The sequence below is a fragment of the Pecten maximus genome, chromosome 15 (genome assembly GCF_902652985.1).
Source record: "Pecten maximus chromosome 15, xPecMax1.1, whole genome shotgun sequence".
NCBI lineage: Eukaryota > Metazoa > Mollusca > Bivalvia > Pectinida > Pectinidae > Pecten > Pecten maximus.
This window is the reverse complement of record NC_047029.1, coordinates 29,647,029-29,707,976: the sequence shown is the minus strand read 5'-3', so window position 1 is coordinate 29,707,976 and position 60,948 is coordinate 29,647,029. Positions and strand designations below refer to the sequence as shown.

At 33.5% G+C, this 60,948-nt stretch overlaps 1 protein-coding gene across 1 annotated transcript; it reads right to left on the bottom strand.

The window, feature by feature from the left end:
- Positions 1-554: 554 nt before the first annotated feature.
- Positions 555-49,979, bottom strand: LOC117343375 (probable serine/threonine-protein kinase clkA). Its single transcript, XM_033905717.1, has 6 exons — positions 49,954-49,979; positions 4,099-4,730; positions 3,110-3,218; positions 1,897-2,402; positions 1,289-1,532; positions 555-1,083 (listed from the first exon to the last, which is right to left on the bottom strand). The coding sequence occupies exons 1-6, from the start codon at positions 49,977-49,979 to the stop codon at positions 555-557; spliced, it is 2,046 nt and encodes a 681-aa protein (XP_033761608.1).
- Between the last annotated feature and the right edge of the window lie 10,969 nt (positions 49,980-60,948).

The window sequence follows — 60,948 nt, the reverse complement described above, 5'->3', positions numbered from 1 at the left end:
TTTTTGTTTGTTTTTTGTTTGTATTTTCTGCTCTTTTCGTTGATGTGTTATCGCCATTATGTTTGATGTATTCGTTACCCCTGATGTAGTTGATGTCGTTGTGTTTGATGTATTCGTTACCCCTGATGTAGTTGATGTCGTTGTGTTTGATGTATTCGTTACCCCTGTCGTAGTTGATGTCGTTGTATTTGATGTATTCGTTACCCCTGATGTAGTTGATGTCGTTGTGTTTGATGTATTCGTTACCCCTGTCGTAGTTGATGTCGTTGTGTTTGATGTATTCGTTACCCCTGTTGTAGTTGATGTCGTTGTATTTGATGTATTCGTTACCCCTGTCGTAGTTGATGTCGCTGTTTTTGATGTATTCGTTACCCCTGTTGTAGTTGACGTCGTTGTGTTCGATGTAGTTGATTTCGTTGTGTTTGATGTAGTTGATGTCGTTGTATTTGATTTAGTTGACGTCATTGTGTTTGATGTAGTTGATGTCGTTGTGTTTGATGTATTCGTTACCCCTGTCGTAGTTGATGTCGTTGTATTTGATGTATGTGTTTGATTTAGTTGCCGTCATTGTGTTTGATGTAGTTGATGTCGTTGTGTTTGATGTATTCGTTACCCCTGTCGTAGTTGATGTCGTTGTATTTGATGTATTCGTTACCCCTGTTGTAGTTGATGTCGTTGTATTTGATGTAGTTGATGTCGTTGTATTTGATGTATTCGTTACCCCTGTCGTAGTTGATGTCGTTGTGTTTGATGTATTCGTTACCCCTGTCGTAGTTGATGTCGTTGTATTTGATGTATTCGTTACCCCTGTCGGAGTTGATGTCGTTGTGTTTGATGTATTCGTTACCCCTGTCGTAGTTGATGTCGTTGTATTTGATGTATTCGTTACCCCTGTCGGAGTTGATGTCGTTGTGTTTGATGTATTCGTTCTCCCTGTTGCAGTTGATGTCGTTGTGTTTGATGTATTCGTTATCCCTGTTGTAGTTGATGTGGTTGTGTTTGATGTAGTTGATGTCGTTGTGTTTGATGTATTCGTTACCCCTATTGTAGTTGATGTCGTTATATTTGATGTATTCGTTACCCCTGTCGTAGTTGATGCGTTGTGTTTGATGTATTCGTTACCCCTGTCGTAGTTGATGTCGTTGTGTTTGATGTATTCGTTACCCCTGTTGTAGTTGATGTTGTTGTGTTTGATGTATTCGTTACCCCTGTCGTAGTTGATGTCGTTGTGTTTGATGTAGTTGATGTCGTTGTGTTTGATGTATTCGTTACCCCTGATGTAGTTGACGTCGTTGTGTTTGATGTATTCGTTACCCCTGTCGTAGTTGATGTCGTTGTGTTTGATGTAGTTGATGTCGTTGTGTTTGATGTATTCGTTACCCCTGTCGTAGTTGATGTCGTTGTGTTTGATGCAGTTGATGTCGTTGTATTTGATGTATTCGTTACCCCTGATGTAGTTGATGTCGTTGTGTTTGATGTATTCGTTACCCCTGTTGTAGTTGACGTCGTTGTGTTTGATGTATTCGTTACCCCTGTCGTAGTTGATGTCGTTGTGTTTGATGTAGTTGATGTCGTTGTGTTTGATGTATTCGTTACCCCTGTCGTAGTTGATGTCGTTGTGTTTGATGTATTCGTTACCCCTATTGTAGTTGATGTCGTTGTGTTTGATGTATTCGTTACCCCTGTTGTAGTTGATGTCGTTGTGTTTGATGTATTCGTTACCCCTGTCGTAGTTGACGTCGTTGTGTTTGATGTATTCGTTACCCCTGTTGTAGTTGATGTCGTTGTGTTTGATGTATTCGTTACCCCTGTTGTAGTTGATGTCGTTGTGTTTGATGTAGTTGATGTCGTTGTGTTTGATGCAGTTGATGTCGTTGTATTTGATGTATTCGTTACCCCTATTGTAGTTGATGTCGTTGTATTTGATGTATTCGTTACCCCTGTCGTAGTTGATGTCGTTGTGTTTGATGCAGTTGATGTCGTTGTATTTGATGTATTCGTTACCCCTATTGTAGTTGATGTCGTTGTGTTTGATGTAGTTGACGTCGTTGTGTTTGATGTATTCGTTACCCCTGTCGTAGTTGATGTCGTTGTGTTTGATGCAGTTGATGTCGTTGTATTTGATGTATTCGTTACCCCTGTCGTAGTTGATGTCGTTGTGTTTGATGTATTCGTTACCCCTGTCGTAGTTGATGTCGTTGTGTTTGATGCAGTTGATGTCGTTGTATTTGATGTATTCGTTACCCCTGTTGTAGTTGATGTCGTTGTGTTTGATGTATTCGTTACTCCTGATGTAGTTGATGTCGTTGTATTTGATGTCGTTGTATTTGATGTATTCGTTACCCCTGTTGTAGTTGATGTCGTTGTATTTGATGTCGTTGTATTTGATGTATTCGTTACCCCTGTTGTAGTTGATGTCGTTGTATTTGATGTCGTTGTGTTTGATGTAGTTGATGTCGTTGTATTTGATGTCGTTGTGTTTGATGTAGTTGACGTCGTTGTGTTTGATGTATTCTTTACCCCTGTTGTAGTTGACGTCGTTGTGTTTGATGTATTCGTTACCCCTATTGTAGTTGATGTCGTTGTATTTGATGTATTCGCTACCCCTGTCGTAGTTGATGTCGTTGTGTTTGATGTATTCGTTACCCCTGATGTAGTTGATGTCGTTGTGTTTGATGTATTCTTTACCCCTGTTGTAGTTGATGTCGTTGTGTTTGATGTATTCGTTACCCCTATTGTAGTTGATGTCGTTGTATTTGATGTATTCGTTACCCCTGTCGTAGTTGATGTCGTTGTGTTTGATGTATTCGTTAGCCCTGTTGTAGTTGATGTCGTTGTGTTTGATGTATTCGTTACCCCTGTTGTAGTTGATGTCGTTGTATTTGATGTATTCGTTACCCCTGTTGTAGTTGATGTCGTTGTATTTGATGTATTCGTTACCCCTGATGTAGTTGATGTCGTTGTATTTGATGTATTCGTTACCCCTGTTGTAGTTGATGTCGTTGTATTTGATGTATTCGTTACCCCTGATGTAGTTGATGTCGTTGTGTTTGATGTATTCGTTACCCCTATTGTAGTTGATGTCGTTGTGTTTGATGTATTCGTTAACCCTGTCGTAGTTGATGTCGTTGTGTTTGATGTAGTTGATGTCGTTGTGTTTGATGTATTCGTTACCCCTGTCGTAGTTGATGTCGTTGTGTTTGATGTATTCGTTACCCCTGTCGTAGTTGATGTCGTTGTGTTTGATGTATTCGTTACCCCTGTTGTAGTTGATGTCGTTGTGTTTGATGTAGTTGATGTCGTTGTGTTTGATGTATTCGTTACCCCTGTCGTAGTTGATGTCGTTGTGTTTGATGTATTCGTTACCCCTGTCGTAGTTGATGTCGTTGTGTTTGATGTATTCGTTACCCCTGTTGTAGTTGATGTTGTTGTGTTTGATGTATTCGTTACCCCTGTCGTAGTTGATGTCGTTGTGTTTGATGTAGTTGATGTCGTTGTGTTTGATGTATTCGTTACCCCTGATGTAGTTGACGTCGTTGTGTTTGATGTATTCGTTACCCCTGTCGTAGTTGATGTCGTTGTGTTTGATGTAGTTGATGTCGTTGTGTTTGATGTATTCGTTACCCCTGTCGTAGTTGATGTCGTTGTGTTTGATGCAGTTGATGTCGTTGTATTTGATGTATTCGTTACCCCTGATGTAGTTGACGTCGTTGTGTTTGATGTATTCGTTACCCCTGTCGTAGTTGATGTCGTTGTGTTTGATGTAGTTGATGTCGTTGTGTTTGATGTATTCGTTACCCCTGTCGTAGTTGATGTCGTTGTGTTTGATGTATTCGTTACCCCTATTGTAGTTGATGTCGTTGTGTTTGATGTATTCGTTACCCCTGTTGTAGTTGATGTCGTTGTGTTTGATGTATTCGTTACCCCTGTCGTAGTTGACGTCGTTGTGTTTGATGTATTCGTTACCCCTGTTGTAGTTGATGTCGTTGTGTTTGATGTATTCGTTACCCCTGTTGTAGTTGATGTCGTTGTGTTTGATGTAGTTGATGTCGTTGTGTTTGATGCAGTTGATGTCGTTGTATTTGATGTATTCGTTACCCCTATTGTAGTTGATGTCGTTGTATTTGATGTATTCGTTACCCCTGTCGTAGTTGATGTCGTTGTGTTTGATGCAGTTGATGTCGTTGTATTTGATGTATTCGTTACCCCTATTGTAGTTGATGTCGTTGTGTTTGATGTAGTTGACGTCGTTGTGTTTGATGTATTCGTTACCCCTGTCGTAGTTGATGTCGTTGTGTTTGATGTAGTTGACGTCGTTGTGTTTGATGTATTCGTTACCCCTGTCGTAGTTGATGTCGTTGTGTTTGATGTATTCGTTACCCCTGTCGTAGTTGATATCGTTGTATTTGATGTATTCGTTACCCCTGTCGTAGTTGATGTCGTTGTATTTGATGTATTCGTTACCCCTGTCGTAGTTGATGTCGTTGTGTTTGATGTATTCGTTACCCCTGTCGTAGTTGATGTCGTTGTGTTTGATGCAGTTGATGTCGTTGTATTTGATGTATTCGTTACCCCTGTTGTAGTTGATGTCGTTGTGTTTGATGTATTCGTTACTCCTGATGTAGTTGATGTCGTTGTATTTGATGTCGTTGTATTTGATGTATTCGTTACCCCTGTTGTAGTTGATGTCGTTGTATTTGATGTCGTTGTATTTGATGTATTCGTTACCCCTGTTGTAGTTGATGTCGTTGTATTTGATGTCGTTGTGTTTGATGTAGTTGATGTCGTTGTATTTGATGTCGTTGTGTTTGATGTAGTTGACGTCGTTGTGTTTGATGTATTCTTTACCCCTGTTGTAGTTGATGTCGTTGTGTTTGATGTATTCGTTACCCCTGTTGTAGTTGATGTCGTTGTATTTGATGTATTCGTTACCCCTGTCGTAGTTGATGTCGTTGTGTTTGATGTATTCGTTAGCCCTGTTGTAGTTGATGTCGTTGTGTTTGATGTATTCGTTACCCCTGTTGTAGTTGATGTCGTTGTATTTGATGTATTCGTTACCCCTGTTGTAGTTGATGTCGTTGTATTTGATGTATTCGTTACCCCTGATGTAGTTGATGTCGTTGTGTTTGATGTATTCGTTACCCCTATTGTAGTTGATGTCGTTGTGTTTGATGTATTCGTTAACCCTGTCGTAGTTGATGTCGTTGTGTTTGATGTAGTTGATGTCGTTGTGTTTGATGTATTCGTTACCCCTGTCGTAGTTGATGTCGTTGTGTTTGATGTATTCGTTACCCCTGATGTAGTTGATGTCGTTGTGTTTGATTAGTTGATGTTGATGTCGTTGTGTTTGATTAGTTGATGTCGTTGTGTTTGATTAGTTTATGTCGTTGTGTTTGATTAGTTTATGTCGTTGTGTTTGATTAGTTTATGTCGTTGTGTTTGATTAGTTTATGTCGTTGTGTTTGATTAGTTTATGTCGTTGTGTTTGATTAGTTTATGTCGTTGTGTTTGATTAGTTTATGTCGCTGTGTTTGATTAGTTTATGTCGTTGTGTTTGATTAGTTTATGTCGCTGTGTTTGATTAGTTTATGTCGTTGTGTTTGATTAGTTTATGTCGTTGTGTTTGATTAGTTTATGTCGTTGTGTTTGATTAGTTTATGTCGTTGTGTTTGATTAGTTTATGTCGTTGTGTTTGATTAGTTTATGTCGCTGTGTTTGATTAGTTTATGTCGTTGTGTTTGATTAGTTTATGTCGTTGTGTTTGATTAGTTTATGTCGTTGTGTTTGATTAGTTTATGTCGTTGTGTTTGATTAGTTTATGTCGTTGTGTTTGATGCTGCTCGTGTTGTTGTTCCCTGTATTGAAACAACATTTTCCTATTTTGTATTCCTTTTCTATCATCTTCCTTCTCTAAATTGACAACCGACGATTAAAATAGTTCATTTACACCTTATGAACTTGAACGACATGATCAGGAGGAAAAAAGAAGGCAATGCAATTCAATAGAAATTCATTAAAATGGTGGAGTATTGGTTACGAAATTAATTGTAAATTTACTACGCATTAATATAAAAACTGCTTAGCATTCTTTCCTATCTTATTTTCACATAAAAAACTGTAATGTTGTTTGTACAGGGAAATACGATACATGTATTAACATTCAAACCGGAATATTTACTTGTATAGCATGAAACATTCGTTCTGTATAAACTTCCGTTGTTTCCGTAGTTGATGTGGAACCACGGATATTAATCAATACAGTGAATGTTGTTACATGTATTACTGTCATATTACTGTTGTATGGCCTAGCCACGAAATATTTTACCACGAAATAATGAGAAAGCTCGAAACCGCGAAAATACATTTCATGTTTACACTATCAATATAAACACAAATGAAAAAATAATAGTAACTTGTGTAAGCAGTAACTTAGTAACTTATAAATTGTGGTTACATAACGAGTGGTTGTTGATACCAATTTCAATGATATATTTTCAAATCTCACAAAATAGAGCAATAATGAAACATTACAACCATCTTGAATAACTACATCTTTATTTCTTGTTTCAAACAAACATAGCATTACATTGTTCTTATGAATCAAGAAGTATTTAAGTAGTTTTGTTCCTCAGATTGTTCTTATTAACTTTGCAATCTTCAAAAAAATTCTTTATCCATCTAGATTTGATATCAATATCATAGGTATTCTTCGTTCCTTATAGAAACATTGAAAATCATGTAAAATCTGAATTGTCTACCATAAAGATAAAGTGATCTACCGGCAGGTCGAAGGCAACTTATGTTGATGTGATTACTCTTTTGTTACATACAAGGGAGATATATTCACCCAACGGTTTGCAGTTTCTACGTATCTATAGTAGAAGGTCAACCGAACTAACACTGAACAGCGGGTTCCTGGTAACGCTTTTTTCAAAACGTTATTAGTCCAAAACGGCTCAGATGATTCTGACTAAACATTATTTCCTCTGAATTAAACTTTAGTGAGAGTCTTGCTGTAGTTTTACTGGTTCGTATAGCAAAATGAAAGTCAATGCATTATTTGCAAAATTAATGTAAATCAGGATATTTTGCAATACTATCTTAAATAGCCAGGTTTGCGGTGAATGACCTGTGGGCCTCTTGTTAAAACAGAAATCAATACAATTTATCGATTTTGTTATAGTATAGTCCACTGAATATACATCGGGAACGAAAGGCGTGCAGTTTGGATATATCTCGGTGTGTCCCCAGTGAGTCTTTACTATGGTACCACATGATTTATAACTTTAATCTCCATCACTGAACGTAAGGCAAGGTTTCCTACGGTTAGATTTAATTCATACATATTCTAGGCATCGGTTTTCATGATAGTTTAAGCAGTTTTGTTTATGATGAAGAGCTGATAATCGACATGAAAATGACAGACATAGAAAAGAACACAGACCAACCATATCCCGCTCATTATGTAATGAGTTCAGCTGGGGAAATTTAGACCATATGTTTTCGAATCCCCGGGGCAATATTAAATTAATGACGCATCCCAAAATATGAATTTGGAGTTGTGAAGAAGGATAATGTGATTCGATTGCAAAACTATTTTACATTTTTTGGTGTGTGTGTGTTTTTTGTTGTTTTTTTTCTTGTCTAGATGCACTCATTATTATTCATTCATTATTTAGCATTAAGGATGTTTCATCGTTTCGGTTGTTTTGCTATTTTTTCTTTTGACCATTCGGGTAAAAAACATGTGTTTAAGAAACCGGATATATAATTGTGATTCCGACCATAAACATGCCTTATTAGATAGATGAAGATAGACGATTTTAAATCTGACATTTTAACAACAAAAAAACATCAAAAATACAAATTATCACCATAAAACTTCACAAATACAAAATACCCCCATAAAACACCACAAATACAAAATACCCCACCACAAAACACCACAAGGAGGGGGTGGTAGTTGTTATATTTCAGGTTGTGGGTGGTAGTTGTTATATTTAAGGTTGGGGGTGGTAGTTGTTATATTTAAGGTTGGGGGGGGGGGGGGGGGGGGGGGGGGGGTGTAGTCGTTACATTTTAAGGTTAGGGGGTGGTAGTTGTTATATTTTAAGGTTGGGGGTTGGTAGTTGTTATATATTAAGGTTGGGCGTGGTAGTTGTTATATTTTAAGGTTGGAGTGGTAGTTGTTATATTTTAAGGTAGTGGGTGGTAGTTGTTATATTTAAGGTTGGGGGTGGTAGTCGTTATATTTTAAGGTTGGGGTGGTAGTTGTTATATTTTAAGGTTGGGGGTGGTAGTTGTTATATTTTAAGGTTGTGGGAGGTAGTCGTTATATTTAAGGTTGGGGGTGGTAGTTGTTATATTTTAAGGTTGTGGGGTGGTAGTTGTTACATTTTAAGGTTGTGGGTGGTAGTTGTTACATTTTAAGGTTGTGGGTGGTAGTCGTTATATTTTAAGGTTGGGGGTGGTAGTTGTGTTATATTTTAAGGTTGTGGGAGGTAGTTGTTATATTTTAAGGTTGGGGGTGGTAGTTGTTATATTTAAGGTTGGGCGTGGTAGTTGTTATATTTTAAGGTTGGGGTGGTAGTCGTTATATTTTAAGGTTGGGAGTGGTAGTCGTTATATTTTAAGGTTGTGGGTGGTAGTTGTTATATTTTAAGGTTGTGGGTGGTAGTTGTTATATTTTAAGGTTGGGGGTGGTAGTTGTTATATTTAAGGTTGTAGGTGGTAGTTGTTATATATTAAGGTTGGGGTGGTAGTTGTTATATTTAAGGTTGGGGTGGTAGTTGTTATATTTTAAGGTTGTGGTGGTAGTTGTTATATTTGTATTTGTTGTATTTCATCGATTATCACGACAAAGTTAAGTCAAACACTTTGTGTCAATTAGTTTTGGATGTGATTGATTATGTTATCGTAAAACACCAGTAAAGAACGGTTCAAATTAACACTTTGCTGGAGTCATATTTTACCATGTAGGTACATGTAAACTTAAGTTTTAATACGTTGTTACATGAAACATGATTTTACATCAGTTAATAGACAGTTATGAACCAGTATATTTCATAAATATTCGTGCCAAATCACATATACAAATCCTAGTGATATTCTCCAATGCCCAGCCTTTTTCAAACCCCATGGCTCGGTATATGTAATTCACAACATCATTTAAAAGAAATTAGTAACCTTTCTAAAAGATTGTTTACGATTGTATAAACACGTTTGTAGGACGTATTGAATACAGACCTATTCAGGATATAATAATCAACAGGTCACGCCCCAGTGAGCAGCACCTATATACTGTAGAATGACAGGTGTGTGTGTACATAGGCGTGTGTTTGTGTCTTTAACTTTGACCCAGAATGATTTATTTATTTTTGTTAGGCATGTGTTTTCATAATTGATATAACTAACGCACATAAAGATAATTTAGATTGATAAAACAATCGTATAAAGATCCTACAATCGTTTCGTCATGTGATAAAAACAATATTGAAATCTATCCATAACTATGGTCTAGGAATTCATTAATCATTTTCGCAATTGAATATGTATTAAAAAAATGGGCTAGATAATTTAGAATTCAAAACGTGATCAGATTAATAGCACGCTCTGCAATACAATATGTCTACGTCATGAAAAAATACTATTGTGACGTCAGAAATAGATAAATAGTTATAAAATGCACCTTACGAATGGAAATTCCCAAGATGCCCAATGGATGTTTTCCGTTGATATGATGGAATAAATCTAATTCGTTAAACAATCGAATATTCCACGTGACTCGTGGCTCGAAACATATTCCAATATTGAACTCGTTTGACAAATTCTAAATTACACAGACACTTGCATAAGATTCTTTGTACCTATCACACGATCTAGAAAGCATTAAACTTTATTAATCAATATTATATATATTTGCACCATAGCTACTAAAAAGCATTCGAAGACATCATGAAATATTGAAAACTTAAGAGCGACAGAGCTGGATGTGTTGTCTTAGTGATGAAGACTGTTGAAAGACCAAACGTCGTGGGTTCCAAGTATTTGTATAAAGTGTTCTTTCACCCACTTCATGAATATCATCGCTACATTAGATTTCAATATCTATGTTATTTATTTAGTTTTGACAACTGTTATAATGACTGTACAAAAGTCACACTAGACATTTCATCTAAATACGTCTATGTATAACATTCAGATACTTAACCCATTTAGATTTAATCAAATAAGTGTAAACAAATAAATAAATCACTCCGGAACGTTATCAGTCCCTGTAATCTCGGGGATATATGATTCTATTCACCGATACTGTCTAATCATTAAAAACTCTGTGGCGTGTATTTATCCTTGATTCGCAATGAAAAATCGAATCTATTGGGTGAATTCATATTCTCAACTACTAATTGCTTATTTAAAATCATGTAAATGTTCACACTTTCTTTCTGAAATTAAACATGTTATCCTATGGCGTTACTACCGAATCCTTGAAGGATGACGTATACAATGGTTGTATGACGTATCTTAACCTACCTACCTATTAATTAAGTGATAGTTAAAATGTTATTTAAACGTGTTTGTAAATGTATTGCTGTTGTTGTTGCTGTTTTTATGTCTTATTTTCGTGAATTCCTGCACTTTAAAATAAATATGCAAAAGGATATGTAAATTGATCACCTGAAATAATAGAACAGGATATACACACCTTTTGGTGGATGTCGATTGTGTTTCCTATGTATACATTATTTTATTTCTCTACAGCTATCATTTAATTTTATCAGCATTCATTATCTTTACCACATCTCTTCATTTACATAAAATTAAAAGTGTTTTAAACAACATTTATTTGTATCCAAACTATGCCCTATTTTCAATTACGCTTTATACAATTAGTGCCTGGCTGTGTGTACAGTTTTTTAATTCATATCATACATGTATAATTCATTTTAGATTAAAGGAACTATCTTTATGTAATTTCCGAACCTTATCCATTTACAATCTTTGTGATAGTGTGTGTTCTGATGTTTATTTAATGTCAAACTATGTCCCAAATTTTACATTTTTAGTTCTCTGCAAGTATTATATAATAAATCTCCCCAATGTTTAACATTTGAGCAAACAACATTTACTGGTTGTTAGTCAGACCGAGGTCACGTTTAGCATATTGACACAAACCTAAGCACCGGTACGTCTATTTATCATATTATGACTGATGCACAACAAATGGGTTATCGCGGGACAAACGGAGTGCAAGGTCAAAATGGCGCAGATATTTAGCAATCACGTGACTCTCAAAGTACAACATTGTGACTTCAATGACGTCTTATCAGTCATGTGGCAAACGTGTTGCAAAGGTCTTAGTGATAAGTCACGTGACAGGATGTAAGTTTTTTGCCAATCATGTGACATGTTACATGATATAGCACGCAGAACGATGTGGTATTTTATTAATGAGTTATTGTAATGTTAAAAAGTCTTCTCTATTACGATTATCGTAAGATATATAAAGGATGGGATTTCATTTCTACATTGAGTGATAATCCGAAATATTCCAGTCCTTTGAAGATTGATAATCTTTAACATACCAAATCAATTTTTAGAATGTAAGAATGAAAACAATTGTTTGTAGAATTCGAACGTGGCGTAGATAAATATGTACATGTAATTTACAACGCCATAATACCTAATAAGCATGCCTTCAGCCGTCAGTGGATAAGTGCGGTGTCGTGGTATACATTTAGTTATATTTGATTATTTTGTTGTAAGGATGTTTGATTCAAATGGAAATAGTAAGTTGCTCAAACCTAAAACCAAATTGTGACGTCCCATGTTGGAGTGCATGTTATGCTTTTCCCCCCGTCGTGTTGTCGACTTTTCTTATGTCAGTTTTGTCCGTTTATATTGAGTCTTCCGCAGATTTTCTTCACATGTTCTTTCTGTCTATCTCGGTTATTTATTATCAACACGCTAATTTATCAAACACAAATATTGTTTACTCGTAAAAAAAAAAAATTGTATGTTCGAATACTCATCCCTCGGCTATCATCGGTAATCTCCGTTACTAAGGGGGATGGGAGCATCAACATCGATCTGAAGGCGCAACGACCCCATAATTTATTAAAGCGATGCATACACACTATAGAAATAGGATGAGAACAGTTGTAGGTACAGGTTACAGTTGTAGGTACAGGCTACAGTTGTAGGTACAGGTCTACAGTTGTAGGTACAGGTTACAGTTGTAGGTACAGGTCTACAGGTCAACCACATGTCCCCTCCGTATGTCTTTGTTACATTGAGAAGTTTGATACTGTTATCACATTATTTGTATCACAACAATATAACATATAATGTGTCTATTACAGCCATGTAATATATAACATGTCTATTACAACCATATTACATATACCAAAAATAACATGTCTATTACAACCATATAATATTTAAAATGTCTATAACAACCATATAATATTTAAAATGTCTATTACAACCATATTACATATAGCATATATATCATGTCTATTTACAGTAATATAAAATATAACATTTCTATTTCAGCCATATCACATATACTATGTCTATTAGTATTACAGCCATATAACATATAACATGTCTATTACAGCCATATAACATATAACATGTCTATTATAGCCATATAACATGTTTATTACAGTAATAAAACATATAACATGTCTATTACAGCCATATAACATGTCTATTACAGCCATATAACATGTCTATTACAGCCATATAACATGTCTATTACAGCCATATAACATGTCTATTACAGCCATATAACATGTCTATTAAAGCCATATAACTTTTAACATGTCTATTGCAGCCATATAACATATAACATATCTATTACAGCCATACAACATATAACATGTCTATTACAGCCAAATCACGTATAACATGTCTATTACAGTTATATAAAATATAACATTTCTATTTCAGCCATATAACATATACTATGTCTATTAGTATTACAGCCATATAACATATAACATGTTTATTACAGCCATATAACATATAACATGTCTATTACAGCCATATAACATGTTTATTACAGTTATATAAAATATAACATTTCTATTTCAGCCATATAACATATACTATGTCTATTAGTATTACAGCCATATAACATATAACATGTTTATTACAGCCATATAACATTTAACATGTCTATTACAGCCATATACCATTTAACATGTTTATTACAGCCATATAACATTTAACATGTTTATTACAGCCATATAACATATACTATGTCTATTAGTATTACAGCCATATAACATATAACATGTTTATTACAGCCATATAACATTTAACATATCTATTACAGCCATATAACATTTAACATGTTTATTACAGCCATATAACATATACTATGTCTATTAGTATTACAGCCATATAACATATAACATGTTTATTACAGCCATATAACATATAACATGTTTATAACAGCCATATAACATATACTATGTCTATTAGTATTACAGCCATATAACATATAACATGTTTATTACAGCCATATAACATATAACATGTTTATAACAGCCATATAACATATACTATGTCTATTAGTATTACAGCCATATAACATATAACATGTTTATTACAGCCATATAACATATAACATGTTTATTACAGCCATATAACATATAACATGTTTATAACAGCCATATAACATATACTATGTCTATTAGTATTACAGCCATATAACATATAACATGTTTATTACAGCCATATAACATTTAACATATCTATTACAGCCATATACCATTTAACATGTTTATTACAGCCATATAACATTTAACATATCTATTACAGCCATATACCATTTAACATGTTTATTACAGCCATATAACATTTAACATGTTTATAACAGCCATATAACATATACTATGTCTATTAGTATTACAGCCATATAACATATAACATGTCTATTACAGGCATTTAACATATAACATGTCTATTACAGGCATATAACATATAACATATCTATTACAGCCATATAACATATAACATGTCTATTACAGCCATATAACATATAACATATATATCACAGCCATATAACATATAACATATCTATTAAAGCCATATAACATATATTACAGCCATATAACATATAAGATATATATTATAGCTATATAACATATCTATTACAGCCATATAACATATATTACAGCCATATAACATATAACATATATATTACAGGCATATGATATATAACATATATATTACAGCCATATAACATATCTATTACAGCCATATAACATATATATTACAGCCATATAACATTTAACATGTCTATTACAGGCATATAACATATAACATGTCTATTACAGCCATATAACATATAACATATAACATATAACATATCTATTACAGCCATATAACATTTAACATGTCTATTACAGCCATATAACATTTAACATGTATATTACAGCCATATAACATATAACATGTCTATTACAGCCATATAACATATAACATGTCTATTACAGCCATATAACATATAACATGTCTATTACAGCCATATAACATATAACATATCTATTACAGCCATATAACATATAACATATCTATTACAGGCATATAACATATAACATATATTACAGCCATATAACATATAACATGTCTATTACAGCCATATAACATATAACATATCTATTACAGCCATATAACATATAACATGTTTATTACAGCCATATAACATATAACATGTTTATTACAGGCATTTAACATATAACATGTCTATTACAGCCATATAACATTTAACATGTCTATTACAGCCATATAACATTTAACATGTCTATTACAGCCATATAACATTTAACATGTATATTACAGCCATATAACATATAACATGTCTATTACAGCCATATAACATATAACATGGCTATTACAGCCATATAACATATAACATGTCTATTACAGCCATGTAACATATAACATATATATTACAGGCATATAACATATAACATATATTACAGCCATATAACATATAACATGTTTATTACAGTAATATAACATATACCATTTCTATTTCAGCCATATAACATGTCTATTACAGCCATATAACATGTCTATTACAGCCATATAACATTTAACATGTCTATTACAGGCATATAACATATAACATATCTATTACAGCCATATAACATGTCTATTACAGCCATATAACATGTATATTACAGCCATATAACATATAGCATGTCTATTACAGTAATATAACATATAACATGTCTATTACAGCCATATAACATTTAACATGTCTATTACAGGCATATAACATATAACATATCTATTACAGCCATATAACATGTCTATTACAGCCATATAACATGTCTATTACAGCCATATAACATATATATTACAGCCATATAACATGTCTATTACAGCCATATAACATATAACATGTCTATTACAGTAATATAACATATAACATGTCTATTACAGCCATATAACATTTAACATGTCTATTACAGGCATATAACATATAACATGTCTATTACAGCCATATAACATATAACATGTCTATTACAGCCATATAACATATAACATATCTATTACAGCCATATAACATTTAACATGTCTATTACAGGCATATAACATATAACATGTCTATTACAGCCATATAACATATATATTACAGCCATATAACATATAACATGTCTATTACAGCCATATAACATATAACATGTCTATTACAGGCATATAACATATAACATATCTATTACAGCCATATAACATTTAACATGTCTATTACAGCCATATAACATATAACATGTATATCACAGCCATTCCCTAATGTTAGTATTACAAGCGTTCGTTGGTGCAAAAGGTGATTCCCACTCTATACTGATAAATACGAGTATCGCAGACAGTTCGTAAACAGTGCTCAATACTGCCAAATACACGAGCCGCACATCCTATAAACTACGGAAGACAATAGTTATTTTCGGACGCACATTATGGAAGGAGAAAATAACAAGTCTTATCTAGGTTTTTGTTGACGGGTTTTCAATATAATGTTTTGTATGTGAATTTGATTTATTGAATATCTAACCAAAGTAAGGTGTCAATATTACTGTCAAATTTTGTTTTTGGTGATTTCTTGAATAATCTTGATTACAGAAATGGCAAACAATAGTTTCTAGTATTTACGTAATATCGCAATAATTTAGGAAACGATAAAACAACATCAACGACAGAACGTTTTGCTGTTTTAAATGTAAAAAACGAAATTAATCACCTTGCTCATACTAACTGTGCGTTTTACGAAAACAACGAAAATGCTGAATGCTGGTATGTCGAGCACGACACCTCCCTCTTTATATGTTTACTTTTTTTTCTTCGTTATCTCTTTTGTTCTTTCCATTAGCTTCTCTAGTCAACCTGGGGGCCGCGGTGGCCGAGTGGTTAAGGTGTACCGACACTTTATCACTAGCCCTCCACCACTGGGTTGCGAGTTCGAAACCTACGTGGGGCAGTTGCCAGGTACTGACCGTAGGCCGGTGGTTTTTCTCCGGATACTCCGGCTTTCCTTTACCTCCAAAACCTGGCACGTCCTTAAATGACCCTGGCTGTTAATAGGACGTTAAACAAAAGCAAACCAAATAAACCAATCTCTAGTCAACCTGAAATGTCATTTGTCATTGTTGTCCAGATATTTACTTTATTAACTGTGTTGTCTGATTTGTCATTGTTGTCACAATATCGACTTTATAAACTGTGTTGTTCCAATTTGTACAATTCTTCTATATTGGTATGATGTGTTGCTGTTATATATATATATTGTTAACTGGTACACACGCTGTACTACATTGTTATTTCCTCTGATATGTTGATGTAATATACCATTGTAACAGTTGATCCCGACCTTACGCTGTGGCGGAGTTGATCAGGAATTATTGTCGTTGTGGTATTTTTTTCCAAGACCTTGACACTTTTGGCATATTTGTCCTGAACTGTTAACGTATATTTAGTTTAATATATTCAAATCTACCAGTTTCATGTGTGACATAAGTTGTCCTTTTCATTTGGTTGATACTAATATTGATGTTTTGTTTTCATTGTTTTTGTTTCTTTGTTTGTTGTTGTTTTTTCTTAATTAAAAAACCCAAAACAAACAAAGAAACTGCATTCTAATATTAAACCAAAGTCGACAACCTATATTGTCTTGATAGGTTTCTCATTATAAAGTGTAATGTGAGCATATTTATGACCGATAACTGTGACCACGATATTCATATAATAAAACACTTGATGTGAGGTAAGTAGGGTTTTATGTTAAAGTGATATTTACATTGAACGGGGCACAGGTAATCGAATCGTAACAAATGTCATTTCCTCTGTAAATATATATGATTATACTATTTCATGTTTCCCGTTAAACCGACTATAACTTAAAATTTACTATTGGAAAATTTCATCAGGACATTTAAAAATATATATATCCTAGAACTTTGTCTTTTCCTTAATTACGATAATTAAACTGTTGTTGAAAGCTGAAAAACATAATTTATTGACATTATCTGTTATAAAATTAGTAAAGAAAAACGTTAATAATCTGAAATAAAATTTATATGCGATGCGATGTTATTCTGCATCTTACAGCGAATAAATGATGTTTAAAAAAAACACACCAAAAAACCAACAACAACAACAGGCGAGGTCGCTGCAAAAATTCTCCAATGAGAGAGATGTAGAAGATTTCCCATATTGAAATCATACTACATAGACTATGACACCCTTAGTTAGAGAAAGACAGAACTTTAACATACTACCAAATTCAGAACTTGGTGTGACGTGTGACGATGAGTGATGTGCACGAAGCACATTACTTGAGTGGAATGTGTATAAACTACAGTTTATGGGTATTTTTCATTCATAATAAATACGTTAATTATATTAAGGTTTTCATGTACACTAAATTTGGTGAACTGACTTTAATTAAAGGTTGTTAATTATAATGACTTTAATACGTGTCTCACATAACAGTGCATCTCTTACACTATACATTTATTATTGCGCACGTGATATATTACTTACCAGGTAAGTCTTTACAGGACGTTAACTTAAACTAAAGTTCGCATGAACGATACGTTATTCGGAGTATACCAATTACTTTTAATACCCCCACCCCGCCCTTTCTTTGTTACACTAAATGGTCCATTAATACACATCTCGTATCTTTTTATCCTGTGTTGTGGTAGTAATTATACCCACCCTAGTAAGCATTCAGATATTAGGACTCAAATTGTATAATCCATATTTTATGCTAACTTAAAACCAGCGTCATACGGCTGGATAAACAAATCCTTCATGCGTAAAATTGTAACAAATTGCTTAAACACGAATGTAATGTATAATAGGAATGAAAAATGTAGCTTTGCTCTCTTGGTGTCTCAAATGATAGTATTACCGATTTGTAAGACAAGGCAGATTGAAATATTGTCTGAAAATTAACATAAAAGTAGCTAATGTTTTCTTAAACTGCAATCAAGAGGACAAACATAGAAATAAGAATCAGTAATGGCAATTTAGACCAGAAATACATACGCTCCAACTAGAAACAAGTCACGTTTCCAGGGAAAAGCCAGCCTCACACGGTATATGCGTATCTGGCCACAAATGCTACCTTTTTCTCCAGTAAAACAAAGAAAGGAATGTCAATCAAAATAGCTAACGTCGTATCTGTCTATCGACTTAAGTATTAATGAGTTTGCTCATTACACATAATTAGAACGCGGATCCATGCGTGGTATTTCCGACAACATGAAACACTCGCTGTTCAGCTGTTTTTATCTAATTTTACGGGGTTAATATTTCGCGGTTGTCTTCGTCAGAAAAAAAAATGAAAGGGGATGAAGTCCTTTGTTTGAAAAAAATTCTTGCTAAATAATATTCTTCAGTCTGAAGTTAAACTGAATGAAGCTCGTTATGACTCTGTACTTTGAATTCGAATAACCAATGCATTAAACGGTGTTGCCTGGTTACGATTTTGTTTTCGTTTTTGAACTTTACTACAAGTAGTCCGATCATGTCCATATTACAGTATTACCCGGACTCAGAAATGCCTTCGGTTTTAATACCTTTCTAGTCCGGAAAACAGTTTGGGATTATTTCAGCCATAAAAAAAAAAAAAAAAAATCCCAAACGTAGTAATGGACAATTTCGTAAATGTTTTACTTACACAAAAACAGTTCACAATCATTATAGTAACCCCCTCCCCCTCCAGGCTCATTGGATTAGATTACATAACTCAGATATTACGTCATGGATTTAATATTCATCACGCCTACAACAATTGGCTCATCAAGGTACATACCTATGTAGGTGGGACGATCAGGAACATTCTTGCAGAATCACTCACCAATGTGGTGAGTAACTTAACACCAACCAGAATTATCCATGTTGACAGTAAGGGATACAAAAAATCAGAGATAAAAAAGTAATCATTGAATTATATAACATGACCAAGATTTTAATATTGCAATGATATGACACACACCTGGGACATACAATATGTTAAATAGAGGTTACACAACGAGTGGTTGTTGGATATGGAATTTATTTCACACGAGTAAGTTATTTTTTAAAAGTTACAAAAGACACGAGCTTTAGCGAGTGTTTTTTGCAACTTTTACAAAATAACTTACGAGTGTGAAATAAATTCCATATCCAACAATTTCGAGTCGTGTGACCTGTTTCTACCACAATAATATCGGCTTGAATCCAAGGGAAACGTGGCCAAGTATAATTTCGCGTGTACCAGTGACGTCCGGGACCCGATGATGAGACGTCATTAGATTATTGATGACGTCAATAACAATTTCAGCGTGGGTCAAACTTCACCGTGTTAGCCAATCAAAATGCGTACAGAGTTTATACCACGTGTGGTAAAAACAGATTGTTAATCAACAGCTGTAATGATTAACGGATTGTCTGAGAGTTGAATAACACAGGGTATTGGTATAAACTCTGTACGCATTTTGATTGGCTAACACGGTGAACTTTGACCCAAGCTGCAGTTGTTATTGACGTCATCAATAATCTAATGACGTCACATCACCGGGTCCCGGACGTCACCGGTACACTTTATTTGCATACGCGAAATTATACTTGGCCACGTTTCCCTTTGATTCAAGCCGATATTATTTTGGTAGAAACAGGTCACACGACTCGAAATCGTTGGATATGGAATTTATTACACACTCGTAAGTTATTTTTTAAAAGTTGCAAAAAACACTCGCTAAAGCTCGAGTCTTTTGTAACTTTTAAAAAATAACTTACTCGTGTAAAATAAATTCCATATCCAACAATCACTCGTTGTGTAACCTCTATTTCATCACCTAAACGTAACCAATTTATGCACTCTTAGAGAATGCAAGAACAGGCAGTATATTGATCATGCGAAGCGCTGTTATTTTCGTTCCCATGCTTCAAATGTTTGGGAATTACCAAAAGTTTGGAGCAAGAAGGTTGCATTTTATTCACGGAAATAAGGAAACCGAGCATGATTTGCTGTAGAAAATAATTTCCAATGTCATTTTTTCTCTTGAAAATAGCGGTCTTTGTGTGTTTTTACACAAATAACACCGTGTGCCACAACATATCTTACGTAGAAATACATAGGGATAAACATACATACATTTGTTAACATGTGTAAACATCGCACTGGCTACTAATGTTCGCGTTTTTATAATAACCGCGAAATCAAATAAAATCCACCGCGAATATGACCAACTAAGCAGTATTAAATGCGGTTACTGAAGTTATTATTACCGTCGAACCTCGTCATCTCGGTGTCAGGTGGGTTATAAGGAAAATTCGAGTTATTCCAAGGGGATAAACAAATATATATTCTATTAATATTTTCATATTGGAACTGAATTTTTACTACGAGTTAAGCAGGGTTTTCAGAGTTCGAAATAACGATGGTCGACTTATATAACTTGTATGTAAGATATGGTTTCTGTACTTAAGATTGTACATTCAAGGACACTAAACGCTGAAAAAGCTAAAAGATGAAAAAAAATCTATGACATTCTGTGAAAATAAAGATAATCAAAGCATACTTCTCAAGGGACATATTGTAAAGGCTGCTAATCAGGAACACACCAGACAAGAATTTCTTTAGAGCAGTTATTGTGAATCGCATCTGATGTGAATCAATAAAAAGTAATTTGCTATTGTTATATTGCTTATGGATGCGAGTACAAAATGAAAGGTAAGCCATATCGCTAACAGATCAGGTCAGAATCGGAGTTCAATGACGAACAGTTACACGGAGAAAGGAAATAACAAACCTAAAGGAAAGGCAACACACTTAAACTGAAATATTCAGACAAGGAAATCATATAGATTTATGATTTATTTGGTATAAAATCTAGGTTCCTTTAATAAACACAGTGGTGTCAATATGAATTGTAAAGTAAATACACACGGATATAATTTTGGGCAGAGTGATTTGTAGGGCGAGAGACGAGAACTATTATAGGTTATGCAATAAGAGCGATAACATTATCAGCAGTAAAACGTAGTTAAGCCGAGTACACTCTCTACATTACACACATATACATCAAGCCTCTGCACTTGCATACCGAGTGTGAAACATGATGCGGCTCAGAATTTCGAATGTCAGTTGTAATAGCTCTGCCGACATAATTAAGTCATTTAAATACGTGACGTCATTGCATATAGCTGCAGGCGAATGCATATTGAGGTAGAGATGTGTAAAAGATAAACACGCTTGCAAATGGAAAATCCGTGTCAAGCAGATAGAGAGAGGTGAAGGGCGTTTATAGATATCCTGTTAACAACGTGTCTGTAACTACGACAAAGGACGCCCGTATGTTCTCAGTAGTGTAAATAACGTCGTAATCTCGTATACGATACTTCCCGATGAAGGTTTTTAAGAGGATCGTGGAAGGCTCCACCTGAGATACCCAAGGGTAATAAAGATATTGAAATGAAAAACAAGATTTATAAGATCACAGTCAACGCTTTGACGTCGCCATTGGTGATATTAAAAAAATATTTTTAAAAAACCCAAATTGATACAGGTTCAAATTTGAAAAAAAAAACTCAAATAAGTGAGCATAAGGCATGGTTACCTTTCCAGTATTAAATACATGTACAGTGTATGTATATTTTAGATGGTTCAATTCTCCTCGAAGGACCTTTTAATTCGGCTAATATAGTTTTATTAACCTCGGGCGGCGACCTCGGTTAATATATGATACTACCAGGTTGTTATTAAACCGTATGGACTTCACGAAATGTCCATAATTGAAAAAAATATCTTAGAAATCATAATTGTGAGGTTAATGATTTATCAACGTATGACAATTTTGACGATATTGATTTTTTATTTTTCAGTCCTCATCGGTATCTAAAGAAATTCACGAAATCATGTGAAGGTACAAAGACAAAATGTCTAAATTCCTCTAGACAAACTATGTCCGACTTCTAAATATCTAGGTTTAGCAGGAACCTTGATGGTTCCCATAGTTGTTTTACCATTTAAGACAATTACATTAATCCTACAGAAACCTAACATTCGGTATATTCATTTGTCGAAATTTGCAAACCAGTAATTATCCATATAAAAAGACAACGGAAAGGAATAGATATTAGCATCGATTGCTACTTGAATTACAAGTAATTGTACAAACATTGCTCACAAGGTGATAAGTCTAATCACTTTATTAGTGAAAATCTCGTAATTCTTTACTACAAAACCTCTGTATGTGTGTATTCCTTAAAATAGGCAGATAAGAAGATACTTACGATTGCTAAAGTATCATAAATGTTTGTCAAATTAATTTTACCGCAAATGCTTTTTTTAAATGTGTTTAGGGCTACATTGAATCACGTTTTGAACAACCGGGTCCAGCTACAATGTATTACGGCTGGTACCCGTCAGGGATAACAGGGGCCAAAGGCGTGGACATCAAGAGAGATAGACAGGCAGACAGATAGACAGGCAGACAGATAGACATCCGTTAATTCCTCTTTGAAAGTGATTATGTCAATCAAACATTATAAATATTACATTTAAATATCAATTACTAGACGCTAATTGTTCATCAAACATCAAAATAAAAAGCAGTGTTCTCAACTCTTTCGCCATTTCCGGCAGATTCACCAACATATTTACCATTAAGTTTTCCCACCATACTCCTCCACTTGCATATTAGATCGATCTCCTACACGAAAATTACGTTGAATATTATAAAAAAAGTGTGTGAACAAAACAGGGAAAAGAACCTCTATTGCATTCTCAACACTATCGATCATTAAATCACGAGTTAGAAACAATTTTAATACAGTGTCAGCACTAGACTCTCCTCATAATGTACAATGTACAAAGTCACGCTCAAAGACGAATTAACGTTTCAACACTTATACTTAATTCATATGCATTCATGAGATTTTTTCAAAAGCGTAGAATCAATAGAAGAAGGAGGAAACATAAAATTACGTAGGCATGGCCGATTTTTAATTATACAACACCCAGGCATAAGCCTTTAATGAAACCATTGTTTTATTTTTGGATACGAGAACCCTTAAAAGAATATGAAATACGTATGAAGTTATTATGAATCGGTGCCACTATTATATATATTATATATATGTATCAGAATTTTAACCTGACATACACCGTAATAGTACAACTCTGGGACTTATATGCATAATGACTATGTTTTGGGTTTGACATGTTTTGTTCTTTTGTTCTACACCATACGCTCATCAATCGTACGTACCAGGTAGTGTTACAGTTATATTTGTGTAGAAACCAAATAACAAAAAAAAAAAAAAAATTTACTCATTAATCCATCAATTGTATAAAGCGTCTTCAGATTAATCATAAATAAACTACAATATTTAAATTGATGATATATTGATAAACTATCAGGAAGCCTGAAAATATGTTTGTATTAATGTTTGAATAAAACTAGTGGTTAGCTGCGGTAAGACAAAGGTACATGTAAAGTCTACCCATATAAAATTAAAGATCTTTAGAAGTTAATGAAACATTTGCTATAGTTTAACGTTTATTAGGTCCGTAATGTCTGTAAGCTTCACTTAATCTGTGTATCACTATTTAATTCAATATGTTTTAAGGGTATTCTAGACGTTTGGCTGTTGTCATATTATGTGAGAAGTCAATACGATAATTATATACTGTAGCTGTCACAAACAAAACGGAAGACGTATAGATGGAAAACAGCTGGCTTTAACCAATTAATTACTGTCGAAGTCAATCTGTATAGTGAAAATATATCAATTGCATCGAGAATACGTTTAGGTATTTCGATAAAAATACTGACGCGAAATAGTATTTTCGCAAACAAGATACTGTTAGCGTATATGTGTTAGTGGTAGGTATATTTTAGCGATTTTCCACGCTGAAAGAAATCCATTATTATGTTTACACTGATTGCCATTTCTATAATAAATACTTCCTTCTGTATCACACATTTCGGGTGCACCAGTTCAAAATACTTATCAGATCTGGTATTGCACCAAGCTATGAGTACACAAAAGGTGTTTTTGCTTTTGGGAGAGTAACGTTCTCTCAACAGTCACGTTCATATGAGGACGGAACGCCATGCGAGCATTTTACAGTAGATATCGATGTTAGTTTAATAATTCCTGTATGTTTAACTGATTGTCTGCAATATAAGAATATGAGTTTCTTGCAAAATTATTTATCTGAACTTAAATTGAAGGCATTGTTCTATAAAGTGAATGTTTGAGTGTTATCAATTAAGTAGAAGACTAATACTAATAATGCGATTTTTATGGGGACGTTTTGAGACAAAAGCTGTAAAACATTATTAAAATCTAATGAACGGGTCACCAAATAACCTAAGGCTTGAAATCAGTAACTAATACTTCATCGGGAAGTGAGTTTTTCCCCACTAAATTCATTACGTTGTTGACGTAATTTGTAATGTGATTACAGGTGAGGAACTCCTAGTCCTCTTTTCCTTGTAATTTTTCAAAAGTTCCCATATATATCCATAGTTTGATTATATTTTGTCCGGTATTTTTGATTGTATATTTGAATTACGTTTTCGTTTGTATACATATATTCTCTGCTTAACATACTATGCCATCGAAATAGTAAGCAGCACACACCTTCTACTTTCTACATTCGTTTTAGAACGTGGCTACGTTGCTTAAAAACTGCTTTGTTAGAGTGATGTTTTGTCTAGTAACACCAAGAACATGAATTAAAGTAGATATTACAACATGGCTGAAGAAGAATTTTGGTATGAATAAGGATTTGATCTCACCAGAAAAGTATGACATCTAATTTGGTAAAAGAGATACATTGCTTCTAAGAGGACAGAACCGTTACATCGGTGAATCATTACAATTTGAGTGTAAAATTATCATGACAATCAATAAAGTAAATTTGTGTCAGTATAGGTTTACCTATTATATACCGCCAAACTTCATAACCTCGAAGTCAGATAACTCGAAGACCCTGTTAACACGAAGTAAAAATTCTGTATTGACGGTAATAAATCTAGTATTAAATAATCTTGGTTATCTCGAATACTCTGGACAGTTTTTCCATGATCCCATCGACAGTGGGATCGCGAGGTTCGACTGAAATGAAAAAAAATAATGCAGATAATACATAGACACTCAGTAAAGTCTGATGAGGAAAATAAAACAAAACCCGACAGAGCCGATACAATCACGATACAGTCGTAATGTTTCTAACGAGTACTTTTTTATAAACATTTCTTGTTCATCTCTTGATACGTCCGATAACATAAAGATAGTCGCATTGTCGCAATGGAACAAAACGACGATATTCCTACAGAAAACAATACCAGATTGCCACCACAGCGGTGCATGCTATTATCTACTGAGTTCAGGTGTACTCATGCGTTTGTGATGAATGACGCTCTGTAGAATTTAATGCTAAGGTGCATAATTCGCTCACGGAAAATAGTTACACACGATATTACCCGTATGTTTCCAAAGTAGGTTACCATGTCAAATTCATGATTTACAATATGTTGTCATATCCACCTGACAGAATTTCACATAAATAGAAATTGAAAATATGAAAAGAAGGCGAATCTATTATTTTTCTCAAATTGGAAGAGGTCACATTGTTAAACTATTTATTGCACTTTAGTTAGATAAGAAGTTTAAGTTACAATTGGTACATGTATCACCCGATATTAAAATTGTGAAACGCATTTCTAAAGAAAGAAAAAAAGATAGCTTTTCAATAATACCATGCAGGGCAATACATGACCTTTATATGAAATAATCTTCAATCTTCAGAAAATGAATAAATCCCTCTTTGTCGTGGGTTAAAGGGAAAATATGAAAATACGTCTCCATTATATAGCTTTTATCGTTATTTATATTGACAGCATTTATAATTCTCTTTACACATTTAAACTCAAAATCCGTCAAGGCGTTTAAACATATAAAACAGAATGATGAAAATGCTGTCATCTAATGAATAAAAGCATTCGAATTAATTCTTTGAATGCAATGTGTTAAAATCAAATCAATATGCATGTATTTTCTCCCTTTGATTTCAAAAATTAATTTAGCTGACTTGTTTCAGAAACTAAAAAAGAAAGAATTTATAACTAACGTCAATAGACGGGAAGATTGGTCACGTTTCAGTGAACAAATATCCATTGTTAAAAATTCCAACATCGGAGCACAGATGCAATTGCTTGATGAATATTCATGAACACACTTTCATTTTGTTTGAAAATAGAAAACCTCATCCGTATTATAATACAGATAATTCATTAATAGAATAAGCCTATAAGGTAGGTAAAAACCATTGATATATTTATATACAATTTGTATATACAGATGTGTATTTTTGTATCGAGTTTAAATGTGAGTACACGTGAGTAATTTCGTCTTAAGTACTTGAGTAATGTATGACTTGTAGGTATAGTATATTGATACACCGAATACTAAAGTGACACATGTTGATCTAACTAGACGTTAATACAATATATATGCTGTTTGAGCCGATACCAAACTACGGGGCAATTGAGGACATTCGTTCCTGAATTAATAAAAATTACTCAAGCATAACAAATGTATTTCACAAAAAAACCCATTTAACCCATACAAGTGAGCAAGCCAGATTGTTCAGTAGAGCATGATAGGGAGATTATAAACTCTCCCATTACGAAGGCTAGGTCGTATCTCAATTTAACCGGTGTACGATATACATGTGCACTATATGCTACTTAAAAATAACAAGGATTTATCAGATAAGCTGTGCAACAATACTCAAATGCCGCGATAGAAAATGTGAACTGAAGCGGTGAGGCAGATAAACAGACTCGTGTGATCGCACTTGGTCATTTCATTGAAGTATATCTGTATTTGAATCACTTACAGCGAGGTATCAGGTTATCGATCGCAGTACAATACCTTTAGTTATCACTTAATATTGCAATAGATAAGTCACACCATGATATCAGTATATATAAAGACAAAATCTCAGATCGAAAATCGCAAAAAAAAGGGGAGAAAAAGAAAAAAAAAAGAAAAAACGGAAGATACATTAATCAAACAACACCGTAAATCCTAAAACATCTTAAATTTGAATCTCTTTCATCCTACAAAACACGGCAAGGGAAAGTAAGAACATTTAACACCGGATTTTGTATTTACTGGTAAAGGTGTGTACTTTTCTGACCCCATAACCTAATGTATTATAACTCGTATACACATACAATGCATGCATTAGCGGTTATATTTGTAACAGAGAATTTCTAATAGAACGCAAATGATTTTAAAAATAAGTTGCAGATGTATTCGGTCTTGCTCAGTAACCAGTAAATAGTTTACCACTGACTGTACATGACATATTCAAAATCTGAATAAGTTTTATAAGTCGTATTCATAACGAGAAGCTATCGTATTTACTTCAAAAAACCAAACTGGTGTATTATATGATAGACAAGGTGGGTGGAATCCGTTTAATATTTTCGGAAGGAATTATCTTCATCTTCGTTTGCAAGATTCAACATCCATATACCAAGCTCCTAAGCATACCGAGATTATTAGTTTACAAATAAATGGTTACACAATGAGTCAAAAGTTTATTTTTTTCATTTTTGCAAAAGCAACTTTAAAAATACAAACACGGATAACTAGATACGAATATCAAAATCTTCTAAACATCCTTGTACTATTGATGGCTGGTTAATTACTACAGCTGTTAATTGATCTCATCAGTGCAAAAAGGTTATCGTACAAACATCATGACATATATTAGAAACGATCTATTAAAATTGCATCAAATATGGCAAATTTTATTCTAGAGCTGACAGACAGCTTTGCGTTTTGACATTTAAAGTTATGAAATAGTATTGGAATACATATTAATATCAAACACCTGTTAGATTCTCTCTCATTACAGGTAAAAGTGCGCATCATAAAATGTCAATTAACCATTAAATAGCATTCATTGATAATTCCCCCTTCGTCGAATTAAAGCATTTTCTTTACGTAGAGATATTGACGATTGTGGTGAATGTTCGGTTTGTACTATATCCTAACGTCCTAATCACATCTATAATCTGTTTGTGAAGAAATAACAACAGTTCGGCATGTTTACAATCTGATAACGACATGATTTTTAAAAATCAAATTCTATTCCTATGCATATTCACATCGCGTTCGTAAAAATTATAACTGCACAATTTTGATGAAAAATAGTGGTGAATTATGCAATACATACATGTCGCTAATGCAGAGCTTTATCAAGATGTATATCTAAATGACACAAAGTAAACCCTTTTAAAACTTCGTAAAAATAAGAAAAAATAGAGAGTATTTCTTATACTTTGAAAACCAACTGATTTTGTCAAACACAAATTTTAACGCATTTTAACAGATTAGCGTAAGAATAATTTGACAACACCAAAACAATTTCAAAATCAATCAAAATGTTGAATATTTCAAGATAAGATTGTTAATATAATACATGTTTTAAATATGTACATTATTATGATAATTTTACATCCCGGGACAAGTCTAGTTTACAATATTTGATTGGTACCTTTATCTCACTGCTATATTAATCATATGATACTGAACACCAGAGGATCAGCTATTCATTATGTAGAATCAGCCAGATGAAACCATCCAAGCAGCTTACACATATTCTGTATGATAAGTGTAATACTTTCAGTTTCTCACTTGTTAATTATCCCTCTCTAGACAGTGTTAGCACGTCTCAGTTGATTTGATATCCAAGGGCATGTTCCCATTATCACGATTTCCGTAACAGATGTCGATAGCCGTCGGACGTACGGACATCACGATTTCCGTAACAGATGTCGATAACCGACGGACGTACGGACATCACGATTTCCGTTACAGATGTCGATAACCGACGGACATACGGACATCACGATTTCCGTAACAGATGTCGATAGCCGACGGACATACGGACATCACGATTTCCGTTACAGATGTTGATAACCGACGGACATACGGATATCACGATTTCCGTAACAGATGTCGATAACCGACGGACATACGGACATCACGATTTCCGTTACAGACGTCGATAGCCGACGGACGTACGAACATCACGATTTCCGTTACAGATGTCGATAACCGACGGACAATACAGGTTGATGAAGATCACGGGGAAGTGTTATGGTCGACATCATGATGATTTTCTTTGTGCCTGATGACGTCATACATGTTTGATGTTTGTTGATATGCCTAGTGGTTTATTCGCACCAGCCTAGTTATCATTTTGAGAATGTGACTTTACCAGGATTTTGACCTTGATCTGTATGACGGGTGTCATCAATGGAACAAAAGACGCTTACCCCCGTTATACCTGGTCTTATCATCATACTACTTATTCAAAGGTCTCCATACAATACGATATATTATTATTTGTTCGTTTTATCTATTTTGAGTAAGATTTATGATTATGTGCTGTCTGTCAACAAATTATCGTCTTAATGGAAGTAAAATTGAGACTGAGTTACTGGTTCAAGTTTAAACGATAAAATTGAGATTGAGTTACCTGTACAGAGTTAAACGATTAAATTGAGATTGAGTTACCTGTACAGAGTTAAACGATTAAATTGAGATTGAGTTACCTGTACAGAGTTAAACGATAAAATTGAGATTGAGTTACCTGTACAGAGTTAAACGATAAAATTGAGATTGAGTTACCTGTACAGAGTTAAACAATAAAATTGAGATTGAGTTACCTGTACAGAGTTAAACGATTAAATTGAGATTGAGTTACCTGTACAGAGTTAAACAATAAACTTGAGATTGAGTTACCTGTACAGAGTTAAACGATTAAATTGAGATTGAGTTACCTGTACAGAGTTAAACGATAAAATTGAGATTGAGTTACCTGTACAGAGTTAAACGATAAAATTGAGATTGAGTTACCTGTACAGAGTTAAACGATGCAATTGAGATTGAGTTACCTGTACAGAGTTAAACAATAAAATTGAGATTGAGTTACCTGTACAGAGTTAAACAATAAAATTGAGATTGGGTTACCTGTACAGAGTTATTTGGTTTGTTTGGTATGTTTTTGTTTAACGTCCTATTAACAGCCAGGGTCATTTAAGGACGTGCCAGGTTTGGAGATGGAGGAAAGCCGGAGTACCCTGAGAAAAACCACCAACAGTCTGTACCTGGCAACTGCCCCACGAAGGTTTCGAACTCGCAACCCAGAGGTGGAGGGCTAGTGATATAGTGTCGGGACACCTTAACCACTCGGCCACCGCGGCCCCCTGTACAGAGTTAAACGATACAATTGAGATTGAGTTTCTGGTTCAGGTTTATACGATAAAATTGAGATTAAGTTATTAGTTCAGGTTTAAAAAAATTGATTTTTATTATTGTACACCATTATGGTTATGACATTTATGTTATATTTTTATGTTATACTTCACATCCGAATTCAAGTTATCAGAAAGCTATATATATATCATTTTTTAATTGTTTACTTCAATGTATATTTCACTTTTTTTAGTTTTTTTTTTTTCAATTTTCGTCGAATTAATTTTCATATGTTTCACGGAATTATTGTGGATTTAACGCATATTTTGAATATTTTTTCTCTTTGTAATTGTGTTGAATTAGTCCATAAAACCACAACATTTAATCTTTTTTCTTGATCGAAATGAAGTTAAGGATGGTTTACACGATGGAAAACTTGACGTATCTTAAAACTTCATATTTCAATCTAAAATATTTCAGGTATCTTCGAAAGGAAAACCAGATACATTGTAACTAAACTTGATTGTAACGACCTCTCTTAATTCCAGGCAATTCCGTATTAACCACTTCTATACATTAAAGCGTTTTTGAAGGCACTGCGTCCCCGATAAGGAGTAATTATTTATCAATCAACATTAGGCTGTTGTGTATTTTTATATAAAACCCAAAGTGACAGAAATTACATGATGCCTACCTGGAGCTGTTAATTATTTATTTTTTGATTATAAGTGAACAAATATGATGTTAATCAGATTTCTATAGCATGGGAGTCATTTGATGTATTTTTGAGGAGTGGTGTATACACTGTCGGAGATCTAACACAATCAACTATGGAAACCTACATAGGCACTAAATATCCATGTAAAGAGATTTACCAACCAGTCCGTTCTCATCATTGTAATGAGTATGGAGTGCTACATCTGACCTTTACACCGGGAAATCAACTAAAAATTTAAGCTATATCAAAAGATCATCATCATATTGGGAATAGACAATTACATATAGTTACCAATGAAGTTTACACCTCATGTTCGAATCTAGGCACTTTAAAAGAGAATGATGAGAAACCTGAATGTGTAAAGATGTCGTCACCAGCCATCTTATAAGAATGTGGATTTACTCACATTTTGTAACTGGTAGATAGTTTTACTTTAAGGCCAGTTTAAGTCCTCCGAGTGAGAACTACCGAACAAGCCATTTTAAGATCTCAACATTCCAATTACAACATATCGAGTCTCTCCATTCGGAATGGATACCTTGATAACGTTTTAGTCATAAATTAAATATCCTTAGGTTACGTTGGAGCCCTTACCGATCTCTTTAATGGGAACAGGAAGACAGTTAGGATTGAACAATACAGTAATTATCTTTACTTAACATCCTTTAATTACAACTTATTATAAAAGTAAAATAATCACAATTTAGTAATAAAGTAATGATATTTACTTAGCATCGTAAACGTACACACTTTAATGATAATTCCCATTGGGGTTACATTTCAGCATCTTCAGTCCCTTTAAACCGACCAGAGAGCTTCTTAAAAACGTCAATTTAAGAAACGGCCGACTCCTGTTCCTTCAATGCGAACAAAGATCTACTTTAACGTGAAGTAATCAGTGAGGAAGATTCATATTACGGCTATTTCATCTAACATTCATTGGTTTGCTAGTCAATAGTGAGAATGAAGACATCTTTGCAGAATTGACGACGATATCGAGAAGCGAGGCCCTCCGAAGCACTGCTATCATCAGTCTCCACATTCTAGCAGCATTTCATCCTACACACATTCAGCACGGCCGTATTTATCGATCGGTGTTCCTACTTCTAATATGTCTCTGGCTCTAAAATTGGTAAATGCACTTTTCTCACTTGAAGCATTTTTATAAACGTTCTGGCAAATTTCCAAGACAACGAAGGAACGAAACTATCAGTATGGGATTGCATGTATACATGGACAACATGTTTCCTAGTGTGCGTGCTGATAAAGTAAGCGTTATATAGGAATTTAATTTAAATATTGAGGCTACCTACGGGGTCTTCTTGGTACAATTACAACAACGTTGTATAATTAATGTTTTCTCATCGCTATCTTACGAGGCTATATTTTATTGTTTTCTTGATCACGTTGAATTATATTGTATTTTACTGACAATCCTATTGCAATATCAATCCCTATCCCTAGCAATGTGGACATGACAGTCATACAACCTATGAATGTCATGTCCTACTTTGTTACAGTAAGTGCCAATGATCTTCCATGAAGGATGACTGGTAAAATCTTCGTTTGTATATATATATGATATACATGGGAATACAGAGGATAGTAATTTATAACAAATAACATCAATATGGATTATAGAAAATTTTATGGTCGGTACCCTGATCTCATTTGGAAATGATATTAAATTCCTTGTGCGATATAAAGTACAACGTGTTCAATGCCGTCGTCTGTAACCCAAGGTCCTGACTCTCGCGGACAGAGACCGTGGGACGACAGATACACTTTCAGTCGGTTCATGAAACAATATTTGCCCGGGAATGTTGACCAATCAGAAGACCGCTTTCTTGAGGGTTTCGGTTCGACTCAAAACAGTAAAGGTGGCCTCCGCGAAATAAGTTTGCATATTGAAAGATCTTTTTCAAATACATTATATTTAAAACTTTCAAAAACAGACACCGACACTACTATGAAAAAAATAAGATCTGCCCGTTCACAAAAGGTTCCGGAATTTAAGATGTATGGTGGTATTGGATTGGTTGCTATTTTAAGACCCGAAACGAGATTCTCTGTCCGTGAGCGTCAGGACTGACGATGGTTCAATGCTTGCTGATATGAATGGTGGTTTCGTGGATTCGATGACTGTGTTGGGCAACTGACTGAAAGCTGTCCTACTTTCCAGACAATATATTTACTATCATGCAACGATGGTGAAAGTTGATAAAAGGTTGGTTTAAAAGCGCGATTATATAATATTCAGAAACATGTTGCTCATATGATTAAACACTTTAAGATTCCGCTGAATACAAATTCAGGACATACATTTCTTTAACAGAAACTCGAAATTAACGCTGTAAGAAGTTTGATATTGAAACAATTTAATAAACTTTTAAATGAAATTTTACCTATCTCCTTAAAACTCAGTAAAAAGTTAGGCAGTAAAATTTCTGCATACAATATACACGGTTACCTCAAATACACGGAATAAATGGCCCACTGATTTCGAGATAAAGATATTCGACTGTATCCTCCTTATTTCTTTACATTTTACATAAGTGATATGCAATATTTCCGGTTGCAAAACTGAAGTGTACGCCAAGTGAAATGATATTTTATATGACATAAAGCCGAACAACTGGATGGGATACAAAGTAAAGACGTTGCGAAGAGATGCTGAATTGTTCTCAATATTTAAGAAATGTTTATGTATCCAAAGCGATTGTCATCGATTTCATGGGCTATATACCCTTTGCGATAACAGTTTTACAGCACTTGGCTGCCTGCCAGAAATAACCTGAAGGCTCATTCAGACATAATAGATACATCAGAAATTGATCGTTACATAATATATCGATTTCAGTATAACCATAGCCAGCCATGCTCTTGTTATGTTATACAGATATCAGATATAGAGATATATTTATCATTAGTTAACATTAGTAAGTCGTTTTGTATATCAGCCATACAAATTATTCATTAATTTAGTTTACTTAATATAGAACTTTTGATAATTAATAAATGCGTGTTTGTTCGTAGTTACCAAAAAACGCCACGTTTACACGTACAATTAATAATTTATATTCTTAATTGAATTAATTACCGACAGATTCAGGGATGACGGCACCAGAGTTTTTGAAATCGATACCAGAGCTCCTTCCGCCGGACAGATTTATCAAACATTTTGCTTGTGGACATGATATGTATGTGCCTTAAGAAAACAAGGACATAGACAACACCTTGTTAAATAAACTAAGGACGTGAGTCATATACGGTAATCAGTCCTGGCGGTACAACCACAACTTACCAACATGCATTGATTAATACATATTTGAATGACTACCTGCAGTCTATTTGCCATGCAGTATTCCCTAAATTATATATTCCTTAAATATTTCGTTCATCAAAAGTAAAAAAAAAAAAAAATAAACAACATTACAGGAATAAGTGTTAAAATGTTTACGCTATTCATGTCCGTAATGTCATTTCGAATGTTCAGTAATAAACGCATTGCTTGGCAGCTTCCAAACAACATCATCCTAATGCAATATTTTGATTTTTACGATAGGTGACGTTTTAATTAACGTATGTACCACTTTACGATAGGGGTCGTTTTATTTTAGATATATACAACTTTATAAAAAAATGGCTGCGATAAAAGACACACAAATGCGATGCACTTTTAACTGTTATTTAAATAATAGATGATGATTAATTGATTAAAACTGCACACAGCTGTTTCGTCCTTATTGAATAAAGGATTTCTATACATTAACTCCCAGGAAATAGAATAGACAATATAAATTTTATTTAAATTTCAGTATGATAGTTATCAGTATTCAAACCCTTGACTCTTCATCGTATTTCCTTTATGTTGACTAGTCAATATAAAAACGGCCTCGTCAGATCATAAATCAAATATAATGAGACATCTTACAAAATATCAAAGAAGTATACATGTGCATTTTGACCAAGCAAGCATTATGGATATAACGAGAGGAACTCGAATTTTTTTCCTTGTGCACATCAAAGATTGTAACGATAATGAAGGTCGAACATTATGTCTTCTGAACTCCGAATGACAACATTAGCGCTTCTATAGGACATTACAACCAGATTTGGAAAAAAAAATGAAAATAAATACGTTTTAGATTTCTAGTTCAATAACGAGTGGAGTGTATACAATGTACCACGGCCTTATACAGTGATATATCCTATATCACTGATCTATCACTGATGTTCTTTAAGCTTCTGTGCGTTAATCCAAGTCGACAAGTGTTGACATTACGTCATAAGTATAGTCGCTTTACGCATGCCAGGTAAACAACATATTAACGGACTGTCGCACTATATAGAATAGGTCGAAATACAAAGTCTATGTCCTTATTTCAGCATACAATGATTATAGATAGCTTCTAGAGACAAAGTTGCGGTACAATGAAATAAACGGCATCCCGAGAAAGAGTGATCTATTCCGGAAATGAAACAAATTATGCATTTTTTCCTATTATTGCTAATTGTCTGTCACTATTACATGGATCAAGAGAGCGTCAAAAAAGAAGGAAAGAAGAAAAAACACACACACACACATTCAAAGTTTATACTGTAGTATGTCCTGTTTCCAATAGTAGTTTGAAGACATGCCATTGTAATAATAACCAAAAACAAAACAAACAAACAAACAAAACAAAGCAGGCAAGAAGTAAGAATTATAAATTATAGCTATATACATTGTCTCACTTTGCAATATATAATTAGAGTTTATCAAGTAGTTCTATCTTTACTTTGTCGTATATACTAATATAATGCCCTTTTACATTCTGAACATGGATATAATGAATTATGACACTTGATCATAAGCAATATATATATAGACGTGTTGTGGCTCATTGAACATGGTTTTGCTCCTCACAACCTAACGTTTAAACGCCTTTGTATCTTTTTATTAGAAAGGATTATTTTCTTTATTCTACACTGATGACTTTTATTTTATTTATATACTTTAAGCTATATTTTCAAAGATGTAACGTCTGATATCATTCACAATGATAACGTCAATGACGTACCCTTGTGTCTACTTGTACTCGGTAAATGTCACTCAGATCAAATTGTGCTGTGTGTGCTTAGATCCAATTGAATCTGCAATATAAAATCACAAACTAAATATAGCTTGGTAAATCACATTAGGTTTATAATGGTCTGTTGTTATATATAGCAAATTAATTTATCTGTGAAGTAAGGAGATACAACATTTTATCTGGAATGGTGCGTTGTAATGCAGTATGTATGCTTCTGGTTGCCTAGAAATAAATCAAATACGAATTGATAAATTAAAAAATGCAGAGATCTTTGCATGCTACTTTGCCGATAGAAATTACACGAGTAACGAATAGCTATATAAATGACACTGTGTCGAGAGAAATTACTCGAGTAACGAATAGCTATATGAATGCCACTATGTCGAGAGAAATGACACGGGAAACGAATAGCGATATATTTACATTTACACTGCAGCCCCACTATATAACTTTACCAAGCTCTCTTGGAAGAAATTACTCGAGTAACGAATAGCGATATAAATGACACTATGTCGAGAGAAATGACACGAGAAACGAATAGCTATATGAATGCCACTATGTCGAGAGAAATTACACGAGTAACGAATAGCTATATAAATGATACTATGTCGAGAGAAATTACACGAGTGACGAATAGCGATATAAATGCCACTATGTCGAGAGAAATGACACGAGAAACGAATAGCGATATGAATGCCACTATGTCGAGAGAAATTACACGAGTAACGAATAGCTATATAAATGCCACTATGTCGAGAGAAATTACTCGAGTAACGAATAGCGATATGAATGCCACTATGTCGAGAGAAATTAAACGAGTAACGAATAACATGGCATATCGAAGTAAGTGACATTGTTGACGAATGGCCATAAAAATGGCACTGTACCGAGATAAATGAAAAAAAAAAATAACGAATGCGATTAAATCAACTTGTTTATCAAATTCATTATTCTTACAAATAGTTCAGAGGATATACAAATATTTCCTGTTTTGTTCAATGTAATCAATACTACACATTACGTCTGTTTTATCATTCAAAGAAGAGTGTAATTCCAGAAGGAAAGGAAGACACTTAAAATGTACAAACATACATGTTAATAAAATAGGGGAGATTTGCATTAAACCATACTTAAATCAAAGGTCACAATTTGTGAACCAAAAGGGGTCGTGTATCAAAAGGAGTCGTTTACCAAGCGGGATGGTGTACCAAAGGGGTTGTGAACCAAAGGGGTTGTGTACCAAAGGGGTTGTGTACCAAAGGGGTTGTGTACCAAAGGAGTCGTGTACCAAAAGGAGTCGTGTACCATAAGAGGTCGTCTACCAAAAAGGGTCGCCTGCCAAGAGAGGTCGTGTACGAAAAGGGGCGCGCGTCTACCAAAAGGGGTCGTGTACCAATATTTTTGTACAATTCCTCTTATTGTAAAGGAAACTTTCTCAGTTAAATACTAAAATGAGTAATAATAAACATACCCAACAAATCTTTAAAATCATGATAAAATTGACACTAAAACATTTATAATTTCCGAAATGTGAATCCCGCTATTGAAAGTTTTTACCAATATAGATGACAGTCGTGACAGAATTCTTTGTCATTCTATCTAAGTGTCACAGTTATTGCATTAATATTGAAAATAAACACAATGTGAAGAATGCTTACTGGTTAAGTCACATGTAACCCGACAACACGTCAGCTACATTGTATGTGATAAAACTAATGACTTGTGATTCATATTTTTCTGACAAATACTTTATCTTAAATCATACAGTTATACATAAGGGTGTAATTTATTCCATGTACACACGTTATAAATCCTCCCTGCAACATGACACAACACTCTGATTCGTAATCTAAACCATCTGCAAACATTTACAACTTCGTAAGCCTTCGTTTAACAAGCAGCCGTGCATACATAGTTTGTCCAGTAACTCGAAACGATGCCGGTGAAATTTCTACATTCCGCTTTCCATTATATAGATGTAAATAGAAAAGCTCTTATTTCAATTACGTAATATTAGTTTTGGAGGCGAGTTACGTGGATTTATTAGCTTTAAGTTTGTTATGATGCTATTTTACGAGTTCAATTGGTGTAAAAGTTCCCCCGTGTCTAAATGAATTTAATCCGTTGAGCGGAGCATATGGAATATCTTAGTGCCGGACGAGATAAACCTTTTTGACAGCTGTTACTTTTTATACGAAGCGTGTTTGCGTATGTACGCGTGTGATGCCGTGTTATAGGAATTTGACTTGGTACTACATGTTGTTGTGTCCTATCTAGTCTACACAAAATGAACAGTTGTTAAATGGTTTTAGGTTGTGCACTTACATTGCTTAATTCATATATGTTAAAAGTTACGTAGACGCTTTTGAAGTTTTGATGTTCCGTATAGTAATATAAAATAAGAGGATAAGAACTCGATTATAGTTAACGCCGTAAAATCAAATGTTTTGTACACATGCATAAAGCGTGCGAACAATATGAGTAAAATGTTTGGTGATTAACAATTACATAATGTATTTCTCTAGAAATTTTACTCATTGACAACAATTACAAAACAATTTATACCAACTTATATTAATACTCTTATTGGCCTTGGTGGAAAAGTGTGGGGGTCTTAGTTAGGTTGGAAACGGAGAACCCGGAGAAAATCGCGTAGATGGTCCCGATACCTTTCTCGTCCGAACGGGAAAATCGAATGCCGGCAGCTTAGGTAAAGGGCGAACAACTGCGCCTGACCGTGATATCACACTAACAGACCGGTATTTTCTACATTATATATTATATTAGATTATATTATATACATATTGCATCTTATAGTTATATACACATCATATTATATTTATATTTCCACTTAATTCAGTCTCAATGAACCTACCACAGTTAACTCCAGTCTTTTTCCAATGAACTATAGCAATTCCGGCGTAGGAAAACATTTGTCGAGCTTGGACTATATTTTTTAATTCCTTTTCAAAATTGATCATATTTGTATGAAATGAATTCCCATTAAAAATAATAGTTGTTTTAATTCGTTATTAAGTTTGTTCACGAAAGAAATCCTGAAAGTAATAACCATATTTCGGTAAGTTCCGTGGTAGACTTGCACAAGTCCCTATTTGTCAAGGACAAAATATTATACAAAAATATGAAAAAAAATAAATAAATAATGATTGAATAAAGTTACCTATTGAGGTTTATACCCCCATACACATCAACATAACTTTATTCAATCCTTAAATATACACATTATATGTTATAAACATATTTATTAAATACATATCTATTATATACATATTATATTATATACAAGTTATACTATATACATTTAATAATATATATACAGACAATAAAGACATCATATCATATACACATTGTATTTTATACATATACACATTATGTTAAATACATATTGTCTTATATATACATTATATCACATACACATTATATGTTATATACATATTGTCTTATATACACATTATATCACATACACATTATATGTTATATACATATTGTCTTATATACATATTATATCACATATACATTCTATTTTGTACATATTGTTTTATATAAAACATTATATGTTATATATATACATATTATATCACATATACATTCTATTTTGTACATATTGTTTTATATAAAACATTATATGTTATACATGTATACGTATTGTCTTATATACATATTATATCACATATACATTCTATTTTGTACATTTTGTACATATTGTTTTATATACACATTATATGTTATATACATATTGTCTTATATACACATTATATTATATTTATATTGCATTATATACACTTTAAATCATAATCACATAATACACACACACATATATATATTATATTATATACATTTTATATTGTTTACATATTGTGTTATAACGACCATACCGGATATACATTTCCGGAGTTTGTTTCACGTCAGTTGTCAGCGGCATCAGGTTTTTATATCCCTATCACGAGTAGCCTAATTCAAACACCTTTATAACATGAATTATATTTAATGTAACAACAACTATATAAATAATTGTGGTAGATCATTTATATGCAAGAGCAAAGTTCAACTCAAAAGGCGACATAAAAGACATGAGAAACCAGCTTCAAAGACTTCTTATAAAAGGGTTTAACTTACCGACTTGTGATCTTTAAATCGACTATAATTATGTATGTAATATTTAGTAAGTCTCTACTTACTCTTGTTTGATAATCAAATGCAATATGCCGAATATTTTTAGTTTTATCTTACATTCAAAACTGTCTCCTCATTTGGAGTTTTCGAATTAAATGCACCCAACAAAAATGTTAATTACACTCTATGCATTTTTAATTCGATATCGTTTTACCGTAATATACCTTTCAAGGGATGCATTTTTGTGAAATGTATGATGACAATTTGCTCATATTGCCTGAACATGGAAGTTAGAACAAATGCAACCTTTGCGTTACAAATCCAAAATGTATACAGTGTAGTTATTCCCGATCGCTTGAATTTACCGTCATTATTTGTCTTTTATGGAATAAAAATATAAAACATGTCTATGAATGCACAGGTTCGTCTAAGTACAAACTACCACTTGTTGTACAGTAACAGGTTTAAGTATTTCTTTCGTTGACACAAATTCAACTATAAGTATGGACATCGTTGTGATATGGTTAGTCTGACAAACTAAGTCATTGCAAATACAATAAACTGATTTATGCAAACTCAAATTTCAGCACAAATTAAAATTTAAACAGATACGTGAAATGATGAAGTGCATCCTAAATGCTTGACATGGAAAACAATATAAAGAATGTGTAACTGGCGACGTTAGAAATCATCGGAACACTTTGGGCGCGAAAAGTGCTTAATTAAGTTCTTCTTCCTTCTATGATTAGCGATTCTAGAGACCTCATACAGTTGTTTCGTCCCTCTATGACTCGTTAGCGATTCTAGAGACCTCATACAGTTGTTTCGTCCCTCTATGACTCGTTAGCGATTCTAGAGACCTCATACAGTTGTTTCGTCCCTCTATAACTCATTAGCGATTCTAGAGACCTCATACAGTTGTTTCGTCCCTCTATGACTCGTTAGCGACTCTAGAGACCTCATACAGTTGTTTCGTCCCTCTATGACTCGTTAGCGATTCTAGAGACCTCATACAGTTGTTTCGTCCCTCTATGACTCGTTACCGATTCTAGAGACCTCATACAGTTGTTTCGTCCCTCTATGACTCGTTAGCTATTCTAGATACATCATACAGTTGTTTCGTCCCTCTATGACTCGTTAGCGATTCTAGATACCTCATACAGTTGTTTCGTCCCTCTATGACTCGTTAGCGATTCTAGAGACCTAATTCAGTTGTTTCGTCCCTCTATGACTCATTAGCGATTCCAGAGACATCATACAGTTGTTTCTTCATTCAAGGTATCGGAAGTGATTGTTTGGTCATCATACAGATGTTTCGTCATTCTATGACTCGTTAGTAATCCTAGAGATATCATAAAACTATTTCGTCTTTCTACAACTCGTCAGAGTTTGCTAGGAACCAAAACTTTAAAAATCCAGAAGGAAAATCGAGAAATTAAAAATAAGCCTAAACACTCCTTAACATATAGAAAGATAGACGCGTTTAACCCATTATTTAATCTGTAATCTGCTTGCTATCAAAACAAGACATTCAGCATTATTGTGTTAAAAGAAACATCAAAAATATTAATTACCGGTATATAACCAACAAGTCGCAATGAGGAATTCGGGAGAGTTATAAAATGTTTATTTGTGTAAGTATATCAAGTGGTTTAGTTACTTTTTGTGTTTTACTGCATACCTTACGAATTGGAAATGACTTTTATTGTTAGCCGTAAAATATACAGCCTTTTTGCACAGTTTTAATTCTTAAATGTCTTCTCTTTTCAGATATGAATTCTAATAAAACAGCAATATAGTCTATATTCTCTGGACGGACTCAGCGTCTCCAAAGCCACACGTGACACTTATTATGACAGTTCATATAAATTCGACGAGGAAGTCATTAACAAACCACATACGAAATGGAAAATCTGCTTAGATTTGCGTAATTCATTGAGAAAGTTTGGAAACATTTTGAATTTGTTTTAAAATTATTTTTCGTTACACTCGAGACGTGGAATGGATATTGTTAACTAATTTTTATATCATGAATTTGAAATAATGGAAATGTGCATTTCGCTTGTTTGCTACACTACCCAGACAAAAATAAATATTATATAATTGTAATTGTTTTTGCCGGCTTAATATTTAAGTGAATGACATAGTTATTTTAGATATATTTTATTGTTCCTTCTCCTTTTTTCTAAATTTCAAATTAAGAAACCAGATATTTTTCAATAGAAGGTGGTATTTTTCGATGATGGATCATATGAGCATTTTTGATGTTTGAAATAACTCCTAATATGCCATATTTGTATATCATTCATAACCGCCATTTTCATTTCAAGGTCAAAATAAAAATAGTGTTTATACATATTATAAATACAAATCTGGTAAAACCAATGCTCCTATTTTGTGTTTTAGACGATATGGGTGTTTTGTGCAATATATGCGATGCAAATGAGCTAATTATGTCCCCCTGAAACATGCATTTATCGCATGTTTTGTTGAAATTTACAAACAGCTTATTAAATTACTTGTCAACAGCAAGTCCCACGGTTTGTAATGATACATACTGAAATTTCATCGAGTTACTTCTGTTAAGTTGCACGATAGTAGGACTTTATTGGCTTTTAAAATATTTTTGACTGGATTTGCTATTTAAGATGTGATCTTAAGATGTTTATTTCTTAAGTATAATTACAAGTAATTTGATGGCAATACTCTTACAGTACAGAACGGTTTAACAATAGAAATAGTCAACACCCTAGCTCTAATGTCTGTTTTCTGAATAGACAAGTCAATAGCTGACAACATGCAAATACGATTGTCATCTTCTGACTTGTCTGATTTCTTTCCTTTGTAGATACATTTCTCCAACTTGAACATATAAAGGAAATTTATAAATAAAAAAGTGGATTTCATTTTCGATGACATTATAAAATGTACAGACTCTAAATGCAATATAGGCTGGTATTTTATCGACCACGGGCTAGTACTCATGTCAACATAGTCTAAACTTAGTATACGAGTATAGTCATGTTAGATTGGCGTCCTAAATGCTATCTGAATATGGTTCCAGTTGGTATAAACTTTATTTCGTTCCATGCAGACAAGACAAAATACAACACATATCGCTTCAGGACTAAACAGAATTCGGAACCAAGCTGTAAAGCTTATGTTAAACCACTTTCCCTCGGTTGAAATTTACAATTATGAGATGAACAAGATCAACAATAAACAAAATTTGAAAGAATTTTTGATTCAAATAAAAAATCCTCAAGTTTGATCCTTCTGCTATTCATACATATATAGTAGAGGGAGAGTTTGCCGGGAAGAGGCAACAAGTGAGCATACTTGGTTACAGATGCCTCCATTTGAAATACATTTGTATTATATACAGGTATTTAAAGTTTTTTATGAAAAGTAAATAACATTTATCTTAGAATCAGCTGTCCAAACTGTTATTATGACAGAACATCAGGTCCAGCGAGTCAGAAATTCTTTCTGTGTGAGACTATGCATGTATTGCCGAGGAAAGCAGGTAATCTATCATCGGACGATAAAATCTCGCTTTTTACTCTTTTATCGTATAAGCTCATTGTTCAAGATTTAATATTTCTATCTACTTGGCGTCAAACCCATTTGCATTTTTTTTCGAATAATTGTTTCAATTCCTCATGTTCCAGTATGGATTTACTAATAGCATGTCGTCATTGTGTACTACTGTGCTGATCTTAAAATTCCTGTCTGAGGTATTTTTTACCTGCATTTCCGGAAACAAAAAATGTATGTCTGAATGAATACAAATATGTTTCCTTTGTAATGCTATATACTGTGTCATATATACGGAAGTTTGATATCCCTGAAGAACAACGTATTCATCTTAAAATAAAAATCATATTTGATAATAATCTTTCTGAAATACCTATATGATGATCCATCATTAACGTGTTTTACTCTTCATGTAGAGCATGAAATTTATATTTTAATTTTGTGAAGTGTCTGTTTTTCTTCTACTTTATTTCAAAGGAATCTATTGAATGTTACTGAGAGAAAATACAGGAAGATGAAAAATCGAAATATTCAAAACTGGACATAAATAGACAACCGAAACTACTGAAAATGAAAATATATAACCTCACTAAAACCGAAAATGAATGTAGGTTTTCAAAATACATGTTAATTACTTTTTGTGTGCAAACTCACAACAAAGCAGGAATCTATTTGTATCAGTTTTATTTTGAAATTCACAATATAATCTTTAATGGTTCTAGAATTGTACCAGAGAGAAGAACACCTTTATTTAATAAAAGAATCACACGGTGACAATTTAAAAAAAAAATAAACATTTCTTTCCTTTGAGTTAGTATTTTACATAACATAAATTCAATGAGTCCATATGACATACATTAAAGAAAGTCAATGATATATGTACATGTTAAGAGAAAAGGAATTAGATATTATATTGTGTCAATAGAGCAGGTAAAAATAGATAATGAATACCACTGTTGTCAAATTCAATTATTTTCTAATGCCTAAATACCAATCGTGGTGAACGTATAACACATTACGAATTTATTGGTTGCGCGAATAAAGAGTGTAAATATCTTTGTTTAAAATACCGATCATGTACTAGTATATAAATCAAATGAGTAGGACGAGGTTTCTTCCTCTTCGACTCCATATGAACTTAAATTATATGTACAAAGTACCATGTTTGCTGTTGGAACCGCAAAGACGTTCCTTGTTATGCGCTGATTGGTGAAGGACATGACTGATGTAAAGGAAAGTAAGACAACACATTGGTGGACATTATATGTTTTTTGTAAGACATTATACCTCGTTTTATTGAAAGTTTTATATGATATATGTACAAGTGCATGCAATAAACAACTATGTTTGCACACTTTATACAATCACATAAAAAACTGTTTTGATAGGTAGCAGCAGCTATAAACTTCCGATAGGAAAAGCCAAAAATAACAATACGTCGAATAGTTTAGGGTCCAAATAATACTTTAAGCATACGTATATTGTATATCATTCATCCTATTTAAAGAGATATGAAAATCAACCAATCACTTAAACACATTTAATATGATTTTTATAAGGATATGTGGAGGTCATAATAAACATAAATACATGTATCATATTACACCAATTCAATGGCATGTTAGTCAAACAACTACGGAATTGTTTTAATTAATTAATCAATTATGCTTATATAAGATATAGTGTATATTTGAATTATAGCAGTAGGTGAATTACATATAAGCTATTGCCCACACACGAGGCAATACGTACCACATCACGGTCGATAGGTTCGCCATTATCGCTATCGATACGATAGACATTTAATTTATTTTATTATTGAGTTGACGTATAGTATTTCGCTGTTTACGAGCGTCTTACACACATGCTGAATGGAGTGTTGTATACGGCTCATGGGACCATAAACTAGGGCTACTATATGTACAAATCAATAGGAATGTGGTCTTTGTTGCGATGGTTTAAATGTCTGTGCTTGACGATATTGATATTAGCAGATACTTTAAATTGTACACGAGTACTATGCAAACATGCATGCATATAAGGTGAAGAGTGAACATGTTTTAACAAGACGTACAAGTATTTCATACCTGGATTTAAGCATTGGAGTCTGGGTCACAATTGTTGATAAAACTACTAATATTTTGCAAAGTAAAAGAACCTAGTGCTGAATTGCTTATTTACACTATTAACATTTTTTTAACATACCAATTTCGACTTAAAATTATCCTGACTCATTATATCTGGCTTTATTCTTTAATATATAATAAATAATAAATAAGATTCCATAGGTTTTTGTTTACATTTAAACGGAATAGTTAAGGTATACAATACAATAGCAGAAACACAATCTGACTTTACTGTCTTTACATTGTCTACATTTTTGAGTCTCATTGTATTTGATAAAGAAAGGAAATACCTCTCTATGTGCGCTGACTGTTACATTCCTCCAAAAATCAACCTGTGACCAAGTGGTTACACCTGTGAAAGGATGGTAAAAGGAACATGGGTTAATAAAACCTTGAAATATTAATTTGATAATACATACGTTATATGGCGAAAAGATGGATATAAAACTGCTTCATACAGCTGTTCCCTCCTTCGAAGCCACATCAGTAATGGCATGGTGTGTGAAAATCTAGATATGGTTGTGAAGTCATTGAAATCATAATGGGCCTTAATATATACAAATACTGAGTTGTATTTCTTAAATTAAACTCATTTCCCGTTAATTGAATGATTGCAGTTGTACTGGAATTGGTTAGATGATGAAAATCCCATTTCAAGTATAATTATTTAGAAATTACCCGATATATAATGGAAAGAGCATTCAAAACCTGGATTAAATTACTTATATACGGTAAACAATGCTTATTTGTATTTCAGATCATGACTAAGGAAACTTCTAACATATAAATCATAAGCTTTATTTGATATCAAGCATGATTCATCTCAGATATTGATTTTTGTCATTTCTTCTGCTGTGGATCTTTGACATTAGATTTTCCTTAGTACGTATCACAATATCCAATTCGTTTAACCCATTCAACTATTCAAATAGAAAGATATTCATCGCGTAGGCAGGAAGTGCATGCAATTAATGCAATGCTGATATGACATTATTGTGAAGACAAACTATCTTAACCATATTTTTCTGTACATTGTATGTATTTATATCATCAAAAACCCTTATCATCAGGGTCATAATTATGCATTTCCACTACTTTCAATTTAGTCGATAAATCAGGTAGACGTTTAATTTCATAAAGGACAATTAATATGCTGCTCTTACAAAAAAAAAAAATACAAAAAAAACATAGCTGTATTAAGTTGATTTTATATGAGAGCAAATTATGTGTATCATTGTGTGCATTGAATAAAATCAATAATACATTTTCACGCATATGATATTATCTTCTTCATTTAACCATAGTTAGTTTTCGTCACTGGTTTATGACGTCACAATAGTGCAATTATACTAATAATACATTATATGGACGATATAGTATAAGCCATATGATAAAATGAGAATAACTGAACATTCGCTGCCCTATATTGAAAGTAAGTAATATGTTCAAAAAGAAAAGAGATGATAAATAGAAAAACATGTATCTGCGGAAAGGCAGTTAATTATACAATATGTTATTTTCAAAAAAATCTATTATTTTGATTCGGTTCAAATTTTCTGACTTATCAAATACAATTTTATGTAAATAAACGACACAAATGTCTACCTTCATTTAACTAATCAAAACCACCGACATCTGTTGTTGTTGGCTTAAGGCAATTTCCCCGCTGTGCTGAATTCGTTATCGGTCACCGTTTTTTTCTAGCTCCCATTGACTACAATAGCTCATTATTGTTGTATGCCAATTATTGAGGGGAATGCATGCCATACATTATGTATACCGTACAAAGTAGATATATGTGTCTCGGAGTAAAAGGATAACTGCCTTTGTCAAACACACAACAGCTCAGGTTTATCTTGTACCAGGCAGTCATGTAGACAAAGGCAGGGTAAAATAAGGAGGATCAAAAAGAGTAACCACTATCTTAAAATGTTATTGTTAACAGTAAACAATGTGTTTTTGTTCTGTATAAGTCTGTATTCAATTTACCGGTATGATAATTCATACCCCTTACATATTCTGTAATCAGTTGATCAAGTAGAGGCCTTTAACAAGAACGAAGAGTGGTTAAGTAATGAAAAGAAAACGTCTTCATTGAGGTACTGAATAGAAAATACGATTACTAACTAAAATAATGTTATATCACGTGATAAGGGTAAATAGAAAAGAAAAAATCAAATTAATCAAATACGAAATTGAACCAAAAACATTTGTAAAGTTAGATTTATAATCTAAACTTTCGTTTTAAACAGTATTCTCAAGTAAATAATAATTTATCAAATATATATTTTTAATATTGTCATTTTTTATAGTGGACATAACCCTTTTATGTTATTCAAATGAGAAAAAAAAAAGTTATGTTAGTATGACGTCAACAAACAATGGGAACCTAATTAATGTCTAACGCAAATATATTACATTCGAAATCTGATCCAAATGTGCTGTTGATGAAATCAAAGCAAAGCGGATCGTTATATACTGAGTTGTCACATTGCAACATTCGATCGCTATCCTATTCGGCGAGCAACGTTTACACCATGTGACGCTGGAAATCTCAAGTAAATAGACGAGAACACTACATACACGAATACACGTGCGCACGAGACACTATATCAATTAGACCATTGCTCCATATTGAACGCTGTTGATCAAATTTTTTACACAATAATTAAATCTTACTTGTAAAAAGCACCTTCATTGGCTAAACAAATGGGGTTATCAGTCGATAACGTCATAAATGACGTCGCCATTTTTAGCGTCGCTTTTAAGTGGCTGATACAGCGGTGTAAATTATTTCTAAGAGAATGTAGCCCATCAATTAAATTAGATTTTCACGGGGTTTGTGTTCAGTATATTAAATCATAAGGTTTAACCTGAATATATATTTTTTGGGCCAAAACACAGACAAACGAGTCAGAAATCGCCTCCCAGTTTATCTAGAGTACATTTCCTTTTTATCATGGCTCCATAACATAAAAAATACATCCAATTTAATCCTTAATGTGAATCAGGCGTCTTCAATGCTATTGAAATCCGTGTAAATTTGGCTAAAAGGAAATACCGTTAATACATGCTACCCGTTCATATTGTTGTTTATTGGTAGCTTCAATTACCTACTGTTGTTCTTCTTAAAATTGTAAAGATAGATATTTTGATGAACAAAAAAAAAACTAACAGAATTCATTAAGCAGTGAACAAACGCCGATTTCAGTATAGTTGTGAGCGAGGAATTCGTCATTTATTGATATTCAATTGATAAAATGATAAAATACAGGATACATGGTGATGGTAGCCGCATGTGGTGCCGGGTTACATTTCAAGGGTGCCGCATGTGGTGTCGGGTTACATTTCAAGGGTGACACCTCTGATACAAAGTACTCTTGTCAGTCCAGGGTCTTTGCTTTTTTGTAGTATGGATTCTTCACAAATATTTCTTCACATATATTTCTTTTGGTATTCACATTCTAGCCGTAATCTTATTTTAGCGGTTACAATATTTTTGCGGTAATCTTATTTAAGCTGTAATCATATGTAAGCCGTAATCTTAATTTAGCGATAATCTTACCTTAGTTCTTTCCGTCCTCGAATCATTGCGTTTCATAAAGAGTAAAACGTATCTATTTTCACCTTGGTAAAGAAATACAACAATATATATGTATTCCAATATACTTGCTGCTTCTTGCAAAATAAAAGTATGATAACACAGATTAAAAAAAAAAAAAAAAAAATATTTGAAGGTCTGTTCAATAATCATTTAGTCTTTTTGACATTTTACAGATGCTTCGCTACTACGTAGCCTACCCTAAGTAGTGGGATATTGTTATATCCTAACCTATTAGCTATTAGCAAGGATTCACTCTCCACGACATTGTAATCATCGTTGAAGAACTTTTATGATTCCTGCTGTAACCTAATTTTCAGTTATAAGGTTACAGTAATGTCGGCCATAATTAAAAGACTTGTCCGCGATGTTTAGGTCATTTTCAGATGAGGTCAATCGAAGACACTTACTAAAGTTCAACAGGTGCATGGAGCGCTTTCGCCCCCCAAACGTCTTATCAAATGTCTTTTGTTTGGTTCCTTATATTTCTGTAATGTATTCGTGTGTAAATGTGAGTTCGTCGTCTTCAAGGTTTTACCTCAGAGAAAGTTTATGGTATATCGTTATATTGAATTATTGTAAAAGTTGTTTCTCAAACATCCATTTATGATTTAAGTCTATGAACGGGCACTAGGCACCAAGGATCTATATACATCTACGTGTAATATGCACAAGAATGGCCCTTGGAGCTACACATCTATACCAGGCCCACGTGTTTTTGTGATTTAGATGGAGTGCCTGTTTGCAATGCTAAATGGACATTATATCGTTATATTTGCGTTGGTTGTACAATTCCACGTGCATGTGTTGTTATATGTGGTCCTTTTTGTAGCGGTCACGTGTATATCGATCACCACAGAAGTCACGAGCTTACATATCACTGTCAATCAAACACTAACTGGGTCACACACTAGGCCAACGTACTGTACATTCACGTGTTAACCTGTAATGGGAGCGTGTATTGCATGATAAAATATATCGCACGAAAGCATGCAACAGAGTGATTCATTGGTAAGTACGGAACGATGACTTTATATGTATAATGTCACATGCAGATCTAGCAATGGGATTATTCAGCGATGAACTTAACGTGTTTAGAACAAATGAAACAAAACATATTTACACATGTTGACGTGACATACATAATATAAATGTATAAGAACTAGCTGAATGGCATGACATAATGAAATATCTTTCATCGGTTTTTAATCTGCATGAAGGTTTATCATTCATCAATCTGCATCACAACACAGAGATAATTGTAAGATTTGATGATTTATATAAATAATTCATGAAGACACAATATGCAATCTAATGACATCGTATATACAATGTTGTTCAAAGTTTAACGACCAACATACAAGCGGCTATCACGCTTTGTGGGGCTCCTTAGCTGTGTTTGATAATTTATAGCAAAGTGAGGATATATTATAAATATACACAATGTATATATATATTTTTCTTTTTTTTCTTTCTAATAATTAAAAAGAATTTGAGATGAAATGAAAACAAGTTTAAACGTTTTTGATCACGTAACACAGAAAATCAGCATCAAGACACGTTTTTAAGTCAGCATGTGAAGGACAAAGTCCACCGTAGACAACCATTTTATTGCGACACAATTCATAAAATCACGACATTGTCCATGTTATGACGTCATTTATATATTTCTGTCTGGTTCGGCCAATGAAAAACGCCCCAGGGCATCTCACACTAGTGAAAAATGTAAAACGAATTAACTCGATACACTAATACAATGACGTCAGAAAAAAACGTCATTTAGTGACGACGTCACGAGCAGTGCTGTTCATATGTCTACACCAATGCGATTATGGTGTGAAGTATGATCTAATAACTTTTGTGGTGATGAAACATGCAGACAATGCAGATCAAATGGAAATATATGTATTTATAGAAGAACGCAGACTGACGACAATCTCTGGGATATAGAGATAATAAGATTATCAATGAAATATCTTGATATCTTGTATCCAAACTAAGTGGCAGTTACCTAATATAAACATTCGGTGGGACGATTCTTCGATGAAACTTAAGGACTGTGAGGCGTTCGAAAAAAAAAATCATACATTCCAAGGCGGCATGTTTGCTGACATGTATAGAGATCGGTTTTATTTACTACTAGAAAGCACTAAGGTAAGGTGGATGGGATGCCGTGCGATAGAGTACAGAAGGCCAGCTCAGAGAGCGAGATGTTAAACAAAAACATGACGAAAAGATAAATCAATTTCATGTGTGCTTCTATTTACACATAAACTCTAGCCTCTCTTTGTGAATGACGTCAGAGTTATGTGATAAATGAACTCGTTACATCTAACACTGCTGTTTTTGTACGTTTTTTTAAAATAGATTACGTAAATGTTTGTGTTTTACTCTTTGTTCGCGAAATAAAAAAAACTAAATCCGCAATTATGGCTGAACGTTTATATTGGCGTTAACATAACACATACAACTGTACATGTTTAAAATTACATTTTTGCAGTTGTTTTAATGAAACAAATTGGTGTTTATAGTTTTTCGGCTTGTACTTCTTATAATGTATCTCTGATCAACTTAATTACAATTTCTAAAACCAAATAAAATTGGTCGCTGTGTTTGATTATTGTTTATGTTAATGAGAATCGTGATTATGACTAATTTAGAAATAAAAAATGGTGGTTGAACGGCTTTAACTCCTCATAGAAAATGTATATATATGTATATGATTATTACACTAAACACAGGATAGTGTTAATGGCTGACTGGAGATTAGTTATATTGGTAAAATATACCTCTTTATATTCTTAGAAGTTAATTCTGTAGTTAATCTAATAGTTAAGAAGATAGATGTAAAGTATTTTATCATTTGTACCTAAAATGTTTGTCAAATGCCCGTGACGTCTACACTTAAATGGGGATACAATATAGAGGTTCCATGTCTTATTAATGATGTGTAGTCAGCCCTATCATAATTACATTGTTTGTGCAATATGGTGGAATTTGAAATAAAATATTGTTCAATAATATTGAAACCGATAAAAAGATATTGAACAAAATACAATTATCAGGAAATCAGCAATGCACTCAAAGCCCTTCCACCCTCACAACCCCCAGCCCATCCCCCACACCCCTCATCACCATTACCCCGAACTCTAAGATGTCTAAGTACAATTGATTATATATGGCTTCTTGATAATTGTTGGAATAATCTTTAATTGAAAACGGATTATACTAATAAATAATGCATTAAGTTAGGTAACACCAATCAATATATTGCAAACGAAATCATGAAACTATTCCTTGTACATAGAACCATTGGAAGATATTTTTTTTCTTAGCTACAGGGAGATGTTTACATCTATTTTGTTTTCGCCATTTGTTCAAACCGTAGACATATGAACACTTAGAAAACCTGTATTCTATAGCAACATGGAGTTCTACATGTAAAGAAATATTTAAATATTAGAGGCGTGAATTATGTGTCAATTAACGAAATATGTCGCCTTATCATGAATTGAAATGTTTATCATAGACATTGATCAATCACTTTGTAAATGCGCTATTGATTTTTATAAATAATTTCTTGTTAGCTAAAAAATAATAATAAGATAAAAAGAAATTCTGTATTTTTTCATTTGCTTGATAAAGAAACTGAAACTGAGTATTGACATGTCTGGCTTCGATCTGGCACAATAATTCAAGAAAACTGCCATGCAGTATTTATACATATAGGCCAGATAAACACTTAAGAAATTTTCTATTACATGAATATGTAAAGACCTCACAACTTAATGCATGTAATCTTACACATACTAATTAGTCTTGATTATATTTCAATAAACGATATCAGTACATTTAATTTTTAGAAATGAATAGTTTGGTTTGGTTTTTGTTTATTTTGTTTAACGTCCTATAAACAGCTAAGGTCATTTAAGGATGGCCTCCCGTGCGTGTGACATGCATGCGTGTGGTGAGTGCGTATGTGTATTTTGGGAGGCTGCGGTATATTCGTGTTAAGTCTCCTTGTGACAGGCCGGAACTTTTGCCGATTTATAGTGCTACCTCACTGAAGCATACTGCCGAAGACACCCAGCAGCACACCCCACCCGGTCACATTATACTGACAGCGGGCGAACCCATCATGAATAGCAAACAATCGTTATTGATTGGTGACCTTATTTTGTCTCAGATGCTCAGTTAGTGTTTAACATGACCAGTTAGTGTTTAACATGACCAGTTAGTGTTTAACATGACCAGTTAGTGTTTAACATGACCAGCTAGTGTTTAACATGACCAGTTAGTGTTTAACATGACCAGTTAGTGTTTAACATGACCAGTTAGTGTTTAACATGACCATCTAGTGTTTAACATGACCATCTAGTGTTTAACATGACCAGCTAGTGTTTAACATGACCAGCTAGTGTTTAACATGACCAGTTAGTGTTTAACATGACCAGTTAGTGTTTAACATGATCAGCTAGTGTTTAACATGACCAGCTAGTGTTTAACATGACCAGTTAGTGTTTAACATGACCAGTTAGTGTTTAACATGACCAGCTAGTGTTTAACATGACCAGTTAGTGTTTAACATGACCAGTTAGTGTTTAACATGACCAGCTATTGTTTACCATGACCAGTTAGTGTTTAACATGACAAGCTAGTGTTTAACATGACCAGTTAGTGTTTAACATGTCCAGCTAGTGTCTAATATGACCAGCTAGTGTTTAACATGTCCAGCTAGTGTTTAACATGACCAGCTAGTGTTTAACATGACCAGCTAGTGTTCAACATGACCAGCTAGTGTTCAACATGACCAGCTAGTGTTTAACATGACCAGTTAGTGTTTAACATGACCAGTTAGTGTTTAACATGACCAGTTAGTGTTTAACATGACAAGCTAGTGTTTAACATGACCAGTTAGTGTTTAACATGTCCAGCTAGTGTCTAATATGACCAGCTAGTGTTTAACATGTCCAGCTAGTGTTTAACATGACCAGCTAGTGTTTAACATGACCAGCTAGTGTTCAACATGACCAGCTAGTGTTCAACATGACCAGCTAGTGTTTAACATGACCAGTTAGTGTTTAACATGACCAGTTAGTGTTCAACATGACCAGCTAGTGTTTAACATGACCAGATAGTGTTTAACATGACCAGTTAGTGTTTAACATGACCAGCTAGTGTTTATCATGACCAGTTAGTGTTTAACATGACCAGTTAGTGTTTAACATGACCAGCTAGTGTTTAACATGACCAGCTAGTGTTTAAATGACCAGCTAGTGTTTAAATGACCAGCTAGTGTTTAACATGACCAGCTAGTGTTTAACATGACCAGTTAGTGTTTAACATGACCAGTTAGTGTTTATCATGACCAGCTAGTGTTTAACATGACCAGTTAGTGTTTAACATGACCAGCTATTGTTTAACATGACCAGTTAGTGTTTAAATGACCAGCTAGTGTTTAACATGACCAGCTAGTGTTTAACATGACCAGTTAGTGTTTAACTGACCAGTTAGTGTTTAACATGACCAGCTAGTGTTTAACATGTCCAGCTAGTGTTTAACATGACAAGTTAGTGTTTAACATGACCAGTTAGTGTTTAACATGACCAGTTAGTGTTTAACATGACCATCTAGTGTTTAACATGACCAGTTAGTGTTTAACATGACCAGCTAGTGTTTAACATGACCAGTTAGTGTTTAAATGACCAGCTAGTGTTTAACATGACCAGCTAATGTTTAACATGACCAGTTAGTGTTTAACATGACCAGTTAGTGTTTAACATGACCAGCTAGTGTTTAACATGACCAGTTAGTGTTTAAATGACCAGCTAGTGTTTAACATGACCAGCTAGTGTTTAACATGACCAGTTTGTGTTTAACATGACCAGCTAGTGTTTAACATGACCAGTTAGTGTTTAACTGACCAGTTAGTGTTTAACATGACCAGCTAGTGTTTAACATGTCCAGCTAGTGTTTAACATGACAAGTTAGTGTTTAACATGACCAGTTAGTGTTTAACATGACCAGTTAGTGTTTAACATGACCATCTAGTGTTTAACATGACCAGTTAGTGTTTAACATGACCAGCTAGTGTTTAACATGACCAGTTAGTGTTTAAATGACCAGCTAGTGTTTAACATGACCAGCTAATGTTTAACATGACCAGTTAGTGTTTAACATGACCAGTTAGTGTTTAACATGACCAGCTAGTGTTTAACATGACCAGTTAGTGTTTAAATGACCAGCTAGTGTTTAACATGACCAGCTAGTGTTTAACATGACCAGTTTGTGTTTAACATGACCAGTTAGTGCGATCGACATTTTAGTGTTATTTGTAAATGTGTCTTTGTGAAATCACATCAACTGATCATTGTTCATTGTGTTTAGCTATGCAATTAATTACAACAAATATTCACAAATGTCCAGTGCATATATAAACCTTAAGTAAAGACTTAAATAATGGCGTTCTAGTACAATGTGTTAGCAGTAGACATGCAAATCACATAATTCAAGCAGCTCAGCAAAATTATGTTAGTAACTACAGTTAGCACCATCTCCTTATTAAAGCAAAAGTGTTGCATATTTTGCAAAAACTCTTATTTAAGTTGCTGCAATTATCATAAGATTAAGCTTAACCCTAGCTTATAATTCCATCCTTCTGTACCTAAAAACTTTATTGCATGTTTGACAATAAGGATTTGCCAAATTTTCAAACACTCTTGGTCCATAGCCTCAATATCGTGATTTGGAATGACAACGTCTTGTAAACTGACGATTAATTCATTATTCAATCCACGAGTCAAATGAATTAACAAAGGTCAAGTAAATGAACTAATCATTTTAAAGCTCATCGGTGAAAACTGTTACGATACGAACGCGGCAAAAATACTGTCATTTTAATTCATCTTCTGAGGGAAAGCAAAATGAAAGTAAAAATGATTGACAAGAAAACCAGTGTGAAAGTCTCAGGAAAATAAGACCAAACGTTCCCTTTTCTGGCAACATTAAAAAGAATATAAATGTCAACGTAGGTGATAAGCTCCGTTTTGTACTTAGGAGATCCAATGATAGAATACCTGTTTTGGAGATATATTTTAAATCAGAGTAACACAATTGAACCTCTCCTGCGTTGGATATGCAGTGCAAAGGGGTGTGACTCTTTACCGTGCAATGTAACTCTCCATAACTGTAGATAATGTTTCAGATTATATTGTGGGTGTGTGTGTGTTTTGTACAATCAATTTTTGTCAATCTAAATTGTATTGCAACTTTTATACTTAATAGAAAGATGCTTTATCATCTCGCAAAACAACTAAAGTCTATAAATAAAATACGAAGATGATGTGCAACCTGATAAGCAAGCTAACAAGTCTTATCATTTTGTGTTTAACAGATAATACCCCTGTTTTCTGCTCTATCACTAAAAAGCAGGAAGTTATAGCAATAAAACCGACACAGACAAACATCCAATCGGTCCACATAATTGTTATCTCATTTTTTCATTGACGTTGATGTTCGTCATCCATTCAATTACACCGTGCTAAAGTAGAACAAAGTGAACGGTGTCTGTATCATGTAATATACAATTTGCTTCTCACATAGGTTACTCGGGAGGGAATTATTTAGAGTTTGCGTCGTCCCTATCACTAATAGAGAAAACATATAGATTTACTGCATTTCATTTTAAATATTCCGTTCATCTTTTGCTTTATACAAATGATAAATGAAGCTACATCAAGTTCAGTTCAATGGAATACATCATCTTTTAAATGTCGAATGCATTTTAGAATAGTTTTCATTTGGTACATTAAAAAATAAGTAGATGATTCAAATTAGGTTCAATTTTTAGGATAACTTTGAAACTTATGTACGCCTAAGACAACGGTTTCCCTCGATTAAAATGTTATATGAAAGAAAAGTGGGTGTGATGTTTTACTTATCAAATTTGCAATACTCGATAAAAACAATGTTGACATCTAAGGCTTACTTATAATTCATAGGTGATGTTAGAAATCAGTTTGAAAAGTATGACGTCACAATTAAAACATTTAGAACCTAGGATCTGTAAAAGTTACACTAAATGATTTAAAAACGTATTCATTAAATAACTAATTACACCATAATTCAATTACTTAATGGTGAAATGAGAAAACAATATATTATTTCTATTTTAACTCATTTTACTTGAAATTCGTCTGTCGTCCACGTTTTAATGGCTTGAATTAACCTAGCAAGATAAATGGGCAACTCCAGTTCTTTTAAATACATTGCACACTTACGAAATTACCATATCAAAGCGTAAGTCACTCTATAAGACGTAATTATCAGCTTCTAATTGATATGTATTTGCGAAAAAGAGTCCATAATCATTTACCTTGTCTGATGTAAATTCTGCGTCCGTTGCTTTTTACCCGATGTTTAGTATATTTAGTGGAACGTAAGAACAAAAACGAAAACTGTATTGTTCCATAGGGAAACGGATAGACATACATCTAATTTGATTGCTTCTGATTCTATGTCAAAATGATAGTCATACTGGATATTCAGTTAAACTGATATATGGACACTTCATCTCTAATCAAACGGTGTGTTATTAGGTGGCCATATACACGTTAAATGACTGAATATGTTATCACTATTCCACTCTTTCTCTCCGTCAACACAGTACCCAAATCTTATGTATGGTGATGGTATACATGACAACGTCACGACTGTACCGTATCACATTCATACCACAAATGCTTCCGTTGGGTTCGAAACGTATGAGAATTTCAGAAAAACATGATGCTCGTTTAGAATTTTAAAAACTTACTTTTTTGGTCAAAATATCCCAAGCCATATTATTTTTATAAAGTCTTTGTATATCTAAACATAGATCTGAATATATAATAGAATTTTGTACACTTATTAATCAATTTTGGTATGAAAATATGTAATGTTTCAATTTTTTTGTACACAACCTTTCATTGTAAACTGTTGTTAACCTGCATTACCAGGTACGAATCGCTGTTAATGTTGTCCTCCATAACCTTAACTTCGACCCTACTTTTTTCATATCTTTATTGCCTTATTTACATTGTTGAACGTGCTCAATAAGCATTTGGAATGAAAGTACACATTGTCCTCTGTATAACGACGGCCCTCTCAGGTCACTCGCATATTTAGGTAGGTCACGTGACTGGTGTGCAGCAACATTAACACCGTTATCGATTTTTTCAGAGTGCAAAGTCTAAATCATTTTTACGACGAGGTATCTGAAATCAATGGAAAGGGTATATCAATATTCATCTAAAAATTCCTATGAATCTGATTGATTTTAACAATTCTCTTTATATGTTTTATTTATTGCCGGGGAAAGACCCATGTACGGCGTTTTGGGGTTAATAATCGAACCTTTCCCGTATTTATCACGGAAATCTTTCAGGTGCACAGCAAAATCCACATATAAATTAATTTCCTTCCAAAAAGTCTCATTTCAGATTTTTTTTAAAGTTTGATACAATGTTGCACTTTTGAAAAAAAAAAAACAATCGGTATCAAACTAAGTAAGCAAACTGGGAGGAATTAGCAAAGGAATGTATCGTGGTCACCATTGAAATTGTAAAGGACCACGAGAAAAATGGCGAAAGTTTTCAAGAGGTTACTCTAATTAATTAACAGTAAGGTAAAAGCCAAGTAATGTCATTTTTCCATAGAGGAAGCCAGAAGCGTGATATCGAACCCAAAAGGCACAGTAAAAAACCGCCTGAGCCTTAAGGTCAATATTCCTACCGCAGAAGCGAACATCATATTTCATAATGAAACAATGATAACGATATGTTAGCTCACTTATAGTCATCTATGCAATGCAATATTGAAAATAGGAAATTAAATGAACAATGGTGATATTGTATCGCCAAATCTAGATTTTTACATTTCTTTCGGCTTAATATGCATCTCATTGGCCGCCTCGTTTATCAACACTCTAGGCCCTAACCATCACTAAAGAATATAGGAAGGACGAACTTTCTGTAATTAACGTTAATATAGTAGGTGTAATTTGTACAATCTTTCATCAACTTACATCTCTTAACTACCTAGGTAACACGTTTGTCCGCCAAATGTCATTACAATATAATTCTAGGATTGGAAGTGTACGTATGCCATATGTATGTTAATAAAGGATGTCCACATCAGGCAAGTTATTTGAATTTTGATGTAGGACAACTGCTTTTTATGCATGAAATGCATATTTTGAAAATTTGAATAATCTAAAACTAAAATATATATGCATTGAACCTACATCGTTTTTGGGCTATTATGTTTAAAAAATACATCAAATGTATGTCTTTATTTTGAAAATTTTAATGGCGTGTCCATTATACATGATAGGAATAACTGGAGCGTCAAAATCGGTTAATTTAAAATTCTATCTATCATATAATTTACCAGTCTGTGAATAATGTTCTACCCAACGACAAATCGTTGTACCATTGTACCATATTTGATGCTTCACACAATTTATGAAGAAGATTTATGTGATTTTGTTATAACATATTAGATACTCACAGATCATACAACATTTCGTGAATTAAAATATTAAGATGATTGGATGTGATTACATAATGATCGAGAATGAAATAAATGTTGCACTGCGCATTGATTTCCCACGAAAATCTGTCTAAACGTATTAAAAAGACTGCAACTGAATAATTATATAATGTATGGGTCTGACATCGTATTTCTAAAGCATTTGAACAAAACTTGATGTTTATGTGTAATTCAACCCCAACAGCACTGGCTGTTTACAACTTTCAGTCATAATTTACATTACAAAGTCTGCAATTTCAGAGGAATTTGAAGCAAGCATTTCAGAACATTCCCGGTGAATCGTTTTATTTGGTCGTGGAATTGAGGTGAACTTATTCATTCTTGATGATGTCGGTGAGCTCTAAACCAATAAAAAGGCGACTCGCTATC

Excerpts from the sequence above, each read along its gene's own strand:
- LOC117343375 (XM_033905717.1), bottom strand. The coding sequence starts at position 49,979 with ATGATTCGAGGACGGAAAGAACTAAG. Across the intron at positions 4,731-49,953 it reads CGAGGACGGAAAGAACTAAG|GGGTAACGAATACATCAAAT; the intron begins GTAAGATTATCG and ends CAACTACAACAG. Across the intron at positions 2,403-3,109 it reads ACGACATCAACTACGACAGG|GGGTAACGAATACATCAAAT; the intron begins GTTAACGAATAC and ends CAACTACAACAG.